The following is a 70,137-nucleotide window of genomic DNA, read 5'->3' as shown; positions in this document are numbered from 1 at the left end:
TTATTAAATTAGAAGGAGCCAGATTTTAAATAAACTGAGTTTTCATTTTCTAGGGACTTCTCTCACTTCGAATTCCATATAATATAGCTTGTAACTGGGCATATGTTCTAGCAGCTTTACATTGGCAGGGGGCTGCCCTAACTTTGCATTTATTTGCTGCTTTTATAGCAGGTACCTCCGTAGTCAAACAGTCACCACAGCCTCAGACATTGGTTTAAGCTCATTAATAGGGAAAGATACATTAAATACATAGTGAGAGTTACCTATCAGGTTGGTGCCAAAGTAGTTGCGGTTTTTGCCATTAAAAGTAATGACAGGCTGGGCGCAGTGGCTCACGCCTGTAATCCCAGCACTTTGGGAGGCCAAGGTGGGCGGATCATCTGAGGTCAGGAGTTTGAGACCAGCCTGGCCAACACGGTGAAACCCCGTCTACTAAAAATACAAAAATCAGCCAGGTGTGGTGGCACGTTCCTGTACTCCCAGCTACATGGGAGGCTGAGGCAGGAGAATCACTTGAACCCGGGAGGCGGAGGTTGCAGTCAGCCGAGATTGTGCCACTGCACTCCAGTCTGGGCACAGAGCGAGACTCCATCTCAAATAAATAAATAAATAAATAAAGTAATGAGAAAAACCATAATTACTTTTGCACCAACCTAATACTTTGGATCAGAAAGGGATTGGAACCAAGCCTCACTTCCCTTTTCACTGGCAAATACATTTGTAATGAGGTAGAGGCTGGATATTGAATCTGCAAGCCCTCTTTTGTTCCTTCCCCTGGGTAGCAATGCGTGATTTCTCCTGGATCACCTGCTCTAAAGCAGGTCTCTAAAGTGATACCTGAGTGAGGGAGACGGGCTGGCAGCAGAGCTCTCTGGTTCTGTCTGTACCATGTTTGCTTGATTTTAAGAACAAGCAGTTGAAGTGCTGTTTTCTAAATGAAGAGACTCTTTACACACAAGTTTGCGTATGCATACGCACACACCTCTTCTGTTCAAGCCCAATGTGTATTTAAAGCATGAATCTTTCTGGCTTAATGCTCTTTGAGGCCTTTTAAATTATTTATATACCTGTATGTACCGGACTGTGGGCTTAACAAGAGTGAGATAAATAGCATTGTATCTCGGAGAAGTTACTCCTGTTTATTACTTCTCCCAAAAATAATGATGGGGGAAGGTCAGATTCTAACTAATTTCCATGGACTGTTACGTAAGAACACAGGAATTAGATTTTTAATACTTAGGTTGGAATTCAGGGCATTCAGTCAAATGCAATGTGGAGTTACTTCAGAGAGGCTATCTGTGCCTGGCTTCTGCAGGAGTCCACCACCTTAATATTGCCCAACAGCTCATAATAGCAAAATAGTGAATATAGATGGTGTTCCAGAAAAGGAATTCATCACCAAGTCTAAAGAACATGGAAATGATCTTACTGTTTTCATGAGCTGGTACTAAAGATGTCAGATGTCTCAAGTTCTTTGTGATAAGAACTTGCAAAATCGTTTTTTTCATTATAAGTCACATGAAGTAGATTCATTCTAGACTTTATTTACTACTCCCTTAACCAGTGTAATTGCAGGGTAATGGCAGCAACTGTCTTAGTCAGTGGAGTCTATTCCTTGAGAGGGCTGGATGCTCTAGAGATAAATCCAAATTATCTCTGGTTATAGTTGCCCTGAAATGAACCTTCTTTCCCAAAGGAAAACTATTATCTGTATCTCTTGGGCTGGGCTAGGATGGAGAGGCTTTGAGAGCATTGCTTGTACCAGCATCTTTGCTGATAGTCTGACAATGTTTAAGGCAGGTGTTTGTGGCATTTGGCCAACACCAAAGTGAAATTTAGTTGAAGATTCAGTAAGTAAGTGGATGACTAATTTTGCTGTGCCTCAACGTTCGCCTGTTGTTGCCTGTTCAATAATTTTGGTTATTGAGCTGCCTCTAAGCAGTAATTGTGTTAAGGCTGTGTGGATATCTGGAGGAATGTCTCCTCTAGAAATTGGGATGTGATTTGGGAGTATCACCAGGGGTTGCCTGAGAGGCGCAGCCTGCAGCTTCGCCCTCTTGGCTAAGAGCCCCTTCACTCTTGCTGGCGACATGCCCCCCTCTTGCTGGATGGGCTATCTTCCTTGCGTGTTGAAGGACACACCTTTGAAAATCTGTTGCCTCAGTAAAAGATGTTGGGGCAGTGGTTCTCAACCCTGGCTGCACATTAAAGTAACTTGAGCTTTTAAAAAAAGACTCATGTCTGGGCTCCTCCTTAAACCAATTTAGTGAGTTGAGGGTGGGGCCTGGGCATCAGTATGTTAAGTCTCTTAGGAGGAGCACCACTACCACTGTTGCACCTTGTGAACTTTCTAGCTGTGTGAGAGGCTGGACCCATTGCTCTCTCAAAAGGGGTTTCCTCTGAGAATATGAATATGTAAGACATTGTATCCAGTGAGACAATTAGAGAAGTAGATGTGAGAGTGGGGAAGTGAGCAATAGGATTTCTGTTTTTCCAGGGAATTTTAGGGAACCTTATTCTTGCTGGATGAGGGTAGTGGTGCCAAAGAGCAGAAGGGTGCTGTGAGCTCTGGGCCAGAAATAAAGTAAGCTGGCTTCTTGTCCTGACTCTTCTAGTGTCTGAACCTAATGATAGTTTCATGAACTTGAGGCTAGGAAGAGAGAGCCCTTCTCTCTTTGGGAGCCAAAGCTCTCTGCGCTCCTTTTTTTAATGTGCAAGACTTAGTGCACAAGTGAGCCTGCATAGAATTTGCCAGCCTGTGCCTGCGTTTGCTGGGTCTTAAAACTCAATCACCAGTAATTAGCACAAAAGCAGTTATGCTAACTAAAACAATTTAGGCAAATTGAAACCTTTTTGGGCTCATCAAAACTCACTGTTCTGCATCTAAGTGTGAACTAATTGACAGAGAGATTAAGTACAATGAAATTGTGGGAAAGAAAAAACCCACTGGCAAGCTTTAGAAAGTCTTTATTAATGTTTTTTTAAAAAACTTGAGCCCAGATTTTCCATTTTTTTGTCCAGCCTGTCAACTCCACCTGCACTCTATATCAGAATCGGGCCACTTCTCACCACCTTCATGGCCACCAGCTTGGGGCAAGCCGCCATCATCACCCATCTGGTTTATTGCAAAAGACTTGTCTGAACTCCCTGTTCGTGCCCTTGCCCCTTCATCAGCAGTTTTCTACCTGGCACCAGACTTCATTGGTCCTCAAAACTCAGTGGCTTTCCTTTCCTTTTTCCTTTCCTTTCCTTTCCTTTCCTTTTTCCTTTCCCCTTTCCTTCTCTTTCTTTCTTTCTTTCTTTTTCTTTCTTTCAGTTGGAGTCTTGCTCTGTCGCCCAGGCTGGAGTGCAATGGCGCGATCTCAGCTCACTGCAACCTCCGTCTCCCAGGTTCAAGCGATTCTCCTGCCTCAACCTCCCGAGTAGCTAGGATTACAGTGCCTGCCACTGTGCCTGGCTAATTTTTGTGTTTTTAGTAGCGATGGGGTTTCACCATGTTGGCCAGGCTGGTCTTGAACTCCTGACCTCAGGTGATCCACCACCTCGGCCTCCCAAAGTGCCGTGATTACAGGTATGAGCCACCTCGCTGGTCCAGCTTTTCTTGTCCTGCAAGAATGGCGTAGATCTACACCCACCCCCGTGCCAACCACCCCCATGCTGGCCCTTTTCCAGTGGCCCCAGCATGCCCAGGACAGGACCTTGGTACTAGGTGATATTCTGTCTGCCAGCAGTGCTTCCTCCAAAGATAGGGTTCCCACAACCACTCCCTCATCTCGGGACGTCATTCAGCAGTCGCCTCCGTGAGGCCTTCCTCAGCTGCTTCATCTGAAGTTTCAATGTGTGCCACACCCCCCCTACAACCCCCACATTCAGACACATCCCTTTCATATCGCCTTCCTTGTTTTCTTTTTCCTCTTGAGCACTAAACACTTTAAACATATTTTACTTTTTTATTTTGTTTAATTTTTGGTCTCCCCATTAGAATGTAAGTTCCACGAGGGCAAGGATTTGGGTCTGTTTTGTTCTTGGCTGTATCCTCATTGCCTAGGGAAGTGCCTAGCACTTAGTAAGTCCTCAGTAAATATATGAATGACTTAATGAACGAATGAATCTTTCCCTGCAGGGCAGCTCTACATTCTGTATTTTGGCATAAAAATTGGCTTACTTAGAAATGACTACTCTCACACACAACTCACCCCTTGGCTCAAGCCCCACGTCTACTCTGCAAAAGGCCTGCAGCCACTGAATGGTTGGGCACGAAGGCAGGTTTCCAAACTTAATAGAGTGGTGCCCTTTTTAAAGGAAACAAGACCTCAAAAGCCTCTGTAGTACACCAGCAGTCCCCATGTTGAGAAACTTTAGCTAATGTTGTATACTTACCCTAAGACCATCTTCCATTTGACACTGAAAAAGAGGTAACTGGTAAGAATTTTTAAGGATCATCACTAAAATAAAAGTAAATTTAAAAATATTTGTAACACTGGTGGACTCTGAGAAGAGGTTCCATGCAGAGAAACTGTAAGACTTCAAGTTACTGGGCTGGACGAGGCACCCTGAAAGGAACAGTATCACTGGGTAACTGGTATTGGCATTTCGGGGTTGGACCAGATGTGGCCCTGCCTTCGAGCCCTTTATGACCTGACGGTGAGGACTAACTTCACATACAGCAAGGGTGGCCACAGAGGAGGCTTGGCCCTGGGCCTAGAAAGGTGACATCGCCCCGTACAGTGGTGAGGTGGGTCCTGTGGGACACACGGCGAGCGCAGGGCCTCGTAAGCACTCCTGTAGCCTATTCACATGTGGGTCTATGCCTCCCAAGATGTGTTTCAGGGGGCCTGGGGTGGGGCATCTAAAACACAGCCAGGTCTGAGCACCACCAACTTAGGGAATTCTTGCTAGCTAAATTAGAGTGTTTTAATTTTATCTTGATGTTAGGGGTTTATAAACTTGGGTCTGTAGTTCCTTCAAGGATTTCTGTAGAGGTGTCATGCTCTATTTATACCCATCTGTTTTTCTAGGGGAATGGATCTACCCCATCTCCAAGGGGTCAGCTGCCCAAATGAAGTCCAGATCTGATTGCAGGTCATGGGGGCCTCTTTCTAGATGGAGCTCCTTTATGGGGAACCCCACCAGTATTGGCATCTCATTGCTTCAGATGCAAAGACCTTCACATTCAAGTCTGCAATGAAGAGGGAGGGGGGTGGCCCAGAATCTTTCAAGTTGAAGGATGAGATGGATCTGGAGACACCAGGCTGGGGTGTTAATTTGCTTAGGAATTGGGGGCCTCCATAGAGCACACGTGGAAAGTCCCTGAATGGCCAGAGGGAGTATGGATTCCCTTGTAATTGCAGGTACAGCATTTGGGCCAAGCAGGAAGCACAGGGAAAAGAGGTGGCTGCATGATCGCTCAGGGGCCCCCCACTGGCCTTCCCCAGAGAACACCGGACTAGAACTGGGGTTGAAGGAAGAAATGATAAGTCTTAGAATTTCTCCACCTTCCTGGGTGGAAGGGCCTCTGTGGGGATTCGTGATGCTGGATTGTTTATCATGGTTGGGCCTTAGAGAGCTAGAGGGGGCCTTACTTGGCGCTCTGCAGAGCTAATTAAGAAGCACAATTAATTACTTCGTCGTATTCACAGCAGAAGCTGAAGGACAGTTTTTTTCTGGAACTGGAATCATTAGCTCCTACTTGCCCCTGCTCAATCATTTGTCCACCAAGCAGACACTGAGATGGAACTCGGGACATCACCTCAGAAAATCCTTTTTACTCAGTTTCTCCTTCCAAAGTGCAGTAGCTAACGTTCAGAATTTCCTATGGATCTGGCTTTCATCATTCATTTATCCAAGCAGCGTCTGTGGCCCCTGCTGTGTACACAGACAAATGTGGGGTTTAAGTAGGGTGATCATATAATTTATTGTCCAGACCAGGACTCGTGAGAGTGAAAGGTATGCTATTAATTACACCAGGTCACAGGAATCATCCTGGACTAACGGGGACAAACCATGTCTCGTCCCAGCTTAGGGAACTGCTGAAGGGCAGCCTGCATTCAATGCCAGTGGGAAGTCGAGGGCCATTGAGGCCTGGGGCCCCTTGGGGTGAGGTTAATCTGGAGACAGCTGCAGGAGAGTCTGCAGGGTGTGATGGAGGCCCTCCTACTCCCATCTGCTGTCACTCATGTGAAGTAGAGAAGAGGTGATGCCCTCTGTCTGGGACTGGCCTCTGGACTTTGGTAAGGGTAGGGTATGGAGCCACAGGCAGATTTCTCCCGCTGTGCAAAGCCAATAGATCTCTGGGACTTCTTTGTGCCTTTGGTCATTCTTGTGGGCTAACCAGCTCTGGGTGGGACAAATAGGAAAGGCTGGTTTATTTAATGAATGTTTCTAGGGTTTCTTCTGAGTGCAGAACTCTTGCTGTGGGCCTAAGAAACAGCACATGCCCCCTGGAATGACCAGCCCAGCAGTGGAGTCTGCGGAGACTGCTGAAGGAGCCCCTAGAGGGGACACTTCTGACTAATGCATAGGATTTGCAGGGTGATGGTTCTGTGACGAGGGAGGCCTGCTACAGCGCTGTGTGGGAGGGCCTCGAGACCTAAACAAAGAAATCCCTAAGAGGAAAATCTGGCAGAAACTCAGTCAACACAGGGCAGTGATGCCCTCTGCCCATTCCTCCTGCTAATTAACATGTCTAAGTGGCACAGCCCCCTCAGGAAAATTAATGGCACCTTCAAGGCAGAGTCTGGAAGCCATCCTGGGCATATCGATGAGTAGATTCACATGTTTTCTTTCTTTTTTTTGAGACTGAACCTCACCCTGTCACCTAGGCTGGAGTGCAGTGGTGTGATCTCGGCTCACTGCAACCTCCACCTCCCGGGTTCAAGCGATTCTCTTGCCTCAGCTCCTGAATACCTGGGATTACAGACACGTGCCACCATACCTGGCTAATTATTGTATTTTTAGTAGATATGGGGGTTTCACCATGTTGACCAGGCTGGTCTTGAACTCCTGACCTCAGGTGATCTGCCCACCACAGCCTCCCAAAGTGCTGGGATTACAGGCATGAGCCACCACTCCTGGCGTCGCTGTCACTTTCTACAGCACGTGTGTGTGTGTTGGAAAGAAGAGACAAGGGATGTGTCTTTTTTTGCTGGCCCACACCCCAGCTGTCAGAATCACCCGGGGGCTTGTGAAGCGTGTGGATTCCTAGACCCCACCAAGTATGACTCCTGAAGCCACCCAGTTGCTTCCAGATGTGCTCTCAGAACAGTGGGCCGGGCTCCCTGGCTGAAGGGGTCCCCCCGCTTCAAGCCCCTCCTATGCCCTCGGCCACCCCAGCCACTGGATCCACCTGAGGCACAGCTGTTTACCACCAAACCCTCCCCGACCCTGGCTGAAATGTCACTCTAGGAAAGGACTCCCCTTGGGCCTCCCAGCCCCAGGCCTGCCTGCATGCCCCATGATATGTGCAGGGGATACTTTGTCCTCCTGAGCGTGCCATTTTCTAGTCCCTTCACCTGTCCCTCATAGGACAGCTCCCTTCCCGTCCAGCTGCGTCAGCACACGTCCCCCACCTGCCCAGGGCTTCTGAAGATGCTGGGGAAAGCACAAGCGGCACAGCTAGGCCTCTTTCCCTATTCTGTTTCTGGGGCATCCAGAGGTCCGGGCCTGCATGGGGGTGAAGGGGAAAGAAGTGGGGAGGGCAGCTGAGGTCCTTGTGCCTAGAAGCCAGCTGGCTTGAGGCCACTGTGGGCATGGACTAGGAGATGGACAGGGCAGGGGGCTGAGGACAGGCGCAGGCTGCAGGAGCCGATGTGTCTTTTGCCTGCCTTTTTCTTGTGCTGTTCTCAACCAAATTATGAGTTTCTTGAAATGGAAACTTGTCTTTCTGTTACTTCCATACCTGGCACACCCTGGTGTTCTGTGAATGGGAAATGATGGAGTAAGGTGTGTGCGCCTCCCTGTCTGGGTCTGTGTGTGTATTCCTACAAGTCTGTCTGTATTCCTGCCCTTGTGTCATTTCCATCTGGGCCTCCCTCTCTGTGGCCGCGGGAATGTCGGCCTCCATCTCTAGGGAAGTCTATATGCTGGAGAGACTTTCTGCGAGTGCCATCTCCCACAGGTCTTGAGGCTTCAGGCCCTCGGGTAGCACCTCCACCGTGGGCATTCCGAGCAGGGGACCAGGAGAGAAATGCCATCCCTGCCATTCACCTCCTGCCCCACAGATGTTCCACCACCCACCACTCCTGCTGCCGTGTGTCATTTACCAGCTTGTACCCCAGCAGGTACTTTCTAGCCGCACTTTGATGATGACCCAGGGACTTGGAGCTGTGCTGGGGTCAGGGCTCTGCCTGTTACTCTCTCTTGGAGTGGGGCCAAGAGGCTGGTGTGAGGACCTGCGGCTGGCTCAGGTCTTCCCCAGTTGTGTAAATCAGGGTGGGTGAAAGGGTTAAACAGGGACCCTAAGGGCCCCCAGGATCTGGGTGCTGGAACTTGCCTGCTAAGGAGAAGGAGAGTCTGCTAATGAGGCCACTTTCCAGGAAGGCCAGCTCCACGAGGTGCTGCCAGCGCCGAAGCAGATGCTAATGAGGACTGGCTTGGCTTGAGGAACAGGTGCCTAACGAGCTTAACAAGTGGGGACCCAGAGAGATGGCCTAATGGCTCTGGTGGCATTTTAAGGGAAGAGCTCAGTGGGAGCCATAACCAAGAGACCGAGTAATGAGGGATTCAGGGCTGGGGTGGGATCAAGGAGGAGCCTCCTCTGAACTGGACAGAGAGCATATCGAAGTGCCTGCTGAACAAAGGTTAGCAACTTTGATGCTCTTCTTGGTGTTGGCCTTGGCAGGCCTGGCCTCGGCAGGCCTGGCCTCCCAGCAGGGATCACAGGCCCTTGGTCCCTCCAGGGAGCAAAGGACAGTTGGCATAACGAGCTGGGGGCTGCATTAAGAAGCAGTGATGAATGCCTGGGACTTGGTGCCAGGCTCTGCAGCGTCTGCTCCAATAAGCACTTGCTCACAGCCTCATCTGGCCACAGAAATCTTCAAGTGGCTTCTTGGGGGCCAAACTATTTGCAGCTCCTTGTTCTGCAAGAGCCACGATGATGCTAATGGATGCGGCCATCATGCTGCCACTGGGTGTGGAGTAAGACTTTCTAAGATACCCTGAGTTCTGAGTTCTGTCACTTGAGAAAATAAAATCAGGGTGCCCCAACCTCCCTGCCCTCTTGACAAGACAAGCAGGGCTCACACTTAACCTGCAGTGCACTCCCGCACAGCTGGTGGTGAGAAATGGAATGAGCTGATGACATGGGCACCCAAAGCCTACTGCAAGTCAGATAACGTTCAGTTCATCTTTTTCAGCCAAATTGAAAGGACACTTAATTAAACAGCCAGCTGATAGGTCATTTTTGGTGACAGATCACTATGTAGTTTTGACCGTACATCTCAGCAGGAGTATAGAGAATTGACTATCTGGAGTGCCAGATCATCTACTGTATTGAAAAGGCTTCTCAGCACACCCCACTATAAACAATTAAAAAAGAAAAGAATTGATGCTGCGTCCTGATTTATTCTAGCAATAAATATTCACCTGTAGATTCATGAGCCATTAACTTCCTATCCATTTCATTAAGCTGTGTTTTCAATAAATTTTCCTTTTTAGGTTTAACTAGTTACTTATAAAAACTTCAGGTGTCTGTGTTGTTTTAATCAGTGGCTTACTGTATTTTGTATCAAAAAATAATTGTAATAATTCAACCCAGAAGATTATTTTAAAATCCCTTGAAACTTTGGTCATAGAAAATGAAATATTTTAATTTTCATTCATACATATATTGTGTGGCAGAGAAGTATGACAAAGTGAGCAATAAAACACTTTCAGCCATAAAAGTAATGCATTAGTATAAAATTCTATAGGGCAATGGAATGAAGCTACACATTAAAGAAGGAAACAATGTAACATTTCCCACAATTAAAGCAGAGCTGGCCAGCCTGAGCAACATGACCAGACCTTGTCTCTACAAAAAATACAAAAAGCAGCCCAGCATGGTGGTGCCTGCCTGTAGTCCCAGCTATTCGGGAGGCTGGGTTGGGAAGATCACCTGAGCCCGGGAAGTGGAGGTTGCAGTGAGCTGAGATCTTGCCACTGCACCCTAGCCTGGGTGACAGAGTGAGTCCCTGTCTCAAAAAAAAAAAAAAAAAAAAAAAAAAAGAGCTGGGTCAGGTGTTTTTAAAATAGATGAGGGTGGGTGTTAAATCACCATGGTGTTCAGAATTCATTTGATGTATTTTAAATTGTTGCAGCAGTTTTATTTAAAAATGTAAATATTTACAAAATGGCAGAAATCACACCTTTGAAGGATTTAAAACTTAAGTAAAAAATACTACATGTCAACTTAAAAATGTGCCAGATGGGATACATGATTTTTCAAAATTTATTTTTGTAGGGGGTACCTAGAGCATTGGTTCCTTTTGGAAGCAATGGCCTGATGCTTTTCCCTCCCTGACTCCTGGGGCTCCACTGCAGGGACACAGGGACGGAAGCCAAGCCTGGAAGCTGCCCTGGTGGTTGACTGAGGGGCCATGTCTACCCTTCCCACCAGATTCCAGAGCCTTGGCCTTTGGGACAGGCCCTGGCTTGCTGGATGAGCTGCACACCTCCTCCAGGCTGAATCAAACTGCCCTTGGTTGGGGGCTGGGGCCAGGTATTAGCCTGGTTGGAGTGATAAGGGACAGACCCGCCTGCAGGTGCTTTGACCATAAAGACTCCAAACCTACCAGAGGTCAGAGAGAGAGAGAACTGGCCCAAGGCCAGGGCCCAAGTCCACTAAGGAAGATGGATGTGGCCCCTCAGACCCAGCCACGATCCTTGGCCTACACCACTCTTTGGGTGCCTGGGTGACTTGACCCGAGGGGAGGCCACTTCCAAGAGGCATGGTTTATTTCACAGAGAGCAGAGATGTTTCTGAAGGGGAGGCCGGAGGGCAAAGGGCAATGGGGTATGAGTTTCAATCACCGAAAACATGGTTGGTTTCTGCTATTCCCATCCCACGCCTCCCTCCTCCATGCCTCTGCTCCTCATTTTGCCCCGCACGATGCAACTTGTTGACCTAAGGATGTGGCTGCCCTGATGGCGTCTTCCTCGATTCCCTAATCTGTGGACTAGGCAGAGAAGGGGTCTCCCAAGAGAGGAAGCCAGGCCTGGAAGCCCGCATCCTTCATGGAGCCCCCAAGGCGGGAGGATGGCTGGGGAGGGGACAGGGGAACAAGGGTGGGGTACAAGTGAGCCTCTCTAGGTGACAGCCCCTGGGATAAGGCAGCCAAACTGATCCTTTGCTCCAGCTGGCATACCCCACCCAACTGCAGGGGCACCACTGAGTGTGGAGGCCAAGGGCCGGTGCAGGGCCACACCATCGCCTGGCTGCTGGCTCCATGAGTAGGGCAGAGGAGCCCTGTGTCTGCTACCATAAATAGCTGTGTGTGTTGGACAGGCCCTTCTCTGCTCTGGGCCCAGTAAGGCCCTGGCCAGAGAGGCTGAGATGGGCAAATGCCTGCAGACATCTGACTGGCTCTTCTCAGGGGGTCCTGTGAATTCCCTCTGCTCCCTCTTGCGCTAAGCCTGGTGGCCCCCACTCATCCCTGTCCCTTGGAGTCCCGCTTGGCTGCCGCACCACCTCTTTCCTGCCAGGCTGGAGAGCTGGTCTCTCCCCTCCCATCTCCTGCCCCACGAGAGCCTGCCCAGCACGGAGAACCCAGAGGAAGAAGGTGGAGGAGGATGGGGGAGCTGTGCAGTTGGGCAACCGAGGGGTCACACGGCAGCCGTCTGCTTGATGCTGTGGAAGCTGATCCGCGTGGGTGATGTAGGGATGGACATGGCCCGGGCCATGGGGACTCGAAGGGAGTGATGGTCCTGCCAGCGGTGCCACCTCTTCCTCATGGCTGAGCGCACCTGTGGGGAAGGCAGAGGCTCAGCTGGCTCCCAGGGACCAACCCTGGGCTTCTGGGATAGCCCCCTCCCCTGCTCTCTGCTCTCATGGGTCAACTGCCACCCTCATGACAAGGAACTGACTGCTTCCCAAATCGAGGTCTTTCCCTGATGCTGTTGCCTCTCTCCAGGGGCCCCTTCCTTATCCTTCTCCTGGAGAAGCTTGACTCCACACCTCCTTTACTCCACACTGTCCTCCCAGATCATCCAGTTTCCTCTGGACACACTGCCTTCCCTTCCCTGACTCACTCTGCCACCTCAAAATTAGCATCCTGGGACCAGAGAGCGCAGCTTGGAGACTTGGCCCCCTCAGCCTTCTTGGGCCCCCGCTCCTGCAGGGTGTTGGTGGTGTGCGCCCAGCTCACACAGCTGGTGTGCCTCCTCCTCCCTCCTGAAGACCGTCCCCTCTGCACCCCTCACCTTCTCTACTTCCTGCTAGACTCCCCTGCCTGACTAACCATGGCGTTTACTGCCTGAAAGGGAAAGCTCTCTGTCCTGGTCATTTCTAAAGTTGGCTGTACCTGGTGCCATTTAAGCTTCATTTGTTTGGTAATTGAAGAATTTTTTTGGAAATTGGATGGTGTCTCTCACATCCTAGCTTGCACATGGTTCGAACAGAATAAATGCTCCATAAACATCCCTTGTTTGTTTGCTTTACTGGCCCTCTCTCTTCTTCTCATCCAGCCCACAGGACCTGTCTCTGCTGATGGACTTTGCAAGTGGAATGTGCTATCATCCACAGAGACACAGGCCTGCATAGACACCTCGCCAGTGCCCTGTGCAGAGACAGGCAAGCGTATTCCTCTGGAGTGTTCGGAAGCTCCCAGGCCCTAGGGGCTGTGTCTGCTCTTTGCTCCATGTCCTCATCCACCCCCGCCCAGGTACGAGTGCGCTTCTCCCCTGTGTCAGCTGCACTGGGGCTCTGGGCCTCATGGTTGGCTTGTACACGCCAAGCTTCATGGCCACCTGACTCCCCAGAGCCTGCTCTTGGTGTGTGGGCTTTTCTGTGGCAGGTAGCGGGGGAATGTGCTGGTCTCTCTTCTGCTCCCTGAGTCCATACAGACCTGAGTGCATGGCACACATCTCTTTCTGGAAGCTTCCTCCTGTCACCACCTCTGCTCTGGCTTCTCTCTTCCATGAGGCCCTGTGGCCTGGGCTTCCCTGCTCACCCAGCTCTCTGAGTGCACGTGTGGGGCGCTGGCATGTTATTTCGGGGCTGTATAGTTGACCTTCTAAACTGGCTCCAGCCCCTGTGGGAAGGATTCCTGTTCCCCTAAGGCCGGGTGGTATCTCAAGCCTTCCTCTCCCTGGCACTCCAGCAAGGCTGGGCAGCACCAATGGAGCTGCCCTGGAGTGGGGTCTGAGGATCTGGATATCCCAGGCCACCCCGAGGGCCCGGCCTCCTACCTCTCCATTGAAGAAGCAGTAGAAGACAGACACGAAGAAACCCTGGAAAGGAGCGAAAGGAGGGAGTGGTCAGTGACCTGCCTGTGGAGCTGCTCTGCCTGGTGGGGTGGCGTTGGGGACAGGATGGTGGGGGGGACACTTTGACCCAGGAACCCCCGGAGTCAGAGCTGGGTGGGGTCCTAGCCTCAAGGTGCAGATATTCCACGGTCCACTCTGAGCGAGCAGTGGTCACAGGCCTGGAGCCAGGCAGACTCCAGTCTCCTCAATATTGTGTGACCTGTCCCAGGGCATTTGGCTGGGCTGCCTGCATCCTCAGAACAGGTGCTGGGACAGTAGGTGCGGGCTGGTAGGACGCAGACCCAGGCTGGGATGGGGATGACTGGCCAGGCTCAGGCTGTGCATGTAAAGGCTTCTAACTCTGTGGTTGTAACTGAGCCATGGGTGTGCCAGTCCCACGGGACCCTCTTAGTGAGGGCATGGCTGCCAGAGCAGCCTCAGGAAAGCTCACTGTGGGGACCCCATCTGGTCACAGGCCCCACCTGGAAAGACTGCAGGAAGGAGTTGAAATAGATGAACACGATCTGCGACAGGTCGTCCTCCCCAGGATTGATGAAGAAGAGCATGTAGGTGATGCCCAGGAGGGGCAGGAGCACCAGGGTGGCCTTCACTGCCTTCCTGGGGACGAGAGGTGGACACAGGTCTGAGCCCATGCAGCAGGCAGGGCCTCACCTGGTGGGACGGCGGGAGACAGGGGCGGTGTTTCTTCTGGGAGCTTGAGTGAGCTCCTTGGGTGAGGCCTGGGGCAGAGGGCTCTGCCAGGAAGCAGGGGGACGGCTCAATGACCTCCTCCTCTCCCCATTGTGGGGTCAAGGCACCCCCTCACATACCTGTATTGGATTGTCTCGGATGTGGTGGATGCGCGTAACTTTGTCATTAGGATCCTGACGATGTTGAACAGAAATACGAAATTGATCTGGAGGGAGGGTGGACATGGGAAAGAGGGAAAAGGAAGGAGCACATGTTTGAGATGAGCCGAGAGGCAGCCCCTTCCCCGCAGCCCCCTGGAAACCGATGTTCCACGCACACACCTATCCTATCTGTCCCCCTAGCACCTGCCAGCATCCCAAGGCCTGTGCTCCTCCCTTGCCAGGATGGGGAGACAGCCCCATTTTCCAGGGCCTGTGTCTCCAGCCCAGGCCTGAGGAGGAAAGGCGGCAGCCTCTGTGGGTCGTGACCGAGAGCACAGGGCACGCCCTCTGAGGCTGAGAAAGCCCCCAACTCTCTCCCCTGCAAAGGGACCCTATGGAAGCCCCCTTCCCCTCTCTGCCATGGGGTCCCTACTTGTTGACTGCGGGGCTCTCTGAGTCCCTTGCACTGTCACTGGCTCTAGGTCGGCCTGAGGTCCTTCTGACTGAGGACAGCGCTGCCATGGTGGGGCAGACAAGGCCAGATGGAGGGATTAAGAACTCAGTTGCCGAATGAGTGATTAATCTGCCAGCATCCCGCCCCTGTGCCCAGGAACTCCAGAGCCTTCACAGGTACCCTAGACAGGGAAGATTGAAGGGCTGTGGGGCTGGTTCTGAGGCCCCAGGAAGGACCTCATTTATCTTCATTCTGAGTTTTCCCTCAGCACCAGAGCCTCCCCACCCAGCCCCTGGCCCTGGAACTGGCCTGTGTGGCTCCCCAGCCGCTCCCTGCTGGGTATGGGTCCCCATGGGCCTGCGAGTGTCTGTTCATCTGTATCGGCTGTGACTGTGACTGTGTTGTCCCCTGGGAGCTGCGGTGTGGGTCTGTGGGTCTATCCTTTAAGCACTTGTGCAAGTGTGTTTGCCTCACAGAGCGTGTGCATGCGTGAGCATGGATCTGGGGCCCAGGCACATCTGCGTTTCTCTTCACCTGCCTCCGAGCATAGGCAGGCAGGCAGGCAAGGGAGTGCATGTCGGCCTGACACAGTGGGGCTGTTTCCTGACGAAGTGCTTGTGAGCCAGAGGGAGACAAATGTTAGCCCAGGGGTGTCTGCTGGCTCGTGTGTGCACACCCACTCACACACACACACACACACACACACACACACACACCTCTGACGCTCTGTCAAGAAAATCCATTGCTTCCTAAGCTTGGGCTGGGCCCTTCTAACCCTCCCAAGTTCTGAATCCTGGCTGGGAGAGGAGGGACACAGGATACAGGCAGATATCCTGAGACTGTCAACCTGTAGCCTCTGGATGCTCCCCACAAGCTTTCGGGTAGCCCTAGGGGCAGGGAGAGCTCACACCCCACCTCAGCCACTGCCTGCTGCTCTCTTACCACATAGTGGTATGGCCTGGGGGCCCCAGGGAGGACTGGGGATGGAAAGCCTTCAGCGGGGCTGCCATGACCTGATACCCCCAGCTTTCTCCTAGGGCTCACCTAATTTCCAGCTCCTGGGTCTCTGGCATATTCCCCTGGATCATGGGACACAACCTTAACATATAAGTGAATCCTAATTTTCTCATACAAGTAATACAAAGTATTTGACCTTTTCTGATTCTTCCTGACTTCCCTGAGAGTAGAAACTGTTGTAATCAAAATATATTCTCATTTCTGCCACATTTTCTTGAATTCAATATTAATCTTCCAACATCCATCAACCCACTAATCAATTCAATTATCCACCCACTTTTATTCATCCATCCATCCACTTACCTACCAACCAATTCATTCAATTACCCACCTACTTTTATCCATCCATCCATTCATCCATCCATCCATCCATCCATCCATCCATCCATCCTTCCTTCCATCCATCCATCTACCCAACAACCAATTCATTCAATTATCCACCTACTCTTTTATCTATCCATCCACGTACCCATCCATCTACCCATCCATCTACCTACCCAATAGCCAATCCATTCAGTTATCCACCTACTCTTTTATCTGCCATCCACTGGCCCATCCATCCATCCATCCATCCATCTACCTAGCAACCAAGGCCTTGTCTCCATCCTTACACTTGGCAGGCATTTAGCTATGTGGCCCTACTCATCTCAGCTTGGGTCTATGTAACCTGAAAATCCTGCTCTCCTTTGAGCCTGTTTCCCAGCCTCCCCCTTCACACCACCACATGTACCTTCCTCTCTCTCCAGGGAGCCTTCTGGTCACCCTGCCCACACTGAGCTCTCCGGCTTTCCATTCTTGGACTGTACCTCCCTGCTAAAAACACACTCCAGTTCTTTAGTAAGAACTGTCTATTGTACCCTGCCCTCGTTCAGCCTGTTTCTGGTTTTATTTAATTGTTCATTCATTCAATGAATCAATGGACCATGTGTCAGGCTCTGAGCCAGGCATCAGCAATGGCGAAGTGGACAGGCAGTCACAGCCCCTGCTTGTAGAGGGCTTGTGGCCTAGCTGGGGGCCTGGAGGGGTTGGGGGTGGGGGAGATGACATCTTTCCTAAGGTGTCAAAAAGACCTGGAGAAATGGCAGATGGGCTAAGAACTGAAGATGAGGCCCCCCTCCCAAGTGAACTGAAGCACCAAGTCCTAGTCTCATGGCTCAAATTTTGACTGTTCCAATTTGCAGTTGTGTGGCCTTGGGTAAGTTGCTTAACCTCATGAGCTCCTGCTTCATTGTCTGCCCCCAAGGGGGCTAACCACAGGGCTTGCCTTAGAAGATCAGCACGGGCTGAAATAGTCACAGAGAGCACTAAGACCTGTGTCTGGCCTAGTGACTGCCAATCCTTTCCCATGACACCAACAGTGACAACAGCAGCAAGAAGTCAGGCTTCCTGCAAACTCAACCACCTGATTCACTTCTCAGAACCAGAAATAAGTGAGTGTCTCTTAGCAGCAGAAATGCAGCTGTGAGCTGCTGGGGAGTGCAGGGATGGCAGGAACACCAAACACGTGTCCAGCCTTGAGGACAACAGGCAGATGGTGGGGACAAAGCAGGAGACCTGCCTTTGAGCCTGTGCTCTGCTAGCTATTAATGGTGACCTTGGGCAAGCCACTTCGTCTCTTTCGGCTCCTTCCTCTGTAAAATGGAGAGCATAACTCTACTTCTTTTAGGACTTGAGCATGCAAGGGTTGGAAATAATGTAGATAGGGCTTCTGGAAGGGCTCAGCTTGGAATCTGGAAGCCCCTGTTGGTGCAAAGAGCTGGGCCCAAAGGAAAAAATGAAAAGGCTTGTGAGCACAGATGCAGGGGTGGAGCCAGAGAAGGGGTCTGGAAGAGGAAGCAGGGAGCTGGGTCTTGACACTGAGCTCTTGCATTCCTCGCCTCCCTTTCTCTTGGCATTTCCTCACCACCCGTCCAACATCTTTACAGTTGGGGCTTACTCTCTGCCACACCATTGGTCCCCCATCCAGGCCAGCCTTCCTTGGCTCAGTTCCAGGCTCATCAAAAGCCTTATTCCTCCAGGATGGTCCTCGGCAGCTGGTTGAGAGGGAAAGGATCTCATGGGGTTTCCGTACACACTGAGGGGTGAGTGACTCACTGCAGCTGGGAGTCCAAGGACAATCCTACTAGCTGCTGACAAAACCTGGATTCTGCCTCTGAAGTGAACCAAGCCCTGATGGTGGAATTTCCAGCAGTGGGTGAAAAACCTTCCTAGTCATCATCAGTTCACATATATCAAGGACACTCCAAAGATGGAGGTCAAATGAAACCCGAAGTCAGAAAAAGGAGAGTAAGAAAATAAAAGAGATAAATAATAATTGTCTCCAAAGTAGACAAAAGAAAGCCCCACCAGGCACCTTCTGTGTGCAGGAGGAGATGGCACTCTCGCTGAGTCTCCCAGAAGGAACTGTGGCCCTTTAAGGAAGCTGGTACATACAGGAGACTGAAATTACTGAGCCTGAAATAAGTCTTACGTAAATGCCAATTTCTTACGGGGCTTTTTTGTATGTCTTTCTTTCTTTCTCTCTCTCTCTCTTTTTTAAAGGTATGATATATAATGGGTTCCTTTTGCAGAATGCAGCCTCTACTTAAACTCTCTCTTAATTAAAGCTCATTGTGGATTAAAGATGTGTGGCAATTATACCTTAGATGCAAATACATTTGGCAAAGGGTGGGGAGCTGGACAATGAACAGTTGCTCATTATGCTTCATCCCAGTATTCACCGCTTCAGGCTGGGGGTGGTCGGCTGGACCTGGAGAGGGTCACTGGGGGCCGAGCGGAACGTAGGTCTGGAATGAACAGAAGCCCGCACGCTTCTCTTGTCACCAGCTGCCTGCTCACCTGGCTGTCTCAGCATTGTACAGTGTCAGACCGGGAGGGCACAGGAAGTCTACCCATCAGATCCTTTCTCCTCCCAGAGAAAGAGCCCTGAGGTCACCAGAGTGGTGCGGGGCTGCGCCAGGGCATCAAGCATGAGGAAGGGAAGGCCGGGTGGTGCTGGGGTGCAGGGTGGCATGGACAGGGTATGGGGGTGGCATATAGAGTGTGTGCGCAGGGCTGCCCATGCCACATCTTTCCCAGCGTCTCTGCCTGGGTGGGCCCACTTCTGTCCTCTTGGCACCCAGTCCCATCCCAGCCACCACTGAGGACTTACCAGGAGCACGAGAATGATGGGGCCTTGGTAGACGTAGTCTACCAGGTCACCAGCCTCCTTGCCAAACCAGCACCTGCGAAGACGGGGTGGTGTAGGGGGCCTCCAGAGCTGGAACTGGGGGCCCCCCCAGATTTGGTCCTTCAGCTTTACCCTTCCTAAGACCCAACCTCCAGGACTGCCCCTTCCCAGAAAGCCTTGGTGGAAATACCAGCTCCACTGACCACCCTTACCCACCAGGCTGTCTTTTGCTCTGCATGGTGGGTCTGATCTCCCCAGCCCAACTGAGGACAGGCCATGGGTCTCTTTCTCCTCCTCTTTCGCCTGTCCCATTGCAGACTGCTAGGCATAGGACTGGGCATGCAGGAGGCACAGGAATAAAGGGAGAGCTGGGCTTCCCCTTGCTGGCCCAGGGCCAATTGCCTTAGGCCACCTGTTCCCATATTGCTTGAAACCTACTGTTCCGTGTGCCAGGCACTCACTTGGCCACACAAAGCAGCAGATGTGGAAGTGGAGCCTTCCTGCCTCCAGCCTGGGATTTTGCATCTTTGAGCCAATGCTTGTGCACCCGGTGAGGGAAGCTGCTGCCTGGCTGGCCTCACTGGCTGTCAGAGGCTTAATTCATTCTCTGGGGATGCTGGTCAGGGGAAATGCTTTAGGGTCTGGGTCAGCCAGCAACTACTGGACCACAGGGAGGGGCCATCAACTTTGGGGAACTCATTCCTCCGAAATCTTGGAGGTCATCCAGTGCAGACCTGCCTCAGATAGGATTCTCCCTGTATCCCAGGGTTTCTGGTCTCTGCTTGGACCCCTCCTTTGACAGGAAGCTCACCATCTACCAAGGCAGCCCTCTTCTTCTTGGGCAGCTTTTACTCTTACAAGCTCTTCCTAATGTTGAGCTCCTGGAACTCTATTCCATTCTTGCCCCCACTCTGAGAACAGATCCCCTCTGCTCTCTCCAGGCTCTGAGACAGACCCCTTGGAGATTTGCATACAGGCTAATGTTCCCCAGTCCCCGCTGCTCTCAGCTGGTGACACCTGACTTTCTGGCTGCTCCTTGGCTGACCCATGGCCAGAGTTGCTGTCATTTGGGCTGTGGCTCAGCATATCACAGCCTCTGGCATAGGGAGAACCTCAGGATGGGACACTGCACCCAGGCAGAGACTGAGACTTCAGAAAAAAAAAAAAAAACAAGCTCTGTTAAACGCTCATGGACTCTTCAAATGCTCATGGACAGCTCTGGTTGTCATGTACGGCCTTGGCCCCTTCCTTCACATGCCCTGGGCAAGAGCTGCCACATCGAAGTCTGAGGAGGCCTTACAAAGACCAAAGGGGCCATGCGTTGGGTAGGGGGGCACTTCAAGGAACCACAGTTCCTAACTTAATTCAGCAAAGTTCCTTGAGCCCTACCACGTGAGTACCTCTGAGTGCAGGGCTGTTTTTTTCAATTTAAGGACAACAGGAACGTGGATCTGTCTAGGTGTGGCTACAATTCCTGCTCCACGGCTTGGCCAGAGCCCAAGGCTGACCTGTCCTAACACCCCCACGCCCTTCCCCATGATCCTCCATGGCTGGCACATCCACTTACTGTTCATTCTCATAGTAGAGCTTGCCGATGGCCCAGGTGACGATGATGGGGAAGGGGATGCCTGAAAGAAGGACAGACTTGGGCTGCAGGGGACAGATGGACAGGGACCTTCTTGTAGGACATACTGTGGGGTACCACAACAGGGCTAGGATCATGTTTTTACTCTTCCAACAGCAGGCCACCCATAACCCCAGGGGTGCCCTGTCCCTCAACCCCTGGCCCATGCCCCTGCCCCTCTCTCCAAGCAGGGATGCATGATTTTGTGATAGAGAAGTAGAGCCAGCCAGTTTCTGAGCCAGAGACAAAGGCCTTTGGACAGGTCCTTCCTGGCAGGGGGAGAGGAGCTATTTGAGGAATATCCTTTGGAGGGATCCTTTGCTTGTTCCTCACCAGCATGGAGGGAAGTAGCTGCATCCACGGGACTGTGCTGGGGGTGGAGGGCAGGGCCGGGCTCTGGTCCTTGGACCCAAGACAAAGGGAAATGGCCTGGTGAGAAGTCCTCCCCCCAACTAGGCCCTGCTGCCCCCGGGACCCTCACACCATCCGATGAAGAGGAAGAGCCACTTGCGCAGGCGCTCAGTGGAGTAGGTCATGACGATGGCCGTGTGCAGGTAGCAGCCTTCCACAAACATCCAGAAGAAGTTGGTCACCACGAAGTAGTTGAAGATGGTGGTGATGCAGCGGCACCAGACCTGTGTGCAGGGCAGAGGGGCTGTCAGGAGGCAGCTTGGGGCCCAGGCAGGACATACCCATCCCCAGGCAGGGCAACAAGACACAGGACTTCCCAAATGGGGTTCGTGGACATGCCATCAAATACCAGCGAACCCCACTCTGAAAAGCCTCATCCTTCTCCAGTGCTCTTTCACTCTTGCAGATTAAGTTAAGGTGCCATTCTCCACTGGAGCCAGTGTGTTTTTTTAAACTTCTCTCTAATTCTTTCCAATTTTTCTTTCTAGTAAAGAGAGCAAGAGTCTGGCTCTGAGCTTTCTGTAGGCAGAGGCTGGAATTCAACCATCTTATTGTGTTTCCATTTTAGTTTTTTTGAGTCATTTTCAATTCATAGCAAGTCAGACCCACTTCCTTTTGGGGATGGGATATGGAATTTCATTTGGAAAAAAATGAAAAAAAAAAATGAGTAAAGTGAGTCAAGGGTGTATGAAGTGGGGCTGCGGCCAGGAAGGGGATTCTCCAAAGACTCTGGGTTTGGGAACTTCTGGACTTGGCACAATCATTACTAGCTCTGGAGGGAGACTTGCAAAGTACACAGCCCCCGGCAAGTCACTGCACCTCTCTGAACCTCAAAAAGTAACCCTGCCTTCCAGGGTGGTTGAAGGAGATAGAGGACGGCAAAGACAGGCATGAGGGTAGCTGTGTTGTGGCTGTGGTTGTGCCTGCTGTGGTTCCGTGCCTTCCCAGCAGAGGGGAATTTGTCCCTGTCCCTCTGAGCAAGGCTACCTTCCCCAAGCACCAAGGCTACCTTCCCAGAGGAGGCAAGGAGGGGAAGACCCCGCCCCTTTAGAGCCACGCAGTGGGCCACAGCAGGGCCAGGGTCTATGCATTGGGCTTCCAGGCCAGAGCTCCTCTCAACAGACCCCACCTGGTCATCTTCCCCACAGGCTCATCCCCAGGGCACCCTGAGAGCCAAGGCTGGGACGTGGGGAATGATGGAGCCAGCTCAAGGTCCGGGGAGCTGTGTGTCAGGGGCTCTACTTCTGCACACAGCCCATCCTCTCTGTCTGGCTCTGACAGCCCCAGTTCTCAGATAACCCTCCTGTGCTGAGCTGTTGGCTGCTTCTGGGCTTCCTTGCACAGTCCCTGTGGCTGTCTGTCTCCTTTTTTCTGAGAAAGTCCTGCTGAGGTGGGAAGCTACCAAGCCCCTCCTCCCAACCCTACTTTTCGTCCGTGGTTGATGATGTCCTATTAGCACAAGCCCACGTTGGAGCTGGAAGGCACCCTCAACTTGAGTGAACCTGTTTGGTTCTGAGGCAGGGTTCTATGTGGGGCCATGTTAAGGATCACATCAGGCTGGTGTCTGCTCAGGCACAGGCCACCCAAAGGAAATGTACTGAGAAGTCTCTGTTGGTATGCCACAGGGCTCTGTGATGGCCCAAGACTAGTCTACAGTTTCACAATGGCTTGGACACAGTACACAGCAATGGACAGAAATCCAGAGTGGACAGTTAGCATGTGGGATAGCCCCTTATGTAGGGGTATCATCACTGCATGTGACCTTGGCGAGTCACTTAACCTCTGTGAGTCTCAGTTTCCATGTCTATGTAATGGGGAAAATGATCCCTGTTGGTCTCATTGGGATTAAGTGAAAGAAAGCTTAACAGAGGTTAGTTCTAGCCTCGTTTTCTCAAAGGCGTCTTTGAGGGCACCTGAACCCACAAGATGAGGAGTGCACTAGGATAAATATGTCTAGAGTCAGCTTTGTGAAGCTCCCAGCCTGGCAGCTTCCTGCTCCTCCCAGCCCAGCTCTGGTGGGACAATGGCTAGGGTAGAGGTAAGCTCAGGTCTAGTTTTGCACCTGAGCCACAGCCCAGATGACAGCATTCTGGCCATGGGTCAGCCAAGAAGCAGCCAGAAAGTCAGGTGTCACCAGCTGAGAGTAGCAGGGACTGGTGAACATCAGTCTCTGTGTGCAAATCTCCAAGGGGTCTGTCTCAGAGCCTGGAGAGGGCAGAGGGGATCCGTTCTCAGAGTGGGGGCAAGAATGGGGTGGAGTTGCAGAAGCTCAACATTAGGAAGAGCTTGTAAGAGTAAAAGCTGCCCAAGAAGAGGGCTGCTTTAGTAGGTAGTGAACTTCCTGCCAAAGGAGAGGTCCAAGCAGAGACCAGACAGATGGGTGCCCCCAGATCCCAGAGCCCCCCAGGTCTAGCCCCGAGTCTCCCTGAGCAGTGACCTCATTGCTCTCGTGCACTTCATGGTCAATGAGCTGCAGCAGGAACCACATGACATTTCGCAGGATAAAGGTGGTGATGAGGTTCCAGTGAATCACATTCCGCAGACAGCGGATGCTCCTGTGGGAGGTGCAGGTCGAGGGTCAGCCAGGGTCAGGGGTCAACTGGGACTGGGTTCCCCCTGAGGCCAGGTAGAGACTCAGCCTGGGATGAGGGCAGGGCTGCACTAGGAGCCACTTCCCACCCATGGTGGCCACAGTTGGGCCTCTGAGTCCAGCTCCCACTCTGCACCCCACATGCCTGCTGATGATACATGCCCTGGCACCCCACCCAAACCCGCCTTTCTCCACTGGCCCTTTTATCTGCTGGGCCCCAGAATGGAGGTGAGAATGTCTGGGAGAGGTGAAGGGGGTGCCGTAGGAGGAGGGATGAGGAGAAAGCAAGGTGGAAGGGTGGACTCACCGCAGGCCCAGGAAGAGCAGGAAGGCAGCCACCAGGGCTGCCACAGATACGCAGTGGCCCAGGTAGTTGACGACAAGGGCAATGTGGTAGTGCAGGTCATACTTCCTCTGCTGGACAGACAGACGTGGGCAGGGCAGATGGGGGCATGGGCACATGGGGGTGGGGCTGGGTACTCCAGCCATGGCCACCTTTGTGTCCTGACCTTGGGGGCAGAAGTGTTCCAGGTGTCATTGCGAGGCCTGGCTCTTAGAGTTTGTTCCTGTTGGCCCTGGTTGGCTCTTGTTGTTATAAATGGCTGTGGTCAAGCCTTCCAATATGCATTTATTTTTATTTTTTTAAAGATGGGGTATCACTCTGTTGCCCAGGCTGGGGTCCAGTGGCTATTCACAGGTGTGATCATAGTGTACCGCAGCCTTGATCTGCAGGCCTGAAGCAATCCTCCCACCTCAGCCTCTCAAGTAGCTGGGACTACAGCATGTGCCACTGTGCCTGGCACCAACACGCATTTTTGGGGGCACATTTTGAGAGATATGGGTACAGATTCTTTTTAAAACTTCTAGACTCTAGAATGCCTCTCCTGAGTTTAGTCTCAGCCCAGATCCCAGCTGGTGGAGTGACTGAGGGTGAGTTGATTTTTATCTCTGGACCTCAGTTTTGATGTCTGTACAATGGGGCCAACCTGCCATCCTATCTCAGAAGCAATGGCCTATGGGAGGCCTGGGGTGGGGTGCACTGAGATTAGTCTGCCCTGGAGACCACACGAGGGGGTGCACTGTCTATAGAAAATTTAGAAATTCTATCCAAACTGAATAAAAGTCAGTTGTCTTTTAATTATCACCAAGTGTTGGCAATTTGAAACAAAGTTAGTGATGAAATACTCCTTCCTGCCAGGGAGAGCCACCCCTCCTCCCTACCCACCTGCTGTGTTGATTCTCCACTGCTGGAGGGGCAGAGAGAGTGGGGGTGGGGACCGAGGGCTGGAGGACCCCCGCCCGTTGAGTGGCCTCCCTGCAGAACCCCTGTGGCTCACATTTTGCAGAATCACTTTCTCAGGGCGGGTGAATGTTTTTCCCTCTCAATTTGGACTTCATTTGGGGCAAAGTCCCAGCCCCACTGAGGACTATGCTGGGTAATGAGGAGGGGATGGAGCTGAGATGTATCCTTTCAGGTCAGGAATGAGGCGTAGTGTCAAGGAGAGGAGTTCGGTGCCTCAGCAGCACCAAATTGAATTCCAGAGCGAGAGCTGGAGCAGGGCTCCAGAGAGGCAGATCAGGACCCAGCTTCTCATAGGGACAGCCCTTGGGGGGCTGCATTTGTTTCCATGTGGAATCACAGAATCAGAATGCCAGATGGGGAAACTGAGGCCCAGAGGGAGAGGAAGGTGTGCAGTCACACAACCTCTAAGATGTTAGGAGCATTGATTACATGGTCATTCCCTTTTTGTGTCACATGCCACCTTGGCTTTGTCCTCCAGCAGCCCAAGTTCTCTTGAAGGTAGGACTCTATGTCCCCCTTCTCTACTCCCCTACAGTGTCACTGAGCACAGGGCAGGACACTGGGGGCAGGGGCAGGAGGTACGGAAGGGAGTGACTGGGTGACACAAGGACTGGTCTGCCCCCCTTGGGATCTTGTGTGCTCAACCTGAGTCCAAATACCTGTGTGAGGCCTGGGGTCACAGCAGGTGAGGGCCACTCACCTTGTCATCCAAAATGGGCTCACACTGTGAGTAGTTGATCTTTGAGGCCCACGTCCCATTCTCCAAGCATTCTCGATAGGCATTCCCTACAAAAAATGCCAACTGCCAAGAGTCAGGTCACTCCCCTCCTCAAGAACCCTCCCTGGCTCCCTGGTGCCCACAGGATAAGGTGTACACACCTCAGCTCTCCTAGGGCAGGAAATACAATGTGCATCTGAAAGTTTACATGTAAGTCACTTATGTGAAAATAGTACAAAAGGCTCATCTTACAAAATAGCTAAAGGCATGCTAAAACCCATTTTAGATACAGTCTTTGACTAGCATTTTGTACACTTTCATTTTGTTCATTTGCTTCAAAACCGAATCCAATTGTGAGGAGTGGGTTGTGCCTGAAGATTCACTGCTTTCAGCATGCCACATAATTTACATCCTCATCTCAATTGTTTTATATTTATGAGATCCATACTTCACCAATATCAGTACTTCCATTTTAATAATAGCTACCATTTATATAGCATGTGTTTCCCATGTACCACTTCCTCTGCTAACTGCTATGGATACACATGTCCATTCAATCTCCACAACCACCCCATGAAGTAGGCATTAATATGAACCCATTTCAAAGAGGAGGAAACTGAGACATAAACAGATTAAGCTACTGGCCAAGGATACAAAGATGACAAGAGGATTCAAACCCAGAAGTTCTGGCTTCAGGTGTTCTGTTCTTAACCTTTAGGCCATATCAAGTAGTGGCAAACAGGAATGAGTGAATGCTGGGGACTCGGGGCTGGGCCACTGCCCTCCGGCTGCTGCTGCCTGGGAGGCCACCACATGATATTTCTAAATGTTCAAGAACCAGCCTCTGTATTCAGGTTGGAACATGATGTGTGAAAAGACGTCTCAAGCAGCAATGTCCTGTGCACAAAAGTGCAGGTTTTGTCAAGGGGGAAGGTAGGAAAGTTGAAAAATGCTCACATTTGCCTTTCTCTCTATCTCAGCTCCAACTGTCAAGGTCTGGCTCCTAAGCCACCCCCTCCATACGCCAGCTCCAATCAGGAGGAAGCCCTCCCACCTGAGAAGGCCTGGCGCTCTCGAAGCCTGCCTCTGCTCTGCCTTCATCACTAGTGTGTTTCTGACCTCCCGGGTGGGTTACAAATGCTGAACATTCCATTGTTTGGGGGTGATTTGTACCAGGGTTCAGCTCTCTGACTAATGGGCAGTTGTCTGTGAATTTTTCTTTCTAGCATATGTTAGATGTACAATGTAAAGCTAATTAAAATAAATAGCTCGCAGAGCACAGAGTTGCAGAGCTGGAGGGGGAACCTTAGGTTGTTTTTGGAAGCAGTGTGTTCTGAAATAATTAAGTTACTTAAAAACCCACTTCCGTTGAGCCCGATGAGTTGGAAGCAATGGAATTGGGAAGGAGCACTTGCCGAAGAGCAAAATCAATGGGGAAGATTCTATTAGCTTAATTGTTTTTTAGTTTGGTGCCTGGAGCTCATCCATTCTTCAAACCCGGGGACGTGACTGGCCTATTCCTTCCTCCTGGGCCAAGGCCCATCCCTGGCAGGGCCCTGCCCTCCCCCTGCCAAGTGAGTCAGGGAATGCCCTGGTCTGATGCTGATTCTGACTCTCAGGAAGAGGAAGCCTGCTCCCCACCCCTAGCCATGGCGCCCAACTCCCCAGGTGGGCTCTAATTTGATACCTAGGACTATCTTTCCTTACCAACATTCGTGCTCATGAAAGAGAGAGGCTACTTCAACTTGTGAGGGTCAGTGATGGTGATGTCATTGAACTAAAAAAGTAAAAGTATGTAAGGAGGATAAATTCTTTTGTGAAATGAACAGTCCCTCCCTGATGGGGGTTTACAGTGCCTCTGAACAGTCTATGTGAGGTGAGGCAGACCAGGATCCTGCCTGTGCTTCAAAGGGCAGAAAAATTTATCTTCTATGTGTTCATAGGTATTATCCAGCTCTCCTGAAACTCAGTGCTAGGCCCCTTCCTTCAGGAAGACCTCCGTGATTGCTTCCACTCTATAGCTCTCTCTGTCCTGAGCACCTCCAGTCCTGACCGCCTGAGCCCCCACACTCCAGCCCTTGCCCCATGACCAGCCCAGAGCTGTCCAGGTGAGTTAGTCTGGTCACTCTGATCAGTGTGGGGGCTCCCTGAGGACAGGGCCTCAGAACACTTGTTTCCCGAATATGATATCTCATGGTGGCACTGATCATGGGGTGGGCTTGCAGGTGGGAGGGGGTCAGGATAGAAATGCTGCACATCAGAGACCTTTCCTCCCCCTCACACCAATGCCCATGGGGTCCCAAGTTCCATGGATTCTGTCTCCTCCTTTTCTTTTTCCAGAGTCAACTCCCCTCCCGCCCATCCCTCCATCTGCTCTCTAGTCTTCTTGCCTGGACTGCTACAACAGCCTCCTCTCCTCTCGCCTCCCTGCTTCTTTTCTTGCCACCTTGACCATGTTGATTTCTGCTTAAAGCCATCAGTGGCTCTTTATTGCTCTCAAGGATAAAGTCCATTTTCTTAACATGATAGTCAAGGCCCTTGACACCCAGGTCCCAGCCTAACTGTCCTGACCCATCTCCAGCATTCTACATGGCCACTGGCATTGGCACAAATAGGCTTGGCACATACCCGCTTTGTGTGGATCCACCACTTAAAGCACCTGCTCCTTCTTACCCACTGCTTACGGATGAACTCCTACCCATCTTTAACCCCACACTCAAATGCCACCTCCTGCGTGGAGCCATCCCCAACACCCCTAGGTCTGAAGCAGTCCTTTCTTTGTTTCCTCCTCTATCCGTTCCTTTCTCTTGTAACATAGTTTTTCCATTTTACTGCCCTTGAACCACAATAACACATACATTTTGTGTTATAATCCAGTACACACACACACACACACACACACACACACACACACACACACACACAGAATCCATTTTCAAAAAGCAAGATTTAGCTTGAGCACAGCTGTACTATTTTCCTTTCCAGCCTATTCTAATGTCTTCTATTCATTTCACACACACTGATCATGACCCACTAAATTGACTCCACAGTCCACTCTTGTGTCACAATCCATAGTTTGAAAAACACAAATTCTGTTTTAGTGCATTTGCCGTAATTCGCTATGAACTTCATCTCTTTGGACCTAATCCTTCCTTTCTTTGCTACTGGACTTGAGCTCCTTGGGGATAGACAAGTAAGTAGAAGCCATATTGGAGCCATCAGATCTCCCTCAGGACAGAGCCATTGAGGAAATGTCGACTGAACAGAATTGACTCAGACCTGCTGACCCCTGGGAAAGCAGGTGGGATGCAGAAGCAGGAGGGGACTTCCCTCTCTGGCAGCCCAGCCCTGCCTGCAGATGAGCTTCTGGTTACAGACACTGGGTATCAAAGGACTGGAGGACACATGTGCCCCACTCTTTGGGGGAGCTGTCTGCTATAGCTAATGAGGGCGCCAGGCCCACAGACACAGCCTCGGACAGGAGGGAGTAAGACAGAAAGAATCCCTTCCACCCCCTGGGAAATGTAGATGGATGGGCACACACTGTGACGGCTGATGGCAAGGCTAGAATTGTGGGACTGGATGCAGAGAAGTGGGTGCCTATTACCATAACAACACAGGTGCCCCTGCTGAGGATCAATGCTGATGATGTGGAGTATGGGCTTCCAGGGGCATTAGGGTCTGAATGATGCAGGCAGAGTCTTCTCTTGCAGGACTCTGTAGTCTGGGAGGCCTGGTTTCCATGCCCAGAGTGGCCCAGGCCTGCCAAAAACCCCCATTACAATGGGCTCTCCCCGTTTCAGATGCTGACACTTTGCAAAGAGTTCCTGGTTCAGGCAGTTACCTGGGGTGGTCCTGAAGCCTGGCTGGGACATGAGAGCCTATATTCCAGCTGTAGTTTTGTCTCTGGATAGCTAGGTGACCATGATTAAGTCCCTTCTCTCTTGGTCTCAGTTTTGCCTCTTAGAAAAATTACAGTAAATTGATTCTCTATGATTTTATTGGCATCTCAGGTGGATCAATTATATGTTATGTGAGACTCCCTAGTCTACTAAATGCCAGTTAGCACCCCCAAGCTATTGTGACAACTCCAAGCATCTTGACATCACCTTCAAATGGTTGGCACTTCTATCTCTGATACCTTCTGGAAAGACATGGACCATAGGAGACAGGGACCATGAGGGACTATTTTTGGTGGTAGTTTTGGGGGAAGGAGTACAAGGGACAGGGGTAGGCATGGGGAAAAGAGTTAATGGGACTGTGGTAAGGCACAGCAATGGGGTCATTGGCTATTTGCAAAGAAAAGGACAGGAAGTGAGGGAGAGGCTGGATATGGTGGCTCATGCCTGTAATCCCAACATTTTGGGAGACCAAGGCGGGTGAACTGCTTGAGCCCAAGAGTTTGAAACCAGCCTGAGCAACATGATGAAACCCCATTCTCAAAAAAAAAAAAAAAAAGCCAGGCGTGGTGGTGTGTGCCTGTAGTCTCAGCTACTCAGAAGGCTGAAGTGAGAGGATTGCTTGAGCCTGGGAGGCAGAGGTTGCAGTGAGCTGAGATTGTTCCACTGCACTCCAGCCTGGGTGACAGAGTGAGACCCTGTGATGATGATGATGATGATGATGACAGAAGAAGAAGGAGGATGAAGATGGGGAGGAGGAGGAGAAGAAGAAGAAGAGGTAGTACTAGTAGTAGTAGTGGTGAGGGAGAGAAGGTGATGACATTGAGGTGGGGAGGGCCAGAAGCAATATTTACAGAAGGAATGAAGTCACTACATGGGATCGGAACTTTCAGCACCACGGACAGCACAACTCCATTCTTCATCCCTGCCTATCTCTAAGGTTGGGGACCTCGGAGAGCTCCTAAGAACCAGCCTTCCCACCCGATATTCAGACCTTGGCCATGGACCCAGCCCATTGAGGTCAAGCTAATTCATGCCCCTTTTCAAGGCCCAGATCCAGCCCCAGCTCCTCCAGGTAGTTTCCATGACTGTTCCAGCTCCCCAAGGGTCCAGCTGCTTGTGTCTGCCTGGCTCATGCTAGGCTGGGATTGTTCTTTCACTGACCCCTATAAAGGTGTTGTACTTTCCTAACCAGCCCAGGTTCTCTGGAGCAGAAGTTTACCTTATTTTGTACAAGGCTGAGAACCCCTAAAGGCATGGCATGGGTTGCTGTCATCTCTGGCCCTTTCTTAAGCACTGCACAGAGCTGAGCACACAGGATCTCAGGATGGACCAAGGCTGATGCTGTTTCCTAGGTTACTTGGGAACTCATTGAAGGTAGGAGGCTCAGAGTGGGCCAGGAGGACAGTCTGCCACCTTGTATGCCCATGCTCCACCAAGATGCATGGCAAATACAAAACAGTCACACGTACATGCAGGAGGAAGCCAGGTCTCACACCAAGACACCATGGGTAGGCTGACCCAGCTGCCAAAACTGCAGACATTGCAGTCCAACCCCAGATGGGGGAGGGATGTCAGTCTCAAACAGCAAACCTGTGGGCAGCATCCTCCAGGTTCCTGGCATGAAAGCTTTGACTGTTCCAAGGGAAGCAAGTTGGAAACTGAGTTATCAGGCATCTCCTTGGGAATTAGGAAGGAAGGCAACTTCTGCATTTGGTCTGGTGTGAGAGAAACTGACACATCTGGGGTCACTCAACCATGAAGAGGCAGAAGGTCTCTCTCCCCTGGGACACGGTTCCTCACGGGAGACCCTGGAGTTGGTGTACCTAGGAGAGAGAGGCTCTCCCTGTGACCCTGTGTTTCAGCAGGTTCAGCCAGTTATGCCACCTCTTCAGTGTCATTGCCAACTGGTGTCCAGATCCCCAGAAGATAATACCTTAGGGGCCAGATATCCCACCCTCAGTTCCCTTTACTGCCTGTAGTTAGGCCACTCCAGATCCAGCCATCTTCTTGTCTGGCTTGGGGCCTAGTTAGGAAATCTTTGACCATGACTTTGAGTCACCTTTCTTACCTACTTTTTTTTTTTTTTTTGAGATGGGGTCTCACTCTGTCACCCAGGTTGGAGGGCAGTGGTGTGATCTTAGCTCACTGCAGCCTTGAACTCCTGTACTCAAGTGATCCTCCTGCCTCAGCCTCCTGAGTAATGGGGCTACAGGCATGTGCCACCATGCCATGATAATTTGTTAATTTTTTTGTTTGTTTTGTAGAAACGGGGTCTCACTATGTGGCTTTGGCTGGTCTCAAACTCGTGGCTTCAAGTGATCCTCCTGCCTCAGCCTCCCAAAATGTTGGGATTGCAGGCATGAGCCACCATGCCTGGCCATCTTTCTTGCTTTTTGTGGGAAAAACCTCTCAGTCAATGTCTCCTCCCAGCTTGGCCTCCACTTTCTGGACTGGATTGCTTTTCATCCCCTGTTAAGAGACTTTTGGGGAAGGCGCCCAGAGCTGGGGTGGTCAGACATATAGTCCTAGTACTAACAGCATGGTTTTCCTGAGCTTCCCAAACGAGGTGCATCTCCTTGAGTCAGCATCCTGCATTGCTTGGAGGCCACTGCAGGCTAAGGAGGACTGACCAACTTTGAGGCCCACCTTGCATATTTCTGTCTTGATCCGATCACAGCAAATTGGTGGTCAGAGGGAAACAGGCAGCTGGTGATGTTCACCCAAGCTCAGACCCAGACTGATGTAGAAGTGCTGGATTGAGTTTGGGAGTCTACTATTGCCAACCCCAGCCACTGGGTGGGAAAGGCATCCCCAGGGCCCTTTGCTGGTGATGTCTGGGATTCAGGCCAGGGAGCTTGGATTCCATTTCTTAGTGTTGTATGGACACAGCTCTCTGAGCCTCGACTGCCTGTTCTGGACCTCCAGAGACCCTCAGCTCCCTATTTCCACAGGACTTTTCACTCATGGTGCCCTGCCATCCTTAAGCAGGATCATCTGTAAGCATACTTACAGGAGACAGTGGGGAAACTGAGTCATAGAGGCACTGAGCAGTTTAATGTAGACCATACTGGGTCTATGAAAAAGGGAAGGGGGAGTGGAACCCAGCTCACTGTGTAAGCTCTGCCCTCCCGAGAGAGGGGCAGTGGGAGGAGGCCCCTACCTCATGCTCCCGCCTCTACTGTACAGGGCTCCCTCCTTCCAGCCATCCTAGCAACGCTCAGTGGGCTCGTTGCCATGACGCCACCCTGTGGAGGAAGGTGGGGAGAGGACAGAGGACCCCTGTGGCAGAAGCTGCCTTGGAACTGAGAAACATCACGAGAACTCATCAAGCCCTCCACCCACCTGGTGCAGATAAACTGAGGTCTGAAGAGGGGAGACAACCTGCCCAAAGTGAGAAAAGCAGTCAGTAGGATGGCCAGAATTAGAACTGGCTCTCAGTCCATAGTTCCTGTGAAGTAATGCAGGGAGATGACAGCTGGCTGGCAGGATGCCAGCAGCATCCCTCCAGGGGGGCAAGGGGCTGCCTTTCTCTGCAGGCTTTTAGGGACCAGACCTTCTCAGTCTAGATAGACAGAATTCCCCCTCCCAGGACATCCCCAGAAGCCACAGAGTTCTGGCGGCTCTCAGAGACAGCAGGAGACCACCACCCCAGAATGAGGATAGTCATTCTTGGTGTGAGCGGGACTTTCCCCTACCCAAGGACATGATGGCCCCTCCTTCCAGGCCCCAGGCCACCTTCAACTCCCCTCCCCTTGCTGACAATGCCTTAGCTGTCCACAGGGAGCCCCAAGCAGCATCATCTCCCCTATGTGCCATGGCCCCACGAGGTCAGCATGTTCTCTGTCCCCTTGACACAGATAAGAAAACTGGGACTTGGACAAGGAGGGCCTGCCAGTCCCTCAGTGAGTCACGGCAAACCCAGGACTTAGATGCAGCCCTGCTAAATCTGAGCCCAGGTTCCTCCCACTCTCCGCTCTCCTGGCAGGTGCTGTGTGTGAAAGGGACCACCTGCCTGACTCTGGAGCACCTGGTGAGGGTGGGCAGTCAGAGGGGCCCAAATGCCTGCACCTGGGGCCCAGCCAAGAAGCCCTGTGGGGAGCTCCCTGGGGATCACTGAGATGGGGCTCCTCCTTCAGCCCATCTTCAGGGCTCCAGGCTCTGCTGTGGCACTTGTGGTAAGGAGTGCACAGGGAAGGATGCTGGGACCTCTGACTTAAGGAGCAGGAGGGAGGAGAGGAAAGGGCCAAGGCCCAGGTCCCCAGCCAGCCCTTGATTGAGATTTAGATGGCACATTTTGAAAATCAAGGAGTATCCTTCCAGAGTATTCTGGTCCTATACCATAGGACTATGGACAAGCAGCTGCTGTCTCTAAAGCCAGCAGAATGGAGGCCCTTGCCCTGGTCCAACATTTGAGGCCTCCATGATCTGACTTCTGCTTCCCTCCCTCCTCTTCCACTTCTGCTCCCACCCTCCCTTCCATCTGACACATCATTAGCTCAATTTTTCAAGGCACTGTTCAACAACACTTCCTCCATGAAGTCTTCCAAATTTACTCTCCCTTCCTCTTGGAATAACTCCGTTCCATGTGCTCTGACTGTCTTCACTGTGCTATTTTACTTGGGAGCATATATCAAAAAGTTCTCTTTGAGAGTCTTCCTGTCTGTCACTCTTTCTAGAACAGGAGCCCCTGGAAGGCAGGCTCAGGTCTTATGCATCTTTGAAAAGTTTGTCTCTAGGCTCCTCAATGCTTTCTGGGGGAAAGGGTAAAATACTTACAACCCCAATAAGGGGTGAGCCTGAGCAAGTTGATTAGGTGGCTGGAGGATTCCTGGGGAGAGCAGGAGACAGGAAAGATCAAGATGCATGAAGAGGTGGGTAGAAGCTAGAGCAGAAGCCAGGAGTTTCCAGAGCCAGCAGAGGCCTATCAGGGCCCAGACTTGCTTTAGGACTCTGGGCAGCTGTGTTTCCCTCTCCTGGCCAGTCATTTCCTACCCTTAAGTGGGGAGGGGAAGGCTGGACTCAGCACATAGAGGGCTCTGCAGCCGGGCAGCTCTGCGGTGTCTGGATGGCCACAAGGGCATCCACTTCTGCTCTATTTCTCTTCCTTCCTTCTTTTCTTAGCTAAACCTCTGTGATGGCCATGCCTGTCCCACCTTCCCTCTCTCCCAGCAGGGAAGTTGTTCTCACACATGGAGTAACCTGTGGCCCTTGGAGAATGGAATAGAGTCAGGGTGGGATCAGGTCTCGCTGGAGTCTGAGAATGCAGACCTGAGTTTCCGGATTTACAGCTTCTACTTCTTCAACCCAGAGGGCAGGGTCTATCTGGGGTCCTCCTGAGGCTTGCATCCCTGCACTGCACCTGTCCTTAACAAATGCGGCATCCCAACTGCTCCAAGACCTTTAAAGTTTACCCCCACTCCCTCCAGAAAGCCTCACAGGAATGTCCCAGTGTCCACCAAGCCCCTCTTCCTGATCTCTGACGGTTGATTTGCAAAAGCCTCATTGATAAGCAGCCTGGGGCTTCCAGAGGGCAGGTCTCAGCCTTTCTTATCACCTCTGACTCTTAGGGCTGAAGAAGGGATTCCTGCGTAAGCAGGCAGACCCAATGGGAGAGACCCCTCTGGGTAGAGACCACTCAGCTTATGTGTTTCCATTGTAACACAACCAGTGCTTCAGCATGTCTCTAGAATGGGGTTCTGGGAAGTGGGGACCCCTAACTTCCCCATGTGGCTAGGTTAGATGGGATGCCCCTTCTTCCCCGGTCCTGGCAGATGCCTCAGTACAGATGACCCCAGCCGTTCCCAGTAGGACATTGCGGAGCTTGAGGTCAAGGAGGCTGAGGCTGAGCCAAGCTGCACTTAGTGGTTCCACAGAAGGAAAATGGACCATGGCCAGGAGGGAGGTGGCAAGACCCTCCTTTGCAGCCAAAAGGACTGCAGGGACAGGCAAGATGAGGTGCAGGAGGAGGGCAGATAGAAGGAGGGATGGGAGTGGGGAGACAGTGGGTTTGGAGATGGAGTGGGGGGACGGAGAAGGCAGTAGGGAGAGATGGAGAAAGAGAGAGAGAGGTAGAAAATGAGAGAATCTGAGAAAGACATAGAAACATACACCCAGAAACAGAACCACACATAGAGAAAAACAGAAACAGACAGGGAGACAATGAGAGAGACACAGAGACAGAGATGTGGACACAGAGATGGGCTCAGAGGAGTCCGTGTAGAATGGGAAGAGGTGGGAGGAAAATGGAATATAAGTGCCCCACTTCTGGCCAAACCACTTCCATGCTAATCCACTTCCTTTCTGCCTACAGATAGGGAGACAGGCCCACAAAAGGGATGAGACTTGCCCCAACTAAATTGTATATGGACATTTAGGATTGTTTCTAGCCACCCAGGATTTGAACCTGGGTTCGGGGAATCCTGGGGGAAGACCGAGGCTATCTCCCCGCCTAGAGCTAAAATGCCAGATCCTTACTTCCCAGGCTCCCTTGTAGCCAGAGCTTTGGCATGGGATTTGGGGCTCCACATACTCCCCCATCCATCAGATGCACCCACCCAAGGGAATTAGTGAACTGGGGGCCCCCAGATGGAGACAGGGAGAAAGCCTCTCCAGAGATAACTGCAGGAAGCTTAAGACTCCAAGTTGGCCAGGTGCAGTGGCTCACGCCTATACTCCCAGCACTTTGGGAGCCAGAGACAGGAGGATCGCTTGAGTCCGGGAGTTCAAGACCAGCTCTGGCAAAATGGCAAGATCCCACCTCTACAAAAAAATTTAAAAATTAGCCAGGTGTGGTGGCATGTGCCTGCAGTCTCAGCTACTTGGGAGGCTGAGGCAGGAGGATCGCTTGGGCACAGGAGTTTGAGATTGCAGTGATCTTTGATCATGCCACTGGACTCCAGCCTGGGTGGTAGACTGAGACTCTGTCTCAAAAAAAAAAAAAAAAAAAAAGACTCCAGAGTAGTGGTGGTAGTGGTGGTAGTGGTGGCAGTGGTGGTAGCAGGGCTGTGGCCCACCTGGTGGCTAGGGCTGGTGGTGTTGGCAGGGCCTTTCAGGGAGAGGGAGGTCCTCTCACTGGGCCAGCTCTGCCCTATGTTCTTGGCTTGGGGCCCCAAATCCGGTTCTCTAGCCCACTCAGTGATTCCATAAGCTCCCCAATATCTTTTTAAAAAATTTCTTCTCTGCTTAACCTAGCAGAGTTGCTTTTTGAGAGGCAGCAGAACCTGGGTTTGAAATCTTGTTCTGTTACAAGTGACTTAATTGCTCCACACCTCAGTTTCCCCATGTGTAAAATGAGGATAATGCCATGTCTCTGTCACTGGATGGTGCAAGGATTAAATGAGTTAAACCACAGTACAAACACGTGGAAGCTCAGCCACTGAAGCGCCAGCACAGGTTGTGTAGAGAACACCCGAGGAGACTCGTGTGCTTAACTTGGCTCTGCCACTGACTAACATGTGTGGCCATGCACTAGTCCCTTCCCTTCCCTTGGCCCTGCTGCATCTGGAAATAACTCTGGGTAAGATGGCTCAAGGCTCTGACCCAGCCTCCCAAACTCACACACTGTAGCTATTTGCTAACCCCACATCCTGAGGACTTCTAAATGCCTTATCTCCACTCTTGGTGCTCTCTTGAGCTTTTCCTCACCCAGCCAGCTGCTTCCTGAACATCTCCACTCAGCTGTCCCTCCAGCTCCTCAAAGTCAACACATCCCCAACTGTGCTCAGCTGTTTCCTGTGTGCCCAACCTTTACCTTGCCGTCTCTCACCATATCTTGTCAATTTCAAATGCCCAAGGTTGCTGGCGTCTTCACCCTCGTTTGCTCCTACAGCCTGCGGTCTACCTGGGTCTGTGTAGAAATCCCCTTACTTCTCCCTTCCCTCCAGAGGACAGTGTGCTCCCAAAATTGAGCTTCTCTGCTCACAAGCTCACCCAGGCTCCCTCTCCAGATGCTGAAGCCCTGTAGAATGGCCTGCATCACCTGACCGCCATGCCCCTCCCCAGCCTCATTGTTTCTTTCTCCTACTCCCTGTTCTCCATACAACACACTCCTCCCAAGGCACAAAGCCCAGCCTGTCTCCTTACCTTTGCTCAGTCCCCTCAGCCTAGAGGGCCTCTCCTGTGCCTATTACACACTCACCTGCTAAAATCCAACCTGTCCCCAGAAGTCCAGCTCAGAGGGCTAAGTCCTCCCCGATCCTCCAGGCCGGAGCTATGAGTCTTCTTTCCAAACCTCTAAGCTCTCCTCGCAAACCGAATGCCTCTTGTGGAGGCAGTACTGCCCCATGGTTAATAGCGACAGCTGTGGATTTGCCTGCTTGCACTGGTGCATAGGAGCTGATTAGGACATTGAACAAGTTACTTCATGTGTCTGAGATTCAGTGTTCTTGCCTGCAATATGGGCATACAAGCAGTACGTATCTCAGAGGGAGTGTGGGTGAGTGGGATTATGGATGCCTGAGATATGGATACAAAGCTCTCTCAGTGGTACCTGGAAAATGATCAACACTTGATAGCTTTGTGGCAGATTCTCTGTGCTCAGCTGAGGTGAAAAATCGAAGAGACTAACATCTAAACTGTTATCCCCACCCGGGCGATTCCTGCTCTCTAAGGAATGAGGCTTCAATGCAGGTTTGGCTATAGCATAACAAAATTGGGGCAGGAAGTGGAGCCTGAACGCTGCTGTTCTTCCCCTAGGCTTCTCATGGAGTTTTCTCCCTCTGTCATTCTTTTTAAAGGAAGGGTCCCATGGAAAAGGCAAACAGAGAAGAAGGAAGCAGCACTGATGTGAAGAAAGGGGAGGAGGGAAATCAATCATGCATTTCCACAGCCATTAGCAGCCTCTGCTCTTCCCACCTAGGCTGACCTCACACCCCAGGTGCTGGTTAGTGGTAAGTGCTCCCCACCCTCCACAAGCTCCTCTCATTCTCCAGCAGTTGCAGTGCAGGCAGCACTTTGGTCTAAATGAAGAACATTGTTCATTAGATACCAGGGGCTAATTGGCCCTACTTTTACCAGCCTGGGTGGTGCCCCAACCTTTTATCAGCTTCTTATTAGACTTAATTGATATGAATGACCTGATATGTGCTGTCTGCAGCACCTTTGGGAAGTCTTTCTTGTCACCCCGCCCCCACATCCCCATCCCATAGACCTTGTGCTTCCCCCCTAATTAGGGCATTCATCATTCTGTTCTTTTTGTCTGTTGCAGTTGTGAGTGAGAGCCTCAATACAGTGCCTGTGCAGTGGCTGGCACATAGTGGGTGTTCCACAAATTGACTGAGTATTACTGTACTCAGCTTGGCTATGAAGAAGAGACCCAGGCCCTGCCCTGGGAAAGGGGGGCCTCCAGGCTGGTTGGGGAGAACAAGGCATAGCCCAGGCTGGGGTAAGAACAAAAGCAGAGCTCCCTGAGGTTCACAGGCTGTGGGCTGAGATGCTCCATCACCCCACTTTACCCTGGATGGCCCTTAATCTCCAGGCCCAGTCTGAATCAGGCACGCTGATCTCCATTGCCCCACCCCACACAGCTCACGGAATCCTAAAACTACAGTTTTATAAGGTCAGGACTAGGAAGGCACAGGGAAATCATTCCTTCTGCTTGCACACCTCCTAGCTTGGGGATCTTACTTCCTTCTAGGGAGATCTGTTTTAATCATGGATGGGAAGCATGTGCTCCCTGGGCCCACCAGAGCCCTCAGCTGGTGCAGCCAGGAGAGTGCGGCTTGGCATCAGGTGCAGGTACATCTCTCTTGCCTTCTAACCATCTCTCATGGCAAAGCCCTCAGCCTCAGCTTCTGAAAGCTTGTGTGTGTGTGTGTGTGTGTGTGTGTGTGTATGGGTGGTGGAGGTGGAGCTGGGCCACAGCTCAGACTCAGCGTGCTTGACAACTGGGGTCCGGCTGGAGATGTGAGGGGGGGTTCTAGGTGGGGCAGTGATTGCTGCCCCCACAGCCTCCCGCAGACCACACACCTGGCTCCCTTCCCATGTTCCACAGGGCACAGACAGGCACCTACACACACACGCACACACCTAGAATCCACACTGAACGACCCCACCTGGAGGCTGTGTAACTTCAGCAACCTCTACTGCCCTTTTCCCCAGAGCCTCAAGCCAGTCCATGATTTGCCAGGAGGAAGGCAGGCACAGGTTGTTCTCCTTGAGAGATGGTGTTGGGGTGCTGATTCAGACACCACTCATTATGGGGGCGCAGGAATAATGCTGCCCACAGCCCCTGACTCAGCCCAGCAGGTCAGTCCTGGGACCTCGGATTAGGGAAGATGCAACACCCCGCACCCTCTGGCTTGGCAGAACCTAAGCCTGCATGTCCTCCCCTCAAAACATGCGCTCGCCCCAGCCCTCCTGCCTCCTACCCTCCTCCTCTCCTCTCTGGTAGTAGGGTCTGGTCACTGCACTCACTCTGGGGGATTTGGGACTTAGCATATCCGCCCTCTTGGGATAGGTCCCCCTCCTGGGCAGGGGAAGCATTGTCTAAACAATGAAGCCCTAATGGGGAACTTCAGGCAAGGGAAACCTACAATGAGGGAAGGAGGTTTACTCTCAAAGAGGAGGAAGTATTTCCTTCTCCCCTTTTTGGGCTGTCACCGCATGGAGCACGGGAATTGTGGGCAAATCACTGGCTTACTGAGATTAGACGCTGTATTGGGGGTAGAAGCAGAAGGACTGGGGGTAGAAGCAGAAGGCGCGCCCCTAACATTGTAAGGGGTCCTTAACGCCAGCGGTCTGCGGTACCGCGGCCCTCAGCAGCTTTGTGCCGCTGGGTCCGGAATCCTCTTTACTCCCTAAACCGCCTTCCCAGGAGGCCGGTGTAGAGCAGGCAGCGAGGGCCGGGGGCACTCACGGGTCGTGTTGTACTTGACGCCGTTGAAGTACTCGGGGCACGGCCTCTCCACGAGGGCTCCGGCAGCACTGCGGGGCCAGCACGTTCCGATCTGGTCCAAGGTCGTGTTGCAGTAGGAGTAGGGACCTGGCAGCGGGAGAGAGCGCAGTAGGGCTCAGAGGGGCCCGCAGGGACGCGGGGCTCTCGGAGCGCGGGGTCAGGGGTGCACCCAGCGCGCGAGAGAAGGAGCCTGCGCAGCCTCCGACCGCTCGCCTCCCGCCTACCCTCGGGGTCCAGGGGTGGCCCCCAGCCGTCCAAGAGCAGCTCTTCAGCCAGCGCCAGGCTGCAGTTGGCCTCCAGCAGGCTGTGGAGCAGTGCCGCGTCCATCGCGCCCCGCAGCCGCGTGCGGAGAGGGAGTGGCAGTGCGCGCCCGGCGTGGCTGCGAGGGAGTGGACGCGAGAGTGAGCGGCCAAGAGGGCGCGGGGTCCTGGCCCCTGCCAGCCCAGCCCCAATCTCCCGGGCAGCCTCTGGGCGCCACCTCCGGTCGCCCAGAGCTGTCAAGTGGGGACCTTCCCGGAGAGGAGCCGGCGAGCGCACGGAGATGCGGGTACAGCCGCTCCGCCGCGGCCAATGGCTGTGCCGGGGGGCGGGGCCGGGCGGCTCCTCTCGGAGGGGCTCAGTCTCCAGCCCCCGGGCCCTCCACCCTGCCCAGAGTACGGCTTCTCAGTTCGCAGCTCTCTTCCAGTCGCGGCGTCCAGAGGAGGGCGGTGGGCTGGAGAGCGTGGGCCTGGGGTGACGGAATGCCCTGTGGGGGGATCTCAGGCCCCCGAGCTGCAGGGGGCAGCAAAGCACGCCCACCTGCCCGCCTGCCCGAAGAGAACACCGCAGCTCTGCTAACCGAGGGACAGCCGCGACCCAAAGTTCGGCAGCTGTCCGCCTGAGCTTCCCCTCCCTGAGCGAGGACACTGGAGGGAGGCAGGGACGGAGAGCCCATGGGCAGATCTGCATCCTCCAAAAGCCTCCATAGGCTCTGGGAAGGAAATGTATTGAGGAGGCTTGGAGGGAAGCAGGGAGACACCCAGGAGTCTAATGAGATCAAGTGGCCTGAGTGGGTTGAAGACCTTGGATCAGGCCGTGAAAGCTGGAATGGAGAGAGATTTCGGAGGGGCAGCCAGACCTGGTGAGGAGGAACTGGAGTGGGTGGCTGGTTTTAAGCAGGAGCCCGGAGGCAGGGATAATATCAGGTCTCCTGCTTGAGTGACTGGGTGGCCATTTAATCAGATGGAGTAAGTCTAGGGGAGAAATTGGCTGAAATTATCTGGAAGGCTTTATACACCTAGTTGTTAGTGCCTTGGGCACCAGAAAGAATAAAGGAAGAAGTGAGAATGTGTCTCTCTTCCTCGAGGCTTGGGCAGGGCCTCACCTGACCCTGGTTTCCACACCAGTAGCGGGGCAGGGGCGGGGAGAATCAGGCCCCACAGCAGGTGTGGAGGAGCTGGAAACCTTCCCAGAGAACTTGCCCAGGCCCCCCACCCCACCCTGGCCCAGAATGCCTCCTTGGTGATCTGCTGTGGCTGCACCCTCAGAGTGCCCAGGGCGGGCCTGCTGTGTCTGCCAGCTGAGTGGGGCATCAGGCTCAGGAAGCAGGGCCTGGGGTAAGGCATGCTTCCACTCAGGCTGCATTTTGGTCCAGCCTCTGACTCTGCTCTCCCTGCCATGGTACCCCAGGCAGGATGCTTGCCCTCTCTTCTGGGGCTTTCTCCATCATTGAAATCTTCCCCGAGGCCCCTCTCCTCTCTGAGACTCTCTCGTTCTGAGTTATGAGATGGAGAGTCTGGGGAAGACATACATGTGTGTTGTGTGTTGTTTGTTTCTATCTTTAGAGGGCAAGAAGAGCTGGAACCTAGTCTCAGAAACCAGTCCTGTTCCCCTGCCATCCTCCACATAAACCTAAGCTGCTAGGAAAGGCTAAAACCACCATGAACTAGCACCATGCCCTGGGTAGAGAGAGGCGAAGCAGCAGGCAGGCTGCTTTTGTGTGCTCTGCTCTCACCAGCCTCCATATTAATGGTGCTGTCACTGCCCAGGCAGAGTGAGTGAGACCACACTAAGACCAGGGCTGAGCCCTGGAATCTCTCCAGGGCCTGCTGACTGGCAGGTACAAGGTGTTGAGCAGCCAGCCAGGTCTATCCTCTGCCTCCTCTGCCTCCTGAATGGACAGTGAGAGCCCAGGCTCAGCTCTGGGCAGCTGCAGAGGTAGAGGTTCCTTGGTCTTCATATTATCCAGTGCCAGGAGCAGGGCAGGACCTAGGCAGAGTCCTACCCTCTGTTCCTAGACCCTGTTACCCAGGGTCCCACACGGGCCAGAGTGTGGCTAGCAGGTCAGCCCATGTATTCACAGGGAAATAGTGTCCCTCATATACAAGGGATAGCCCTTTACACAGCACAGTGCAGCACGGAGGAAGGGAGAAATCCTAAGCCAAGCTTAAGTTATTATCCTTGTTCGTTACTGGAGCCACCACCTAGGTGGTGCCTAAAGCACCTATAGATGCAGCTATGTCAAGAGGTGGTGTGCTCCCAATGACCAGAGGCCAGGGACTTCTCATCTCATGCAGATTTCTGCAGAATGGAGGGTTGGCCTAGGTGAACTGGGTCGCTCTTAACTGGAAGGGCTCACATACCAAAGACTCTTCTGGGAAGTGACCATTTCAGTGGCAGAGTCAAATGCTGTTCTGCATCCTGAATGAGCAGTTGGGGTCTCAGCACAGACCCACAGACCCACAGACCCAAGGTCCCCTGGATGTGGGGCCATTTCTTTATGGATCTTATTATTATAGGCACAGTTGTCATTCTAGATGTGACAGAGGGAAAACTAGAAAAGGTAGCAGTTTGGGAACAAATTGATTTTACAGCTCACTTTAGTGTCTGCGAATAGGTAAATGAGGAAGAAATTGGGAAGAGCCCCAAAATTCCCTCAATTTTACTAAATCCAAGTACAAACAAACAAAGACGGGGGCATTTTTGCTAACTAAAGAAGCAGAGGTAGATTAGAGGTTTTGGGATAGTGATGGGTTCCCAGGGATGCAGGCCAGCCCCATCCCAGCTAGAGGCCAGGAATTAGGGGATAAGTATTTGGAACAGTTTGTGTGTCCCCAGGCTGCTGGGGACAGGTTGGCAAATAGGTTCAGGGAAGTGTAACAGGTACTTTGGAAGACCCCTGTGTACCATGAGCAGCAGAGTAAGGCAGGTGCCTCTGGTGCCCTGCATGCCATCCCATGGCCCACCTCTGATGTCAGCTGCAGCAGAAGTGGACAGTTCCAGGCCAGCTCAGACACACTTGCAAAGCCTAATACATGGCATCAAACAGGCATATAGGCATAACAGAATCACACACAGAGCCACAGTTATGCATCTTCACCATACACACACATTCTCTCTCGCATTCATCCCCTACCACTCAAATGTCAGCTGGAAAACAGGATTTAAAGGGACAGGATGCATCTTTGCTTCTCTAAGGGACTGTCCTTGGTTAGACTACATAGACAGGGAGTCTATTCAGGCACAGCTGGAATAGTCGTGGTGTTTCCTGGGAATTACGATGGGGTTGCTAAGGGCACAGAGGTTCCAGAGGGGCCTGAAGGTGCTGCACTCTTGCCCTGTAGCACTGGAGACAGGGGTCCCGGGCCAGGCACCCCCTCCTCACCCTATCCTACTCCACTGCGGGACGGAGGAAGTGGCCTGGTGTCTTCATGTCAAACCATGGGACTAAGCTGTGGGGACAGAAAGGACCCTCAGTGACATCCAATCCCACATTCTTGTTTTACAGATGGACAATAGGATTCCCAGACAAGGAAAAGAGGTTTCCCTCCCTTACTTCTCCCAGGCCATCCTCATCTCTGCAGCAGCCCAAATGGGCTCCCTGTCTCTTCATGGCAGATAAAACAATGTTTTATAATTATGATCCTGTCACTCTTCCTCATAGGAGTGCCACCAACCCGTTGCCCTTGAGATGGAGACCACCTCTTTGGTATTGCAAAGAAGGTCCTTTGTGATCATCTATCCCTCATCCTCACCCTCCTGCTCCATTCAAAAGGCCCTCCAGAACAATGTATTATTCCTGGGAACCATCTTTGGTATTGCAAAGAAGGTTCTTCATGATCGTCGTCTCCCATCCTCACCCTCCTGCTTCATTTGAAAGGCCCTCCAGAACAATGTGTCACTACCAGGAACCATTTGCTATCTCTGTTCCTTGTTTGTATTTCTGCACTGGAAATGGCCTTACAGCTCCACACTCATCCTTCAGACATGCAGCTTCTTGGTGACCCCATCTGCTGGGTGCTGGCCTATGTCACATCCAGGTTGCTTTTTATTCATTGTCTCATCTACCAGCCCATGCCTCCCCAAGGGCAGGGCTGGTCCTGTTCACTAACCCATCCCCAGCACCCATTGGAATGCTCTAGACTTCAGCCCAGTGAGTCACTAAGAAAGAACATATACCTTGGCAGAAGAGCTGAGGAAAGCCCAGGTCCCTGTCTTCAGGCCAAGGCTCTCTTCCCATTTGACCAACCCTGGTGTATGTGTGTGTGTTGCATTGAGGAATTATTTCAAGGTATCTTTGAATCCATTCGGATTCTTGGCCTGGTGTGGTGGCTCACACCTGTAATCTCAGCACTTGGGGAAGCCAAGGCAGGCAGATTGCTTGAGCACAGGAATTCAAGACCAGCCTACAAAAAATAATAAAAAATAAATAAATAGTCCATTTGGATTTTTATATCATCTATGGATAGGATAAATAATATGCCTCATAATATATGCCCTAATATTTTTCAAATATATGTAGCTGCCTCTGTGATGAATAAAATAGAAATAATCTATTTAAAGCCTGCCTGAAGTCATAATTGTTCTGTGATTATGCATGTGTTTCCTTTTTCAGGGGCATACAATTGAATTGATCATAGATTCATAACCCTTTGTCATTATTAGCCTTTGCATTAGCCCATGCATGGCTTAACTTTATTTTTTAGTCTTTATTTTATTTAGTCTTTTTATTGTATGTAGTAGACAATATAATAAGCCTACCACCTAACTGGAAACTACATCATTACCAGTCACTTATCTATTTATTTCTATTCTCCTTCCCCAGAGGGAACATTCCCTTGACTATTGCATTTGTCATTCTCTGGCTCATATTTTTTTTCAGTTTTCTCACAGGTATGTACATCTAAAAGATACAGTGTTTGGTTTTACTTGGTTTTGAACTCTGTGTTAGTCGTGATGCATTTCCTCAAGCAGTGGACACTGAAGAGAAGGTCATTATCAATTTGGGGACTTGAGAAATGATTCCTGAAGCTCGAGGGGCTCCCTAGCAGCCTCTACATCCACCATCCGGTCATGGTTCATGCCGGGTGATGCATCCCTAGAGTGGCTGCTAGGCAGCGTCACCAGCTATGCGGTGGTTGAATATTTAATGACATGGGGAAATGTTCACTCTGAGTTATAAGAGGAAAAAGCAGCTGACAAAACTATGGACACACTATTATCCCATTTAAAAAAAAAAGAAAAGAAAAAGAAAATAAAAAAAACAATTGAACATGAGGCTCTATGGATGCATAAATTCTTGAGGGATATGAGGCATTATAAAAATTCCTGGGTTGTGGGAGAACGAGTACTTATTGTCTTCTCCTTTGAGTTAAATTTTTTTGTGCCCAACTTTATAGAAATCATGTGGATCCCTTTTGCAAATGGATGAATGCTGTTAGAAGCTGAACAGGCAAGGCTGTATGTTTGGAGAAGCTGGGACCCTATCCACTGCACTCAGAGCGGGGAACATCTGCCAAGGGAGACAGGGAAGGGTCTGTGCCACCTGCTGGAGGGAGGGCAGAGGAAGGCAGGGGGAAGGCTGTGGGTCTGCTGACAAACCCACGCTGCCTCTGAGGGTGAGGGAAGGTTGGGCTTTCCTGAAGGGAGGGCCCTCCGTTTCCTGTCTGATGCTGGCATGGCCTGTGCTGGGTGTCCCTGTGGGCTCTGATTCAGCCTTCACTGTGAGCGTCCGAGGTGGACTTAGATCCATTGCTAAATAGATGAGGAAACTAGCTTCAGATGGTGTCACAGGCTGGACTGTGTTGCTCCAAAATTCGTAGGTTGAAGTCCTAACTCCCAATACCTCAGAATGTGGCCTTGTTTGGATTTAGGGTCTTCGACGAGGTGATTAAAGTAAAGTAAGGTAAGTGGGCTTTAATCCGATAGGACTGGTGTTCTTAGAAGAAGAGATTGGGACACAGACATGCAGAGGAAAGACCATATGAAGACATAGGGAGAAGATGGCCATCTGCAAGCCAAGTGGGGAGACCTCAGGAGGAACCAACCCTGCCCATAGCTTGATCTTGGCCTACCAGCCTCCAGAATGGTGAGGAAATCAGCTTCTGCTCAAGCCCCTAGTCTGCGGTGCTTTGTTCCAGTGGCCCCAGGACACTAACACAGATGGGTTAGGTGAGTTTCCAGGGGCTGGGCAAGGCCGCTGGGTGGAAGAGCTAGGATCCAGACTTGGGTCTACCTGATCCCAACACCTGAGCTCTTGACTGCCCCAGTGGAAGGAGAACAGGCAGAAAGACTTTCTCTTTGACGCCTGGCTCAGGCAGTGCCTGGAGGCTGGGTCTGGGTGCTGGCCAGCACCCTTGTCTCCTTGTGCCCTGGCAGTGGCCCCAGGCCCAAGCGAGGGTCACCCCCACTCCCATCCTGTGGATGCAGGCCTGGGAAGGCCAGGATACAGGGTGGGACACTGGAGACATCTCTCTGAAATCCAGCAGAATTCATGGCTCTGTGCAGCTCTGCAGTGGCTGGCCCTGACCCTGTGAATCAGCCACTGGAAACCTCTGAGGGGCCAGAACTCAGGGCCGGGCTGCTGCTTTGCAAGTCCTTACCAGGAAGTCACACCTGTAGCCACGGCAACCAGAGAATGTTTAGCACCTTCTGCCAGTTTGCCCGGAGTTGGAAAGCTGAGGGGTCATCCCCTTCTTGGACTCCTGAATGCCAGCCCAGCTGACTTCCATCATGGGAGCTGGGAATGGGGAGTGGCTTCCCAGCCAAGCCCTTCATTATCAGTGGCAAGCCTGAGCCTAGAATAGGGCAGGGGCCTGCCTAAGGGCCCCCAGCAAGGCAGAAATCAAACCAGGACTGGAAACCAGCACCCCACCCACCACACTGCTGAGCCTGGGCTGGCCCAGGGAAAGCCTCTTCCTCCCCCAGGGCCCACCCACATCTCCAGGGGCTGCTGCAGGGTGGTGGCAGAGGGTACCTACCTGAGAGGTTGGTGAGGGTCATGATGATGTGGCAGTACTGCTCCAGAAGTGCCCACAGGGGCTGGTCTTTGGGCACCTGGCTCTGCCCGGCTGCCTAGGGGACAGCAGGGATGAGGGTCAAAGATCAGGCCCAGGCTAGCCATTGACAGTGACTGTCTGCCCCCATCCTATCCTATCACTCATCCCTTACTCGTCTTAGTACAGAGAGGGAGAAAAAGGAGGGAGATGCCCATGGCCACATGGAGCAGCAGCAGTCTGGCCTGGGCTGGACCCAAGAAAGGCCTCAGAAGTGGCCCAGTGCAGTATTGCCTCCTAGGCAGGGGTCTGCTCTGTCTATCCCTCAGCCCCCAAGGCTGTCTCCTCCTCAGGCTGGGATGTGTCCCTGTGATGGGGCTCGTGTCCTTCTGTCAGCAAAGCCAGGTGGGGGGTGGGTTCCATTAGTTGTTCATTCAACCAACAAATATTTGCAGAACACCTACTGTGTGTCAGACCCTGGCTGGGGGACCTGATGGGTGTCCTTCAGGTAGTCCCAGGCCAGGTAGGGATCCTCTAGACTTAGAAAGTGCAGAAGGAAGAGGAGGCAAATGCATGATTTAACTTTGTTTCCCTGTCACACAGGTAAGCAGGCACTTGCAACGAAGAGCATTAGGTTAATACATGAGAGAGGTGCCTAACCTGGATTCAGGAAGACAGGGAAGGCTTACTGGGAGAGGTAGCATTTTGGGGCAACCAGAAAGATGAGTAGGGACAAAAGAAGGGACCATAGGGCCAGCTTAGGCACTCACTAGGGAAGAGATGTGATTGTTGCAATAATGGCAATTCCATTCAAAAGATAGAAAAGCACCCAGTATCCCATCTCCTAAAAAATCATCAGAGTGGGTGCTGGATGTGCATGGATAAAGTAGATGTGGGCATGTGCACCCGTGAAGGGACCATCTTCTGGTGGGAAAGATGGATAGGATGTACAGCTTTACTGCATGTATGATTTACTGAGGAGGGCAGGGGTAGCATCACAGAAGAGGTCATGCTAATGTGGGTTTTGAAGGATGAGTAGGAGCTTGCCAAGCTGATCAGGCCAGGAAGGGCATTCTAGGTAGAGAGCACAGCATGTGCAAAGGCAGAGAGGCTGGAAAATGCATGGTGTATGACTGAATGAGAGCAATGCACTCTAAATTCTAACCCTTGGCCCCATTCCTCCTAAGACAATTCCTTTTCTTGCTCTATGGTCAGCGTGTGTGTGTGAGTACATGCACACACGTGTGTGACTTTTGTGCCCCTGACATTCCTGATTCTGGGATTCGAGAAGGCACTGCTCCATCAGTGTGCAGCCCCTTCTCTTCCTGCTGCCTGTCAGATGTACTCTTCCTGGCAGCTGGGTCAATGTTTGCCCCAGGAAGTCCCCAGGGGCGAGAGCCCAAAAGCCCTCAAACATCACGTTCTCCACATTGTGCTCAGTCCATTTCCTGTGTTGGGACTGGAAGCTGCATGCTCAGCCTCACTACATCAGCCTGGAGCTTCTAATGAATGATCCCAACTGCTCAGACAGGAGAGTGCTGCCCCCTGCACCCCTCCCAGAAGCCTAGGGTGAGGCAGACACCACTTAGAGGCATTCACTGCACCTGTGTTCCGCCAAACTCTCACCCCACGAGGTACAGAGGGAAATTCAGGGGAGCAGGTGTGTGTGTTGTGTGTGTGTCTCGGCACTGTGGGGGCCTCCTGAGCTGTCAGCCAGGAGTTCTGGCCTCTTGGCCTGCAGGACAAACACTGGGGGCCATGGTCTTGCTGTCCACATATCAAGGGAGCTGCTGAGAGTTCCTCAGCTCCAGCTTCTCGGGCATCAGGAAGAGCTTGCTGACCCAGTGAGCCACTGCCAGGGGTTGAGGGGCTGGGGAGGGGTGGGAACACTCCAGACACTGAGACCTTCCAGGAAGAATTCTCAGGCCCTACTTTTGGCTGGGTCTGGGGTGACTGAGGGCTCTAGGTCTGACCCATCATCCTCTTTATGGCCCCCATCACCCTTGTTTGAGAAGCAGCTAGTAATGCCTTCCGTGGGAGGGTTCCCGGTGAATCCCAGCCTCTGGAGGTCAGAGTACGGGCAACCCAGAGGCATGCAGTGTTCACGGTGCGCCCTTAGGCAGACACAGCCATTCCATCTCAGATGTTAGTGCCTTCTCTCAAAGCCCCTGAGCTGTGACATTTGTAGCCCCATCACTGAGGTGATCTCCTGTTTGACTTTACCAGGGGTTCTGACACCTGCTTTGAACCCATGATGGGGTCAGGGCATCCTCCCCCAGGACTCAGGCAACGTGGGATGGTCCTTGCCTTGGATTCTGTGGTCTCAGGCTGTGGCCATCTTCTGGCTGAGCAAGCATTTTGTGAGGAGTGGGCACAGGGTTACCATACTCTGCAATTACTGCTTGGCTCTTTGGTTCTGGGCAAAATTTGGGACAGGCATATCAGAAGTAATTTTTGGAATAACCCCAGATCCCGGCTTCATCTCCTATAACTTCTCTGCTGGCCCCAAAAGCTGGCACAGCCAAAGGTACTCATTCTCTTCAAGGGGCTTGTTTGGGTGGATTTGACTCAGTCCGAAGTCGTAATCTACCATGCAGGTGTCAATTTTGGGCAGAGCCCCTGGTGGTGGTGGTGATGGGTAGGCAGGGAGGAGGAGGAAAGAGAGGCTGCTGTCCTCAGAAAACACATGGTCCAGGAAAGTCAGGGACAGACACATCTTGGATAATCCCATTCCAAGGACTTGAGAAGAGCTGTCAGAGTGGGTAGAGTGCACACATCCTTGTGTGCAGAGTTCTGGGGATGCTGGGCTTAGCTGTGTGGCCTTGGCAAGCCACTTAAGTTCTCTGAGCCTTGATCTCCTCATCTTTAAAATGGAGATAATACAAATCCCATAGGATTTGTATGCATTCAACAAATTACTGTAGGTCAAGAGCCTGGCACGTAGAACGCACGTGCTGAATGGTGACTCTTGGCAAGGACTTTAGGAGGGGGCTAGTTAGAGAGCTCAGTGATGGGAGGTCAAGTCCCCTCGTTGGGACTCCCAAGGCCCAGCTCAAGCTCTTCCTGCCCAGAAAAGCTTCCCGGAAACCCTGAGCTCTCCTTCCCCAGCTCTCCAGTCAGTGTGGGACTCTGTTTGCCCTCAGCAGCTTTCCCTTGGACAATGGGCCCCCGAAGGCGCAGCCTCCACCTCCCCCACTGAGCTCACCCCTCAGCGGTACTCAGTGAATGCTCATTGAGGAAACCGAAGGCCGTTTGGAGAACTGGACATTGGAGTAGAATCTAAAAGGATGGAAGGACTTGGGCCATAGGTACGGCAGTAAAAGGAGGAGAAAGTGACCCAGGCAGGAGCTGAGAGAGCAAAGCCTCAGAGGCAGGCGAGCCCAGGGCCCACACAGGAAACTGCACCATCTGGTATGGAGGTGCCAAGAGAAGGAGAGGGGAGACAGGCAGGAAGGGGAGGCTTCTTTCATGTGAAGTTAGCACTTACTCTAGCGCTAGACCTGCCTCTAAATGCCCTACAGAAGACAGCAGATTTAATCCTCACAGCAGTCTCTGAGGTAGCTGCAAATAGCCCCATTTCACAGATGAGGCTGCTGAGGCAGCCAGGGAAGTGAAGTCACCCATCAAAGTTTCCACTTCAGGTAAGGGGCAGAGGCAGGATTCAAGCCCATTCAGTTGGTAGGTTATGGCTTGGTCAGGTACCCATGGGAAGAGCTGATCCTCGGTGAGGAAGTGAAGACCTGTGGGTCACGGATACTGAGAGGACCCCAGCCCCAGACGGGGTGGCTGTGGGGCTCAGGAGCCTGCTCAAGTGAGAAGCCCCTTTCTTGCCACAGATGAGCAGGGGCCTTGGAGGCAGAGACCTGGGTCACGGGAGGCAGACCCAGCCAGTGGGCAGGACCTTGCACAAGAGAGATGAGGAATTATAAATATTAGGTCTTAGCCCCCGGTTCCTGACACAGAGTCCCTAAAACCTTTGGAATTTCCTGGGTGACAGGAGTGTCATTTGTTCTAATGAGGTGACTCCTGGTGGGCTCCCAAATGGAGCTGGTTACCAGAGAAACCAAGCCATAGTTAGAAGGTTGGAGCTTTCAGCACCTTCCTACACCTTGGGGAAGGGAGAGGGGCTGGAGATTGGGTTAATATGCCTCTGTAATGGAGCCTCCATGAAACCCCTCAAAGGTGGGATTGGGGGCTTCTGGTTGGTGACCACCTGGTGGTGCTGGGAGGGTGGCATCCAGTGAGGGCACGGTGCTCTGCGCCCTCCCCACAGCTTGGCCTGTGTGCCTCTCCAGGCACACAGCTGTTCAGCTATATCCTTTGTGATAGACTTTAAAACAAACCTGTAAATAGAAATGTTTCCTTGAGTTTTGCAAAATGTTATAGCACATTATTGAACCCAAAGAGAGGGTCATGGGAACTCTTGATTTATATAGCCTGTCCGTCGGGAGAATGAGAAGTCCTGTCTTGTGATTGGCATCTGAATTGGGGGCAGTCTTGTGGGACTGAGCCTTTACCTGTGGGGGCTGATGCCAACTCCAGGAAGATAGCATCAGAATTGAATTGAATTGAATTGGAGGACACCCAGTTGGGGTCCCCAGAGAAGTGGAGAATTTCTTGGGGCAGAAAATCCACACTTTTGGTGTCAGAGGTGTGTAAGAGTGTAGAGAAGAAATAGACTGTTTTCCTGTTTCCATTTTTCTCTCTTCTGAGGGGAACATCTTGGACATCTGTGCTGATTAGCTCTTGGCTGTTCTAGGGCAGAGAGCTCCCCACCATCCACACCCCCAGCCCATGAGACTGACTGTAGGCTGTGGGAGCCTAGGGTCCGCATCTGTGTCCCCAATCCCTAGTTCAGAGCCTGGCACATAGCAGGTGCTCAATAAATGTTTGTCGACTGACTGACTGCTTGGATGGATTAATGAAACCATGGCCCCCTCAGCCAGGTAGAGCTACATCCCCACCCCTAATTCTGGGAGCCTAGGTTCTGGGCTTTTCCTGCTTGTTATATTTCTTTCTCTCTGAACTTTGCTCTGAGCCTAGCCTGTGTGAGGGCCCAGGTCCTGGTTCCCACCTCTCAGTGCCTGGCATGGGAGGCCCTCACCTTAGAAGAGGCAAAGGAGAGGCCCTGGCTGGGGAAGGACGCAGGAGTGAGAGCCAAGACTCCAGCTGCTCTTCTTCCACTTTGGGTCCTATCCAAACAGAACCTGTGCCCGGGGCCCAGACAGCCCTCAAAGGTGTCGCCTCCCTGGAGCCTGGGGGTCTGGCCCAGTCTAGTGTTCCCTCCAGGGCCTGGCAACAAAGCTTCTGTCTAAATTTAGCCCGTGGTCTAAGCTGGGGAGATTTACAGGACCACATGTCCTGGGCCCAGGCTGCCAGGGACCGGAGGGGAATGGGGTGAGCTCCCTCCCTGCTTCCTCACTCTGCTTCCCAAGGTCAGAGAAGGACTCAGCTGGGAGGGGCAGGATTCCACCCCATGTTTGCTTTCATTCAGTGGATTCCATTGAGCCTGAGCTCAGGCCCTGCCCCTTAGGGAACACAGAGTTAGAGGAAGGAGCAAGAGGAGAGGGAAGAGGAGAAGGAGGAGGCTTGGAGGGGAAGACTGGAAAAGAGGGGAAGAGGAGTGCTGAGTAGGAGGAAGAGGAAAGGGAGGAAAGGAGGAAGGAGGAGTGGGGAGGAGAGGGGATGATGAGGAGGAGAGAAGAAGGGGTCAGAAAAGGGAGGGGGGAGAATGGAGAGGAGAGAAGGAAGGAAGGGGAGGAAGAGGAGTATGGGGGAAGGAGGTGGAGGAGACTGGGAAGAGAAAGGGGAGGAGGTGGGGGAGGAAGGAAGGATGCAGGAACGAGGAGGAGGGAGAAGAGGGTAGGAAGGTGGACATGAGGAAGGAGGGGGAGGAGGAGGCAGTCAGGCTCTGCACAGACATAGGGGGCAGTAATGGGAGCTGAGACTGGCCGAGGGGAGGGTGAGGGCTGGGGAGTCAGATAGTGGGTCATTGTTTTCTGGTGTGTTCAGGCAGGCTCCTTGGAAGAGGAGACTTTACTCAGTTCTAACTTGTAGGGTGTTGGATGTTGAGTGAGGGCCCCCTGGTCAGCTCCCAGTGGCTTTCTTGTTCCTGAGTCTCTGCTCGGCCAAGTTTGTCTTCCTAGGATGCCCACTCTTCCTTCCCAGTTCCCCTCCAGCTCCCCCCGGGAGGCTTTAGGCCTCTCCTCATTCTGCTGTTCTCTCTTCTCTCTGAACGCCCATGAATCCCTTTCTCCTCAGTCCTGCTTATCTCACCTGTGCGGAGCCCTGGGCCCTGAACACTGACTGGAGTAGGAGGGGGAAGGGGAGGGGAGGGAGAGGTGACTTGGCCCAACACAGGGGCAGGAACTGGCCAGCAGGAGGTCCCGTGAAAGGTCACTTGGCCTAAAGCTATCTCCTTAATTATCAACACATCTAATGTCCAGTTTGCATAAAAGTCACATCTCTTCTGATTTGTTTTGGCATCTGTCTGAATGTCCTAAAAATAACTTGACATTAAAATTAAATAACATTAAAATTAAAATTTTATTAAAGGAAAGGAATCTGGAGTCAGGCTGCGGGTTGGATTCCTGGCCCTTGCCCCATACCAGCTGAGCTGCCCTGGGCACATGAGCTCACCTCACTTCCTCATCTGCAAAATGGGGATAGGATGGTTTTAACTCATGGCGTTGATGTGAAGCTAAAAATAGGTGAGGTGCATCAGTGCCCTTGATAGGCCCTGTAGGGCTGCTAAGTAAAATAAAATAAGCTTATTGAATAATCTGTCCCCCATGGGTTTGTAATAACTAAAAATTAGAATTTTGAGAAAGACAAACATTGCATGTTATCACTTATTTGTGGGATTTAAACTTCAAAACAACTGAACTCATGGAGACAGAGAGTAGAAGAATGGTTACCAGAGGCTGGGAAGGGTACTAGGGGATGGGCTAACGGGTACCAAAAAAAAAAAAAAAAAAAAAAAAAAAAAATAGAATGAATAAGACGTAGTATTTCATAGTACAATAGGGTGACTGTAGTCAATAATTTAATTGTACATTTAAAAATAACTAAAAGTATAATTGGATTGTCTGTAACACAAAGGATAAATTCTTGAGGGGATGGATACCCCATTTTACATGATGTGATTTTTACACATTGCATGCCTGTGTCAAAAAATCTCATGTACCCCATAAATATATATACCTACTATGTACCCACAAAAATTAAAAATAAAAATTAAGGCCAGGCACAGTGGTTCACACCTGTAATCCCAGCACTTTGGGAGGCCGAGGTGGGTGAATCACAAGGTCAGGAGATCGAGACCATCCTGGCCAACATGGTGAAACCCAATCTCTACTAAAAATACAAAAAAAATTAGCTGGGTGTGGTGGCAGGCGCCTGTAGTCCCAGCTACTCAGGAGGCTGAGGCAGGAGAATCGCTTGAACCCAGGAGGCGGAGGTTGCAGTGAGCCGAGATTGTGCCACTGCACTCCAGCCTGGGCAACAGAGCGAGCTCCATCTCAAAAAAATAAAATAAAATAATTAAAATTAAAATTTAAAAAGTTAGAATTTTGGAAAAAGTGACTGTAGATAAACTGGCTGTAGATAAAATGGTTTAAATTAAATGAAGTGGAATATGACAGCTAAGAAGATAAAGAGTAGTCCCATAATTCTTAAAGTGCTGCAAATTTGAGACTTAGGAGGAATACAAAATTAAGTAGGCATTGCCCTCAGACAGATTTAAAAAAAAACTGAAACACCAACAAAATGGCAAAAACAGAGACTAAATTAGCTAGTGAGGCTAGAAAACGCTCAGAAGGGAGTTAAATTTTTGGGAAAAGTCATTCAATGCGTTAGCTGCTGGCAAATGGCCCTAGAGCCCCGGCTCTGCAGACCCTCAGTGTGTGTGTGTTAGGGGACACTGTGGACTCGGTCTTTGGTGTGAGCCAGACAGGTCAGGGAGGGTCCAGGGACTGCCAGGGACTTCTCTGTGTTCTATTCTCTTTGTTGAGCCTTCTTGGGGCAGATGGGCCCACCAGAAGCCGGGACCTGGGGCAAGAGGTCACAGAGGCACCATCCTGAGACCCTGGGGGGTGTCTCGCTGTCCAAAGCTCCAAGGAGCTGGACTTAGTCAGCAGGGGCTGAGAGGCTCCTGCGATCTTCACAAAGTGGGAGGCAAGTGGCATTGCTGAGCCTCTTTAAACTTGTTTCCTGTCTGTGAATAAGTGGCCCCACCTTCCCGGTGTTTGAGTAAGGCGCCTAACACCACTTAACAGCTGCTAGATTACCACCTGCCTCCGGAGCAGCTTCCCGAAGGCCTCCACGGGGAATAGGGAGCACCAGGGTCAAGGCTGGGTGGGTTTCTCCAGGCCCTCAGTGTGCCCTGGGCCAGGGCATCCTCTTCCCTCAAAAGCACCAGCTGGAACCCTTACAATTGCAGATCAGACCAGGCCCCTCCCCTGCTCAGAGAGCTCCCCATGTCCTCAGATCCCACCAGGACCCATACAGCTCTGCAGTCTCCCACATATGTCTTTTCAGGGTTGGGGCCCTGGGGCCTTACCCCCAACCTGCTCCCCTATCCCTTCTCCAACCCTGCTATGCTGCCCACCTCCCACCAGGCTTCCCCATCCTGTCAAGGGCCCTCATACCTACACATGCTTCTTCTGAGCCCATTTGCTGGAACTTGTAAATACAGACTCCTTTCTTTCCTGCCACACCCCCTTCTGGGCTATAAACTCCACAAGAACAGGAACCAGATTAGCGTTCAGACCCTGGATCCTCCCCATGGGCAGTCCTCCTTAAACACTGGATGAATAACTGAGAAGCCTCCAAGGCTGGACTCTCCTGGGCTGCCTTCCCTCCCCACTGCCTGCTCCAGGTTTCACCATCTCAGGACCCAGGAAAAAGTCCCATTGCCATGAAGGCCCCGTGAGAGGAAGGCTGGGCTTTGGAGTCAGAAAGGCCAAGGTTTAAGTGCTCTCCAGCCGCTTACATGCTGAGTGGCTGTGGGTAAGTAACTGGTCTCTATCCCACTCCGGGATCCCCAGGAGAGCTAGGGGCAGGGCCTGGGATGACCTCAAGGGAAGCTGAGACCACAGTGTTGCCCTGAGAATCCTAGGGCACCTCTGGAGCAGCCAGCAGAAGCTTCCTCTGTCTAGCTTGGGCAGCTGGCAGCATGGCCCCCAGAAGGACGGGCTGAGGGGCAACCCTTGCCCCAACACTTGGATCTCCTGGAAGGCACCTATCTGGAGAACAAGTGGGAGAGGGCAAGAGACCTCAAAGCCCAAGATGTCTTGGGGGGCAGAGGGGTGGATGGTGAGCCCCCTGCACAACCTTCACCCATCCCAATTGCAGTCTGCAATGTCACTCAAAGGACTCAGCAGGTCTGGGGGCCATCTCCCTATCAGACACTGACCACAGCTCAGCATACTACCTGCCTCCCACCTCTCTCCTCCACTTGGCCAGGCCCCCAGGAAGGCAGGGACCCTCATGTCCTCATGCTGTATCTGTGGCGCCTGGCACAAAAGCATAGCTGGCATTCACTGCATGCTCACACCACACCAAGCATGATGCTGCTTGCTTTACTTGTGTTACCTAAATGTTCCTCACAACAAGCTTGTTCAGTAAGCACCGTTGTCATCCTCATTTTACTGATGAGGAAACTGAGGATTTGAGTAACCTGTCCAAGGTCACACATGAAGCAGCAAAGCAGGGATTTGGATTGGTTTTGTAGGCAATTATCTGTTGAATTACCGTTGAATGTATTATCCTCCTTATACATATAGGGACACTACGCCCCAGAAAATGGTCCCCAAAGCTGGTCTGTGGCAGAGTCAGGACAGCGACAGGCCTCTTAGCTTCCACTCTGGCACTACTTCCCAGATTGTGAGGCCTAGGACAGGTCACCCTACCACTCTGAGCCTCAGTTTCCCCATCTGTAAAATGGGGAGAAGGCTGGAGATGGACCACTCCCACCAGCCTCTCCCCCACTTCTTCAGCTCTCTTTTGATGGTCACTCTGTGTCCCTTCTCCCCACCTTCCATCGGCGGCCCCTGACTCTGGACAAAGGCACGGGGTGTGGCTGGATGAAGCTCAGAGTCTCGAGAAACACTTGGAGAGGCTGGTTCTCCCAGAGCCCACTCTGTCCCCATCGCTCATTTGGTACTGGCTGCCTGATTGCAGGCACTGAGAGGAAGGATGGAGACAAGGCAGCAGGGGCAGGAGGCAGCTCTCTGCGGGTCCCTGGGGGTAAGAGTCAGAACTAGGGGTGGGCTGGGGAAAGAAGTCAAGGATCTTGCAGGAGAAATGGAGGGGGGATCATGGGAGTGGGGAGAGAATGGATAGGAGACAGGGAACCTTGGACCCTGAGGTAGTCAAGTTCTGGATGCTAGGATGTCACCCCAGAACCCTCTGCTTATCCACAGGGGTCTCCCAGTCTCATCCTGGCCAGCCTCACAGTTTCATCTTCTCTCCCCCTGCCCCCTCACCCAAGCAGGGGATCTCCAATTCATCATCAGACACAAGGATCCCCAATCCAGCCCAGCCACCAGGCCCTGAGACCCCCGCCCCCAGTCATGAGAGCTGGGAGCTCCCTGCACCTGGCGCCCCACCTCACTTACGTATTGGAGCAGCGGTGGGAGGAGGCAGAGCAGGCAGAGGAGGAGGTGTGGGATGTAGAGGAGGCCTGGGGGCCCTGAGGGACCCCTCATGCCAGTAGTGGCTGGGGGTTAGGGGCTGGAGCCTGCTGCCCGGCACAGTGGTCACACCCTGGCCAGCCCCACCCCACCCGGCCCTGGAGGGGAGGCCAAGGTAACGCCTTGGGCACGAGGAGGTATTCTCCACCCACTTCTTCCACAGGGCAGCGGTGACCCCGCCCCACAGCCCACAGCCTCCAGGTTATTTATAGCTTGTCCCGGACAGCTGCTGCTACCCAGCCAGCCAAGGGGCTATGCTCTCCCTCCAGCCTGCAGAGAAGGGGTTAATGCCTTCTATCTGCTGCCAGCATTGCCTGGGGCTGTAGCTCCCCAGGTGGGAGAGAGGAATTGAGAAAGGGAGGAGGGGCCTGGGCTGTGGTCCCTGCTTGAGCACAGGGTTGGGCTGCCCTGGGTCTCAGCTGAGCCAGCACTGCCTAACACCTATCTGAGGAGCTTTTAACAGGTGCTAATGCCTACTGGGATGACTGAGATGGGAGTGTGGATGCTGAGTTAAATAGTACTGTATCAATGCTACATCTGCTGATTCTGATACTGTACTGTGGGTAAGTGAGAGAATGTTCTCATTCTTGGAAAATAGACATTTAGTATTAAAGGGGCACCATGTTTCCAACATACTTTCAAATGGTTCAGAAATAAACTCAGATAGATATATAGATAGAACAAGAGAGCAGATGGGGCAAAATGTAAATTGTTGGTAAATCTGGAAAAGGGGTATATGGATATGCTTTGGATCATTTTTCCAACTTTTCTGTACATTTGAAATTCTATCAAAATAAAATGCTTTAAAAAAAAAAAAACCCAACTGACAGCAAATACAGCCATGGCAGGGCTCACCCAGAGATTCCAATGAAGTAGCTTGGGATGGGGCCCAGGTGTCTGTCTGTATGAGGCCCAGGTGCCATTTCAGGAAATGGCTAGGGATCCTGATATCAGGTGGCTGAGCAGTGCTGTTCTTGGCGGGGACAGGTTCAACCTGGGGCTGGGTCAGGGCTCATGAGGTGAAGTCTGTTCTTCCAGAGCCTCAGAAGCCTCCTTAGGAGCTGTTCCTGATAGGTGGGCCTGGTACAGGGGGTTTAAAAGCTTAAGCCGCAGTTGCACCTTGCTTGTTGTTAGGATCTGAGGGGAAAGCATGTGAGGAATGTGATTAGTGGGGCACCAAGCTTTCTCCTGGAGATGCAGGCAGGGTGGAGAGAGACCTTGGAAAACTCAGTCCCAATTTAAGTAACTCAGACACTTTGTGCTCCTTCTGGTCTCCCTATCTAAGACATGGGACACTTTTCTGTCCTTGAGTGCCTCCTCCCCACCCTCAGCCCCTTCCTCCAGGCAGCCTTCCTGGCTATTCCAGCTCCCACCTCCCTCTCCTGTGAAATCTCACAGGTCTGAGTCTGAAGCCCTGCCTCACTGGTGTGGACTGTTCTCCAAGCTCTGGGAGGATAAGGATGAATGTGGATGTGCCCCAACCTTCCTCTCCTTGTTTTTTCTTCTCCCTTCCCTCCTATTTTGTACAGAGCTTAGTCTCAGTGGTACAGGGAAATCTTTATAGGAAAAGTGGAGGAAGAATTGATCAGATTCCTCATTTATTTGAAGGTGGCAGGGTGAAAACCCTATCCCAAGTCCTGGGGCAGGATTTGGCTTTCCCGGACACAGCCAGATGGGCTTGGTCAGAGAGGGCTCCTTGTAGAAGGTGGATACCTCCTACAAAACATCATAAGCTGGGAAGGACTTTGAGGGCTGGGCAGACTCTGAAAGATGGCTGGGACAGTTCCCTTCAGCAGCCTTCAGCTGTAGGTCTCCAGGGGCCAGCCTAATAGCAGGCACCAAGAGCAGAGGCCAGCCTCAGAATGTGCAGGGACATGGGAAGGAGAGGCATGGGGAACCCATGAGATCTGGCATCCATAACTGATGGGAGGTGGGACATGGCACAGGTGCTGGGCCAGCTTAGGGGAGTGAGAGGGCACTTCCTGGGAAGGTACTGCAGGAGCACCTTGAAGGGTTTAAACAGATGGAGGAAGGGGAGACCCTTACTGCAAATGGGGAAGTCTGAGCAGAAGCAGGGAGCAAGGTCTCATGCAGCTGGGAGCCTGGCTGGGTGGGGCAAGCTGGAGGGAAGCCAGATTCTCTGCAGCTTTAGGAGGGTCTGGGTAGCAGTAGGCACTGTGGTGCTTAGCCCAGGTTCCTCTCTGGGTGGGGTGTTCTGGGTGCCTGTCTTAGCTTGGGCTGCTGTAGCAGAGTACCATACCCTGGGTGGCCTTAACAACAGACATTGATTTCTCTCTATTCTGGAGGCGGTGACATCCAAGATCAGGGTGCCAGCATGGTCAGGTTCTGATGAGGGCCCTCTCTTGGGTCTGTAGGTGGCTGCCTTCTTGCTGTTTCCTCACGTGGCAGAGATGTTGGACTCTTGTCTCTTCCTCTTCTTCTAAAGGCACTAATTCCATCATGGGGGTTCCGCCCTCATGACCTCACCTAACCCTAAGCCCTAATTACCTCCTAAATAGCATCACATTAAGGGTTAAAGCTTCAACTTGGGAATCTAGGGGGTGGGGGCACACAGATTCAATCCATGGCAGTGCCATTCCCCTGGCTTTCCTTGTGCTTCTAAATAGGTCCCCTTTCACAACCTAGAACTTTCTTAGAACTCCCCTGGGGCAATGAGAACCACTTTTTGCACAAAGTACTCAGGAATTTATATCCTCCCAACCCCCTAAGGGCATCCTTAGCATTGAGTGATTGGTGTTCCTTTGCCTGGAGGTGGAAGGAACTCTGAAGTGTAATGGACATTCTAGAACTTGTGGAACCAGGCAGAGGCCGGGACTCTGCCTGGGATCTTTTCCATTCTCTGTCCTGCCTTGCCTCGTCTTTTACCAGTAGCTCCTGGGAACACTTTCTTTACACAACCCTGCACAGGAATCCTCACCTTTGGGGAACCCCATCTAAGGGAGCCTAAATGGTCAAAGAAGTCTGGACTTGATCCCTCTAAATGGAAGGTGTTAACAACAAACAACAACAATAAAAAAACAAAAAACTTGAGCCTGCAGGGTTTCCTCTAGACAGGCTTTCACTTTCTGAGGCTGCTGGTGGTAGAAGAAACCCTGCCTAGCAAGGTGATCTGAGCAGGTTAATAACAACATTGTCATTTATAAGCTTTGTGTTACTAAGGGTAGATTCGGGGTGGAAAGGAGGCTTTATGTTTTTGAAAATGCCTTCATGGGCCTTTTTGGTGATGAAAGACAAACTCAGCATTATCTAAAAGAGAAGTGTGTGGAAAGAGACCTAACTAGCTTTGTAAAGCAAAGCTATTGAAATGACTAGATTGATCATGGCATCCCACAGGCCAGGTCCAAGCTTGGACACAACAGCCCGTGCCAGCAGTGAAAGAGGAGGTGCTGGGGCATGTTGGATACAGGGTTAGGAGAGGTGAGAGGTTGCAGGAAGCAGGAGCTGAACTGGACATTTCTTTGTTTTGTCCCAAGATGGTACTGTCCTTCTGAGAAATGCTCCATCCTCTACTCCAATGCTGCTCAGCCTTTTTTTTCCCATTATTATTTACAAGGAGGCTTTTTAGATATTTATTTTCCTAATTGCCCTCCCTCCTACCGTGAAATTTTAATACCACAGACATACTGTATATGTGTCATGTACTTGCCTCTTTGGAGGGCCACAGACCATTCTCATATCAGATGGTTCTGCCTCCTAAGAACCGATTTTGTTCCCTTGGGAGCAAAGAACAGGCATGCTCTTCTCTAGCCATGTGATCTGGCTAGCAGCCAGCCACTGTGGATTGGCCAAATGCTATTGACCAAGGTGGACAATGAGAGTGTCTCACCCCGCTGACCATGGTTGGTTGGTACAGGAATGGACAGCTGATCTGAAATTACCCAATCATAGCCCTCCTCTGGGATTTTTATTTTTATTTTTTGAGACAGGGTCTTATGCTGTCGCCTAGGCTGGAGTACAGTGGCATGATCACGGCTCACTATAGCCTCTACCTTCCAGGATCAAGTAATCTTCACACCTCAGCCTCCTGAGTAGCTGGAACTACAGGAGTGGGCCACCATGCCCAGCTAATTTTTAAAACATTTTTTGTAGACACAGAGTCTCACTATGTTACCTAGGCTGGTCTCCAACTCCTGGGCTCAAGCGATCCTCCCATCTTGGCCTACCAAAGTGCTGGGATTACAGGTATGAGCCACCTTGCTCAGCTGGGATTTTTAAACTTTGCTCCAAAGAGAGAGCCTATTCCTTTCTCGTGAAGAATCAGAGATGCCAAGTGTAGCGGCTTCATCAAGAGCCAAGCCAAGAGCATGGGCAGAGAAGAGAGGAGGAGAGAAGGGCCTGGTAGCCTTCAAGTCTTCAATTCCAGTTGGACCTGAAGCCAGCCTTGCCCCTGCCTCCAGTAAGCTTTCCAATAAACCTTCCCTTATGTTTAAAGTTTATTTCTGTTGCTCACTACCCCTGGAATTCTGACCAACACAGAAGTGTTCAGGAATTGAACAGGAGTAGACTTTAGAGTAAAAAGTGACCAGGAAAATGTAAGACACCCCACCCACTTGCCTGGGAGCCAGCATTGTTGCAGGGAGCCTAGACCTTCCGTAAATCTAATAGGATGGGGTGGCTGGGTCATTGTACATGGTTGTGAAAGGTAACGGTGACTTTGAAGGGCTGGAGGACTTAGGGACACATGTGTCCCTGAGCAGGGGAGGGGCAGGGGAAGGTCTGCATTCTAGAAGGTTTGCTCAGGCAGCAGGGTAGTCTTGGGTTGGAGGTGGCAAGTCTGGAGTTAAGAAGTCAGTGTGGACGAATGCAGCAGCCCAGGCAGGAAGGGATGAGCTGGTCCTCTCAGTCCAAGGAGGAGTCTAAGGAAAGGCAGCACCTGTCGAGAAAGGGACCTCTGCCCTGCCTTTGGGGCCACCACACGGACCCCATCTCTGCCTGTGACTAAGACTGCTCAGACCCAGTGCCATAGGAGATGAGGTGCCTTGGGTCCCGCAGAGGGAGCTCCCGGCTCCACCCCGACCTTGTGGCCAGGTGGCATTCCCCAGGTTTCCTTAATTTAGCTGTGGTCACACCAATTTAGCCTCAGGCTGCAGACTCTGCTGTTGCCATGCAATTTCAGAACACAATTTTACAGCATTGTTGAAAGAACAGACATTGATTTGGTTCAGTTTTAATTTTCATTTTTACCCCATGGGTTCCAGGGGATGTTACTTTGATTCCACTCTCTTTTTTGCCTCCCAAATCCTGGTTCAGGAAGGCCAGGGCAGAGCAGGAGTGATGATGCAGTTCTGTTGTCACTGGTCTCTAAAGAAAAACAGGTCACGTTTGATTAATAGAGATTAAGTCAGCTCTGGTGGAGCTTCTACCTGCTCATGAACGAGCCCTGAACTTTGTGCCTGAGAACAGCTGTGGAGCCCATGTTTTCCAGAATAGTCCAGGCTCCGGTGCCCAGTGGCATCAGGCCTGGCTCTGTTTGTCCTGTTTGTGGTTTCACAGCTGTGACCTGTCCCGTGTGCAGGCTCCTCCCAGTAGCAGGTGCCGTGGGCTGTCCTGGGCAGAAACGAGTGGAGGGGATCCCAGGTGGTGCAGGGAGGCTGAGGCTGCCCTGGAGGGCTTGGCCTGTGCCAGGGTCTGGGCTCCACCCCACGGGGCCTGTCCTTGCCCCTGCTCCAGCGTCTTGTGTGGCTCACGAGATGCCTAACTTGTTCCCTCCACTCTTTCCCCCTCGGTTCTCCTGCCTGTAAAACAAAATAATACCTGTCATGGGTGGCCATTGTGAGGACCAAGTGAGGACCTGTGTGGACAAACTCTGCCTAGAAATGTGAGAGGTTGCCGTTATTGTTATTTTGTTTCAAAGTCAACGAACACTGAAGGCCTACTATGTGCAAGACCCCGTGCAAGGCCTGACCGTGGGTGTTTAGAACAAAGTAGGTTATTAGATGTCAAGTGAACGAATGGACAGGGAGGATCCCAGGCGCCTCAGGGCAAGAGGCGTGGAGTGGTCAAGGGCAGGGTCGCACAGTGGGCAGGCTCTGGATGCCATTACCTATGCCTGCCTTTCCTGGACCCCTACAAGCACACTGGGCCGGAAGGCGGGAGACAGTGTTTGGTTTGAACTTAACACAATTTTATTTATTGAGCAACTATTAAGTGCAGGAGACAGGGAGAGAAGACACAGTGGTTGCCCCAGCTTGGTGGGGGAGACAATAAGTAAACAGGCAAGGCCTATGCGGTGAGGAGTAAGCATCACCAACCCATGCACCCCGCCAGTGGGGCCAGGGAAGGTGGCTTAAGGAATGAGGGGAGCTCAGCTGGGTGAGGCTGGAGGTGTCGACAGCAAATGAACGAGAACAAGGCAGGCCCACGGACCAGCAGGTGGTCTGTATGGGCGGCATCTGTCATAGATGGGTGCCTGAGGGGATGTTTTAGCCAGTTTGGGCTGCAGAACAATATCATAGACTCGGTGGCTTATAAACAATAGGACTTTATTTCTCACAGTTCTGGAGGCTGGGAAGTGCAAGATCAAGGTGCTGGCAGGTGGTGTCTGGTGTGGCACTATTTCTTGGCCTCCAGATGGCCATCTTGTCCTCATAGCCTCACAGGGCAGAGACAGAGCAAGCTCTCCCGTCCCTTTATATAAGGACAAGAATCCCATCATGAAGGGTCTGCCCTCCTGACTAGTCACCTCTCAGAGGCCACATTTCCTAAGACCGTCACAATGGGGGTTAGGATTTCAGCATTTGGCTTTGGGGTGGGGGAGTGGTACACAAACATTCAGTCCATAACAGGGGGACTACTAGGGTGAGGCAGGGCCGTGGGCAGAGCGCAGGCCTGGGGCATGTGGGCTGGGTAAGGCAGCCTTTGGAGGTTTCCACTATGGGAGTGAGAAGGGCTGGAACGTGGGAAGAATAGGGTGGAGGATGGCTTGGCTGGGACACGCCCAGAGGCGGGGAGATCAGGCAGGGGACTCTGCAGGGACGTGGTGGTGGCCTGAGTCCTGGTCCAGATGCTGCTATCCAGAGAACACTGGAGCCAGAAGGGACCTTGACAGTCATTCAATTCATGCTTCCATCTCACAGGTGGAGGAATCAAGGCCCCATGAGGCCTGGGACCTGGCATTTTCACGAAGGCCACCCCTGGGAAGGCTTCTTCCCCAGCCACTTAGCTGGCCCTCTCCCCAACCTCTTTCTGCCTGCTCAGTGAGAGAAATCAATGACACATGTCTCTTCCTCTTGTTCTGGGCCACGCTGCCTCTACTGCAGGGTGATGTTGTGGGGCCTTGAGCTTGGGGCTCCCCAGAGGGCAAGAGCCTGAGACAGCCGGTCAATAAAGGGTGAGTGGTTGACAGGATTGGCAGATCCTGGACTCAGCCCTTCACTGGGCAAATGTCAGGCCCAGTGGCTGGGCAGCTTGGGGGCATTTCCACCTGAATGCGGGGACAAGGCCACCGGCCAGTGGCATCAGACTGGCAAGGCGAGGAGGTGGCCTTTTGTAATGGAGTCACCTGTGTCCAGACAGCTGCCCTCCCCTTGGGCCATGGGAGGACAAAGGAGTGAGCCAGAGGGAACCAGAGTCGAATGCCACATTGACTTCAGAGTGCTCTCCTGGTGGCTGGCGGGGCGGGGTGGGGTAGTGTGAGAGTGAAGCCAGCGGCCTGCAAGGTTTGTCCTCTGCCTAGTTCACTTGGCCTGGAGCCTGAACTGGGAGGGAGGATTCCAGTCCGGCTGTATGACTTACTCGCTGTGAGCCCTTGGAGAAAAGGGATTCATCGTCTGGACCTCAAGTTTCTCATCTGTGAAATGGAATTGTCTCCATGGCTGAGCTGCCTTACATTGCCCCTGGGTCATGTTTATGTTCTTAGGGGTCCAGCCTCCCTGCCTGGGGTTCCCTGGTCTCTGCCTGGCTACTCCCTGGGCTGGGGCTGATGGCCTCTCAGGCAGACACCCTGATCATCATCATAGCCTGCCGGTGAGTGGCCTGAGCTAGCCTGTCAGTAGAGAAGGGTGGGATCCACTTCCTTCCACTCTGATCTCTTCTCCACAGCCCCCAGTTATTCCTGGAATTAGACAAAGCCCTGAAAAAATGCGAAGTAGGGAACGTGTAAGTATGATAGCTGCAACTAGCACCTCCTGGCTCATCCCTCCACCTTCCCGAGATACACCGAAGTTATCAATAATGCTGAAGGCTAGAAATAAGCCAGAAGCAAGGGGAGATGTTTAACTAATTGAAGCCCAAAGAAACAAGTGAAACAGAACAACACCAAAGCCACTGTTTGCCCTGCCTTCCGTCTGGGGAAAGGAGGAAAGCCGTGTTCCTACTGTGTGAGGGCTGCATTCTCCTTGGCCTCCTTCATCCATATCTCTTACCATGTGGTGACAGCTGTCCTCTGAGATTCAACTCAAGTTGCTGTGAGCACGCTATCCTGCCTCCCTGAGGGGGTTCAGTGACCTCCATGGGCATGTATGTGTTCCAGGGAGCTCATGTTCTCATGGCCTCCTCCAGTCAGAGTCCCAGCTTCTTCTCCTTTTTTTTTTTTTTTTTTTTTTTTTTTTGAGACAGGGTCTTGCTCTTGTGCCCAGGCTGAAGTGCCATGGCACAATCATAGATCACTGCAGCCTCCACTTTCCAGGATCAAGCAATTCTCCCACCTCAGCCTCCCAAGTAGCTGGGACCAACCATGCCCAGGTTTTTTTTTTTTTTTTGTAGACAAGGGGTGTCACTATGTTGCCCAGGCTGTTCTCGAACTCCTGGACTCTGATTTCTTCTGTGGGCCCAGCTCTGTGCCAGCTCTGATCAGGAAATATGGGAAGAGGAGACCCAGGCCCATCCATGAAGATGAGATGGGGGGAGGAAGAGAAGCAGAGGAAAAATCCAGCCTCATTCTTGGGAGGCTGACTTACCCACAGTCAGGGAAGAGCCTAGGCTGGGTGTGAGCTGGAGGCTGTGAGATTGTGCAGGAGGGATGGGAGGTCACAGGGGCTGGAACCCGAGGCAAAGGATCCCAGGGGAATCAAAGGATGGAAACGATTGGGTGGTGGAGAAAAGGGAAAGAAACTCATTCCCATTGCTTTACGCTCTGGGAAGGCCATCACAATGCTATTCTTAGAAGGAAGCATATTTAATGGGAAAGTTAAATCCCACATCCATCTAAACTTTTGACTTCTGCATTTCCAAATACAGGGCTTGGTGAGTTACCTGAAACTGTAATAATAACAGCTAATGCATACATAGCCTTGGTCCCCGGTAGGCATGATTCTAATCCTTTCAGATATACCCTATAAATGTATATAATCCCTATATAAAACCATATTGTTATCTGTGTTTTAATGATGAAGAAACTGAAGCACAGAGAGCTGAGGTCATGGGCCCAAGGTCACAGCGCTAATAATAAGCAGTGGATCTAGGAGTTGACCCAGCAGTCTGGGTCAGGAGTCCATGCTCTTAACTATCGTGCTATGGTGCCCTTCTGTGGGAAGGGCCACGCGGTGCCTGCAGGTCCTTAGAAATACCTCTCTTGTTTTCCCAGGGCTTGCTATGAAATGAGAGTATCACTCTCCCATCCCCCGCCCCTAGTCCTCCTGCCGAATTTCAGAACCCATTTAGCCATCAACCACCCGCCCCTCCGCTGCTCTTACCGGGAGGCTGTTTGTGAAGGCAGAATTGGAATTTTTGAGTAAAATTTTCTTTCTCTTTCTTTAAGAAACATAGTTCTCTCAAACTGAGCACCAGAGCTATTGATTCAGCAATAATAGAAAGTATTTGTGCGGAGAACCATGCCTCCTTGCACAATTTGCTAATGTTCTCGTTGGCAGGTATATAGAATAGTGACAAAGGAAATTCAAGTTATCCTGAATTTCCCCCAGCTTCTCAGGAAGAAGGGGAAATTAGTTTTGAACATGGCATAAATACCATCACAGGTGTCCCCAAATATTGATTCTTTGCAGTGTCTTTTATTATATGCACATAGTAGGAGCTCAATAGGAATTGACTAAAGCCAGATTGCCTGGTGAGAATTCTGTCTGCTGTGCTCTAGCTGTGTGACCTTGGGCGAGTGACTTCCGTTCTCTGGGTCACAATTCCCTTTGTAAAGTGGAGCTGACAATAGTACCTTTCATGGTACCTACCTCTTTGGATCATGGGGAACTACATGTATGAATCTAGGCCCAGTGGTTAAATCAGCACCTGGCCCATCGTACACCCTCAGTCAAAGACTAGCTGCTACTGTGACAGGCTTCAATGGAAAACTGAGTGCAAAATATGGCTTGGACGGAAGAGGTCACCCTGGCCACCCTGCTCCTGATGATTGGCACCAGAATGGACTTTGATCTTTTACAGATATTTGCACTGTTGATGAAAATCTAGCAAGAGTTGGCAAATTAATACTGTATACAAAAATAGAGAATTTTGCAGTAACTTTAGAGAACGTCTAGCTTAATTCCCCTCATTTTAGATGTGCAAAGTGAGGCCCAGAGAGGGGAAGGGCTTGCTCAGGCTTCTACAGTTGGTCCCTGTCAGAGCTGGGACTTAAGTCCCTCTAGGGAAGAGGCTACGCTGCTTCTCCAGGTTCATTTCTTTATCCATGGCTGTGACCAAATAAAAGGTTCAAAGGTCAGAGAATCAACATACTGCCTTTGGGAAAAGAAATCACAGCTCAAGTTGGCACGTTTGGCGCTGAGGTACCAGCATACACTGCTAGGGAAGGACAGCAGCCATCAGTTTAATAACCGGACCTCTAAGCCATGTGACTAGTTAACCAGGGAATTCTTTTTTTTTTTTAAATTATTATTTTTTGAGATGGAATTTCACTCTCATTGCCCAGGCTAGAGTGCAATGGCACAATCTCGGCTCACCGCAACCTCTGCCTCCCGGGTTCAAGTGATTTTCCTGCCTCAGCCTCCTGAGTGGGCCTACAGGCATGCGCCACCACGCCTGGCTGATTTTGTATTTTTAGTAGAGATGGGGTTTCTCCATGTTAGTCAGGATGGTCTTAATCTCCTGAGTTCGTGATCCGCCTGCCTCAGCCTCCCAAAGTGCTGGGATTACAGGCATGAGCCACCACACCCAGCCAACCAGGGGATTCTTTCTGAGAAGTTCTCACCATGATTTTCATCCTGGTCATTGATGACTGATCCCATGGATAACATGTGTTTCTAATCATTAGAACCATGGTGATGACATTGCAGGAACCAGAGATGCTTTTCTACCCAGTTCTCAGGGAGGATGTGTGACACCCTGAGAAATATTATTTGTGTCTTAGCTAGTTAGTGGTAGATTTAAAACCAGAACCCAGAACTGCTAACTTCCCAACTAGGAATCTAACTACAACAAAAGAGTACCTCTCTAAGCAAGCCCTCTGCCAGTGATTTTCTGCATTGCAGTGTTTTTATTTTTTATTTTTTGAGATAGAATCTTGCTTGTCACTCAGGTTGGAGTGCAGTGATGCGATCTTGGCTCACTGCAACCTCCGCCTCACAGGTTCAGGCGATTCTCATGCTTCAGGCACCCAAATAGCTGGGACTAGAGGCATGAACCACCATGCCTGACTAATTTTTATATTTTTAGTGGAGACGGGGTTTTACCATGTTGGCCAGGCTCGTCTTGAACTCCTGGCCTCAAGTGATCCACCTACCTCAGCCTTCCAAAATGCTGGGATTACAGGCGTGAGCTACTGTGCCTGGCCAGTGTTTTTTAAAATATTTCAGAAAATCCCCCAACTCTGGCCCTTATAAAGACAAACCCCATAGACACAGGGAAGAGGATTTGATGCCCATCTAGATTTGAGGCTGTAGATATATATAG

General features: G+C 51.7%; 1 protein-coding gene across 4 annotated transcripts; it reads right to left on the bottom strand.

Annotated features, from left to right (window-relative positions):
- Positions 1-10,223: 10,223 nt before the first annotated feature.
- CRHR2 (corticotropin releasing hormone receptor 2) lies at positions 10,224-58,335 on the bottom strand. 4 transcript variants are annotated; one of them, XM_054495147.1, is made up of 13 exons: positions 58,246-58,335; positions 47,612-47,705; positions 40,335-40,460; positions 25,560-25,645; positions 23,864-23,973; positions 23,404-23,521; positions 21,037-21,190; positions 20,499-20,559; positions 18,914-18,986; positions 14,271-14,356; positions 13,923-14,058; positions 13,384-13,425; positions 10,224-11,940 (listed from the first exon to the last, which is right to left on the bottom strand). In XM_054495147.1, the coding sequence occupies exons 1-13, from the start codon at positions 58,333-58,335 to the stop codon at positions 11,800-11,802; spliced, it is 1,317 nt and encodes a 438-aa protein (XP_054351122.1). In that variant the 3' UTR covers positions 10,224-11,799. The 4 variants fall into 4 exon arrangements, with proteins under 4 accessions (XP_054351122.1, XP_054351124.1, XP_054351123.1 ...); XM_054495149.1 differs by lacking the exons at positions 47,612-47,705; positions 58,246-58,335 and adding an exon at positions 44,811-44,871; XM_054495148.1 differs by lacking the exons at positions 47,612-47,705; positions 58,246-58,335 and adding an exon at positions 40,598-40,876.
- Between the last annotated feature and the right edge of the window lie 11,802 nt (positions 58,336-70,137).

The sequence above is a fragment of the Pongo pygmaeus genome, chromosome 6 (assembly GCF_028885625.2).
Source record: "Pongo pygmaeus isolate AG05252 chromosome 6, NHGRI_mPonPyg2-v2.0_pri, whole genome shotgun sequence".
Taxonomy (NCBI): domain Eukaryota; kingdom Metazoa; phylum Chordata; class Mammalia; order Primates; family Hominidae; genus Pongo; species Pongo pygmaeus.
Note: the sequence above shows the minus strand (reverse complement) of the source record. Positions and strands in the feature narration are given on the sequence as shown.

Excerpts from the sequence above, each read along its gene's own strand:
- CRHR2 (XM_054495147.1), bottom strand. The coding sequence starts at position 58,335 with ATGAGGGGTCCCTCAGGGCCCCCAGGCCTCCTCTACATCCCACACCTC. Across the intron at positions 25,646-40,334 it reads CGTCAAGTACAACACGACCC|GGAATGCCTATCGAGAATGC; the intron begins GTGAGTGCCCCC and ends CATTTTTTGTAG. Across the intron at positions 14,357-18,913 it reads CCATCATTCTCGTGCTCCTG|ATCAATTTCGTATTTCTGTT; the intron begins GTAAGTCCTCAG and ends CCCTCCCTCCAG.